General features: G+C 45.0%; 2 protein-coding genes and 3 pseudogenes across 6 annotated transcripts in view; 3 read left to right on the plus strand and 2 right to left on the minus strand.

Moving 5' to 3' along the window:
* The first annotated feature begins 1028 nt into the window (after positions 1–1028).
* LOC308416315 (cytochrome c oxidase subunit 5B, mitochondrial-like) lies at positions 1029–1493 on the plus strand (annotated as a pseudogene). The gene has a single exon. The product of its transcript is annotated as a cytochrome c oxidase subunit 5B, mitochondrial-like (transcript).
* Positions 1494–28415: 26922 nt separating this feature from the next.
* LOC308417780 (LIM and senescent cell antigen-like-containing domain protein 1) lies at positions 28416–30090 on the plus strand (annotated as a pseudogene). Its single transcript has 2 exons — positions 28416–28497; positions 29245–30090. The product of its transcript is annotated as an LIM and senescent cell antigen-like-containing domain protein 1 (transcript).
* An 11045-nt stretch (positions 30091–41135) lies between these two features.
* AQP11 (aquaporin 11) lies at positions 41136–51588 on the plus strand. 2 transcript variants are annotated; one of them, XM_080913195.1, is made up of 3 exons: positions 41136–41755; positions 48915–49031; positions 51358–51588. In XM_080913195.1, exons 1-3 carry the CDS (start codon positions 41137–41139, stop codon positions 51435–51437), a joined length of 816 nt encoding a protein of 271 aa, XP_080769321.1. In that variant the 5' UTR covers position 41136; the 3' UTR covers positions 51438–51588. The 2 variants fall into 2 exon arrangements, with proteins under 2 accessions (XP_080769321.1, XP_080769322.1); XM_080913196.1 differs by lacking the exon at positions 48915–49031.
* A 4210-nt stretch (positions 51589–55798) lies between these two features.
* On the minus strand, positions 55799–58406 carry LOC308417781 (heat shock cognate 71 kDa protein-like; annotated as a pseudogene). The gene is made up of 2 exons: positions 57594–58406; positions 55799–56941 (listed from the first exon to the last, which is right to left on the minus strand). The product of its transcript is annotated as a heat shock cognate 71 kDa protein-like (transcript).
* Positions 58407–61077: 2671 nt separating this feature from the next.
* CLNS1A (chloride nucleotide-sensitive channel 1A) overlaps positions 61078–71370 on the minus strand; it is a 17769-nt gene continuing 7476 nt past the window's right edge. The window contains exons 3-7 of the mRNA XM_080912866.1: positions 67162–67260; positions 66375–66482; positions 65034–65207; positions 62941–63030; positions 61078–61686 (exon numbers count right to left, since the gene is read on the minus strand). Of these exons, the coding sequence (XP_080768992.1) occupies positions 62963–63030; positions 65034–65207; positions 66375–66482; positions 67162–67260 (449 nt within the window). The 3' untranslated portion in view covers positions 61078–61686; positions 62941–62962. The remainder of the gene's footprint in view (positions 61687–62940; positions 63031–65033; positions 65208–66374; positions 66483–67161; positions 67261–71370) is intronic.

A 71370-nucleotide genomic window follows, 5' to 3' on the forward strand; every position in this document is an offset into this window, starting at 1 on the left:
TGGTTGCTTTTGTCATTGTTGTGATAAGAGTCTTCCTGGAGTTCTCAGCCTTCCTGCCTCACTCAGCCTCCTGAACCACTTGGGTTACAACTTGCTACTGTGGTGCATTCACACTGGTAATTATTCTTAAGTGAGCTGCTCAGTTGCTTAAGGTATTCTTAGTATTATGCAACTGTGTTGTTTCTGTTCTTCCCACGTGTCACTTGTGTGGCAGTGTGTGCAATTTCCTTTCCACGGGGGTGGACATTGTTATATACCTGTTGCTGGCTTGTGAGGGTGGACATTGTTATATACCTGTTCCTGGCTTGTGAGGGTGGACATTGTTATATACCTGTTCCTGGCTTGTGAGGGTGGACATTGTTATATACCTGTTCCTGGCTTGTGAGGGTGGACATTTTTATATACCTGTTCCTGGCTTGTGAGGGTGGACATTGTTATATACCTGTTCCTGGCTTGTGAGGGTGGACATTGTTATATACCTGTTGCTGGCTTGTGAGGGTGGACATTGTTATATACCTGTTCCTGGCTTGTGAGGGTGGACATTGTTATATACCTGTTCCTGGCTTGTGAGGGTGGACATTGTTATATACCTGTTCCTGGCTTGTGAGGGTGGACATTGTTATATACCTGTTCCTGGCTTGTGAGGGTGGACATTGTTATATACCTGTTCCTGGCTTGTGAGGGTGGACATTGTTATATACCGGTTCCTGGCTTGTCTACCCACTCTCCTGGATAGAAATGTTTCTATACATGAAATAAGCAGTGATAAGAAATATGAAAGGTGCTGAGATGGGGCTGGAGTGGCTCAGCAGTCAAGAGCAGGACTTACTACTGTTCCTGCAAAGGGCCTGGGTTTGATTCTCAGTTCCTTGGACGAGGTGCTCACACTGCTTATAACGTTAGCTTTGGGGGAATCTGATACTTTCTTCTGGCTTTCAAAGGTACCTGCGATCGTGTATACATACATACCCCACATCGAATACTTTTTTAAAACTTAAAACAAAGTGCATCTGCTTGTCTCGGGCGAGATGGCTTCAAGGTTACTTCGCGGAGTAGGCGTTTTTGGCGGCACAGGCCCTGAGGGCCCACGGGCCCCGTGGCGCGGCCGCCACCCGTTCCATGGCTTCTGGAGGTGGTGTCCCTACTGATGAGGAGCAGGCTACCGGGCTGGAGAGGGAGATCATGATTGCAGCACAGAAGGGCCTGGACCCATACAATATGCTACCTCCAAAGGCAGCTTCGGGCACCAAGGAAGACCCTAATCTAGTCCCATCCATCAGCAATAAGAGAATAGTGGGTTGCATCTGTGAAGAGGACAACTGCACTGTCATCTGGTTTTGGTTGCACAAAGGCGAAAGCCAGCGATGCCTGAACTGTGGAACCCATTACAAGCTGGTGCCCCACCAAATGGCCCACTGAGCCAGCCCCTGGGTTAACATTTCAGAATGTAAAGGAAAACTTCTCTCTAATAAAGACTAGCCATTGTACTGGCAAAAAAAAAAAAAAAAACAAAACAAAAAAAAACAAAAAAAAAACTTAAAACAAATCTTAAAAATAAAATTCTCTGTGCTGGGCACAGAGACAAATTTATTCCCAGCACTCAGGAGGCAGAGGCAGGAGGATCTCTGCAAGTTTAAGGTCATCCTGGTCTACAGAATGAGTTCCAGGACAGCCTTTTCTCTATTTTTCCCCCAGCTGTGGTGGTTTGAATGACAATGGCTCCCGTAGGCTCATAGATTTGAATAATTGGTCACCAGGGAGTGGCACTATTTGTAAGGATTAGGGGGTGTAGCCTTGTTGGAGGAAGTGTGCCACTGGGGGTGGGCTTTGAGATTTCAAATGTTCAAGCCAGTGCTCTTTCTCTCTCCCCTCCCCTTCTCCTCCTCTCTCCCTCTCCCCTCCCCCTCTCCCCCCTCCTCCTCTCCCTCTTTCTCTCTGCATGATGCCGTGTTTCCCATCTTGATGATAATGGACTAAACCTCTGAACTGTAAGCTAGGGATTTAGTTCAGCTGGCAAGTGCTTACCTAGCATGCAGGAAGCCCTCAGTTCAAACCCCAGTGCCACATACACTGGGCATGATGGTGCATGTCTATACTCAGACCTGGAGAGGGAGAGGGAGAAAGATTAGGAGTTAAAAGTTATCAATGACTTCATAGCAAATTCAAGGCCAGCTCGGGATAAGTGAGAGACCCTGTCCAAAGCAGATCTGGCATTTATGAAAGTGTCTCAATCTTACATCAATCAAAACCTAACATTCATAATCTTTTAAACTTTCATTTTTACTAGTTATCTATTAATGAATTTGGCCACTGCTGGATTGTGATATTCATAAACAAAAAGTGAGCAGTTACTGTATTTTGTTTATAAATGTCAATTTTAGTGATTCTACTTGCTGCAAGGATGATCTTTGCAACCCCCAGGTACCTCCCATGGCTCAGAAACAGAGAGGGAATGCCATATGCTTGGGAAGTAGACTCAGCTAGCAGGACATTGGATTCTGCTCATTGTCTTGGTTTGTTGTGACTTCCTTTTCTTTTCTCTTTTTTCTTTGAGACAGATTCTTACTACGTAACCCAGGTTGGTCTGGAACTCCCTATATAGAGCAGGCTGCCTTCAAAATCACAGAGCCCTTCCCGCCTCTGGCTCTGACTGTTGAGATTATATGTGTGCTTTAACACACCCAGCTTTCATTATGATTCTAAATTGACAATATTTTTCTTGTTTGATCTCTAGCTACTGTTGGACTGGTTTCTCCCTTTTTTGGCTCAGTCTCTTATACTTCACAGTACCCACTGTGACTCATGTTTGGGCCAGTGGCACTCTGTCCCTTAATTTTCTAACAGGTAGACTCTAAGAGAAGCAAGCACATACCGGCTCAGTTGAGACTCAGCTATGCCCTGTTGTGAGATCAGTATAAATATTGTCTCCGAGGCTGGAGAAATGGCTCACAACCAAAAATATTGTCTCTGTAAATTTGTTTTTGTGCCGACACTTCCATGGCGATGTTGGTAGCTGCCAGGGCAGTAGTGCTATTTAGTTAACTCACAACACTGTTTATAATTCATTTCAACGAGATTACATGTCCTGGCATTGTATAATAATAAAAATGCGAGTTCAACTGTCTGTACACTAATACACTGGTATCCTTCGATGTGGAAACAAAATTCCCACCCACACCAGGAAGTGACCATGTTACAGTTGGAGACATGTGCTGCAGAATTAAGATCTCCTGTGTGCTGACTGTATAATATGACTTCTGTTTTCATTTCCTAATGTTTAAATAAAGCAAAAATACTACTCGCGATACACTTGTGTTTTAAAGACCCATCAAAATAACAATATGCCAGCATCAAAGTAAATGATCCTTACTGGTTTCTCCCCTCTTTTGGCTCAGCCTGTTATAATTCACAGAACCTGCTGTGACTCATGTCTGGGTCAGTGGCATTCTGTCCCTGAATTCCCTGTATGGTCTCCTGTTAGGGCAAATGCAAATGGCTTCTCTGAGATTTCACCAGATACACAAATATCATCTCCTACCATAACCTGCCAAGAACCCAAGACACATCTTTTTTAGAAAGCCAGAGGAGAATCTTTTAAAAACTGGACAATTTTGTAGGCTTGCACCTTCTTTAAAAACAAGCAAACTATGTGATATTAGTGTTGGGATTCTGTAAACCCCACCCCTCAGTTGCTTAGCAACAACCAGGTATGCCCCACCCCTCAATTACCCAGCAGTGGCCAGGTATGCTCCACCCCAGTGACCTGACACTATAAAAGAGCTGCTTGACCCCTCCTCTCTCTTTTGGCCTCTCCTGCCCTTGTGCTCTTGCAGCCTTGCTCTCCCATTTCCCTTCCCCCCTCTCTCCCACGTGCTCATGGCCTGCCTCTACTCCTCTACTTCTCTCTCTGTCTCTCTCTGCCTCTACCACCCTCTTAACTCTCCCATGACCTGAATAAACTCTATTCTGTACTATACTGTTGTGTGGCTGGTCCCTCAGGGAAGGGATTCCCAACATGGACCCCTCAGAGGCATCTCCCTTGCCCTCAGGCCTCGCCGCACCTCCATGGGCCATATGCCCCCCACTCTCTTCATCCTTCCCCTAACATTGGTGCTGTGACTCGGATTGTTATCCTTTCACAACATTGGTGCCCTGTGACTTTTCCTTTCATTGGTGCCCCGTCATCTTTTCCTTACAATTAGTAATTTAGATGTTGTAAAAAAAAAGAATCTTTAATTCATTGTGTGTGTGTGTGTGTGTGTGTGTGTGTGTGTGTGTAACCATGTGGAGGTCAGAGGATGACTTGCAAGAGTTGCTTGGCACCACCCCCCTTTACCTTCTAAGCCAGCCTGTGACTTAGAGCCAGGACTGCTGAACCACACAGTGGTTCTGCTTGCTTTTGCTTGCCTTTGCTGTGCTAGAAAGGGACTCCAGAGTCTCACACATGCTAGGCCAATGTTCAGCTACTGAGCTACATCTCCCACCCCAGTAGTTAGTTTTGTTATTATTCTTTTGAGATAAGGTCTCCATATGTAGCCCCGGACTGGTGTGGAGCTCACCATGTGACCCAACTGGTCCCTGAGCTAATTCATCATCCTCCCCTAACTTCCTGAGCACTGCACTGGGATTTTGGGCATGTGTCACCAGGCCAACCTCATATGGTAATTCTGTTTTTAATTACTTTTAAGGAACTTCCTTAGTAGCTACATTATTTTAATTCCTACCCACTGTACACATAGATATCAAAACTACTGTTTTCAATATAGTTTTTTTTTTAATTATTACAGTCAGTTTCAGAAGCCAGCAAAGGCTAGCCAAGCAGACATTCATATGCATTGTTCTGAAGACCCTTCAGAAAGGTGTGACCTAGATACACCTGCTAAATGTTGGAGTCTTCAGCACCTGAGACTGGGTAAGTCATGTGCCAGGGAAGAAGGACTACAGCCTGCTTTCTATGTGCGGCCCTGTTCCAAGTGATCTATGAGTCTTACAGACGCTCACTGGTTACAATGGTGACATCTTAATAAACCCATTGGGACTCTCCTATGAGAAAAAGGCACTGGATACCACTAACCCACACAACACTGTAGCCCAACTTTGCCTACGTTCGACATGCTTGGAGCTCTTACAAGCTACAACTGGCACAGTCACCAAACACAAGGCCTCTTTTCTATTTTATAATAAAGTCTTGAATGTTTCAAGACATTTACTGAATGCCCCCATATTTCAAGACTTCTGGGAAAATAGGAACTATGGAACTGCAATTGTTTATCTTTAGGACCTCATGGTGGGAGTGACCTGGCATTCTGATGTCCTGGAGAAATCAAAACTCAAAATCTGAAGCACAATGTTTCCGGTGGTGGTTTGCTTTCACACCATCGTGAAGCTGAAAAACTAAACTTGTTGTAAATTGGACACCGTCTATACTCACTATCATCATTATTATGTGTTGTTACTGTTATTATGGTTTTGCAGAGACATAGTCTCACTCTGTAGCTCAAGCTGACTCTAGAACTCACTATGTAGCCCAGTCTATTCTCTCTCTGTGTCTGTTTCTCTCTCTTTCTGTCTGTCTGTCTGTCGTCTGTGTGTCTGTCTCTGTCTCTCTCTCTGTCTCTGTCTCTCTCTCTCTCTCTCTCACACACACACACACACACACACCTGAAGAGGACAAGTTTGTTTAGAACACCTCAAGGAGAACAGCGACTCCGACAGCTGCCAGGGTAACCTCACTCTCCGTAAGGGCGCCTGCCCTGTTCTTATCCTGAGTGTCCAGGCTTAGGGGCCTGCAGTCTGAAGCAGAGCATCGCTGGCCTGGCACAGGCCTCTTCCTGGACCTGGAGAGGCTGTATCACTATGGCTGTGTGGGCCATATGTACCCACATATGTTTCTGAAATCTAGCAAAGGTAAAAATCGTCTCGCCACGATCAATTAAGATCCCTTTTGATTTTCACTGAGACAATTCTGCATATGGGATGGCACAGAAATGACTACAGATTCCCGAAGGTTCTGCCAAGGGGAAGTTGAATTGAGGATACCTTGAATTTTGATGGAGCTGGAGATTAAATATAGATAAAGACTTGGGTTTCGATGATGCAGAGCTGTTGTTTCCTCTTTTCCTGTTCCCCCGACTCTGTAGCCCAGGTGTCCTTAAATTCACTACTGTGCATCTCCTGCTGGGCTCTAACTCACAATGCTAATCCTGCCTAAGCCTCCCGAGAGCTGGGATTCCAGGCATAAGCCAAGGAACATGGCTGAGTTGGATGTATTTTATGGTTCACAGTAACTCACCTATAGCTACCACCAGACCAGGTTGGTGACAGCGTACAGGACCCTTACACTGCCAATGATGGAGTCTCAAGTTAGTCTGTGGGAAATCCTTCCAATTCTTCCCGACATGGGACGTGTAAAACTGTAACAGGGGAGGTGTAACTCACTGGCAGAGGGTGGAAACACGGGCTCTCTGTGTCAGGGGTACACTCAGTCATGTAGTCATCGGTCAGCTTTTTGCCCTGTGTGTTGGATGGAAGGGTTACTTGTTTGTTTGTTAGCATTTTTCGTCATGAGCAGAGAGGAAAACAACCATTACACGTGGGAAACCTGAGAGCCTGGTTCTAATGTGAGCATGGCCGCTCATGGCTGTACCTCCCCCAGCCCTCGGGGCTGAGCTCGGCGTGTGGGTTGAATGAGCTTGGGCCGTGTCGTGAGATCTACATCGGCTTAGACTACAAAGTAAGGTCCTGTCTACAAAATGAAAGCCAAACAAAACCAAACAAGATTGTCCTAATTCACTTTCTTTAAACTGGTTTTCTTTTTTAAGGGTCCCATGTATCCTAGGCTAGCCTCCACTCCACTCTACTTAGCAGAGGATAACCCCGGATTCCTTTCTGAACCTCATGCCTGGACCTCCCAGGAGCCACCACACCTGATTTACACAATGCTGGGTAGCAAACCCAGGACATGTATTCTACCAACTGAGCTACAGCCTGCCCAAATCCTCTTTCTTGTAAAGATCAAGGGAAGATCCTGACCACAGTTGGGACCACCCAAAAGGATGAAGCAATTCGATTCTGGGAAGGGAGACAGTCCCCTCCTGGCTCCATGTGGATCAAGATAATAGAGGTCTCTCAGCTCCTCCAGCACCGTGTCTCCCTGGATGCTGCCATGCTTCCTGCCATGATGATAACAGACTGACCCTCTGAGACTGTAAGCCAGCCCCAACTAAATGTTTTCCTTTATAAGAGTTTCCTTGGTCATGGTGGACACCCACAGAGCAATGAAACCCTAAGACACACTGCAAACACATCCCAGTAACACATCTCCTAAAAACCTGCCTGTCCTGATCCTCAAAGTTGACCTACTACTCACTGCTTACCACTGAGCCTAGACAAGGATCAGTAAGGACCGGCAGGCGTCAACGGGAGGAGAGGCCCTTGGTTCTGTCAAGGCTCGATGCCCCAGAACAGGGGAATGGCAGGGTGGGGAGGTGGGAGAGGGTGTGTACGTAGGTGGGGGAGTACCACAGAAGCAGGGGGAGGAGGATGGGGTTAGGGGTTTCTGGAGAGAAAACTGGGAAAGGGGATAACATTTCAAATGTAAATTTAAAAAAATATATCCAATAAAAGAAAAAGAAAAAAGTTACAAATGAGAAAAATTTAAGTCCAGGGAGGCTTGCTGTACTCTCACTGCTTTGCCCGCAGTTTCTTTATTTCCACTCTTCCAGGACCCCCCCCCACACACACACACATATACCGTCCTTTGCATACGAGGCCAGTAATTAGTATGATGTGGGGGCTCTGAAAAAGGTCCTATTTACCAAAGAATAGGTTTCATATTTGAATGCCTTGTTTATTTGGGTGCCCCTCTAAGTCCAGCGGCACACACTGGTTCCTAGACCTTGTACACTTGGGGAGGCAGGAAGTCTGAGTTTGAAGCTCACTAGCTCACCTCTCCCATGAAAACATCATAACAAACGCCATGAAGATTTGTCGCCAAATAGTCTGCCCTTTTTTAGAGGGGAGATGAGCACTGAGACACAGTCTTAATATGAAGACCAAGCTGGTTTCAACTTTGGAGCAATCTTCTCCTAAGTACTAGGATCCCAGACTTTCATCCCCACGCTTGGTTAAGATTCACCTTTCTATTTTTTATTTAGACAGCATCGTATGCAGCCCAGGCTGGCTTCCAACTTACTTTCAGAGGATGACCTTGAAATCCAGCGCTGAGGTTATAAGTGTGCCCTTGCCCACACTCTTCAGAGTGCTGGTGGTGTTCTCTGAACTGCAGATGTGGAGGAGGAGGGGTTTGGTGAAGGCAGAGGCCACGCCTCAGGAAAACTCCAGAAGCAGAGATTCCTTTGAACTTCACCTCCAAAATCTGTAAGGAAGAGGGCAGCTGAGGTTCTACCCTGCCCAATTTGTGCACGCTGCCACTGCCTACCTCTGAGTAAATACCAACTGAGCTGTAGCCCCAGCCCCAGAGCTAGCATGTTAAAACTTTAATATTCATCTACCGGGTGGGTTGGGAAACACATACAGAGGTCAGAAGACAACTTTTCTCCATCCACCATGAGGTTCCGGGGATTGAATTCAGATCATTAGGCTTGGTGCCAAATGCCTTTACTCAGTGAGTCTTCACTCTGGTCCCATGTGGTGGTTTGAATAAATATGCCCCCGCCAAGACTCATATGGCCTTATTGGAGTGGGCGTGGCCTTGTTAGACAAAGGGTGTCACTGAGGGCTTCGAGGTTTCAGAAGTGAGGCCTAGTGGTTCACTGTCTTTTTGTGTTGTCTGCAGATCCAGATGTAGAACTCTCAGCTACCTCTCCAACACCATGTCTGCCTGCATGTCACCACGCTTTCCACCATGACAGTACCGAACTAAACCTCTGAACCATAAGCCAACCCCAATTAACTGTTTTCCTTTATAAGAGTTGCTGGGGTCATGGTTTCTCTTCAGACATAAAACTATAACTAAGGCATTCCAGATCCGTCACATTTTCAGATTATTAACCTTTAAAGAATCTATTCTGCCTTCTTCTTTGCAGTTATGGAGGTAAAGCTCAGAGGAAGCTGTTTCCAGAGTCTTCCCGAGACCAGCCCGCATCCCCCACCCGGCCCTCCTCCACACCCACGGCTCAGAGAACTCTGCAGCCACAAGGTGCAAAGGCGCGACAAACACCAGCGCCACATTTTTAATTTAAAAGAACTGGGTCAGTCACAGATCTGAACAACAGTGAAATACAGCTGCTTTCAGTGGTTTTTTTTTTTTTTTTTTTTTTTTCTTTCTTTCTTCTTGACAACAAGGTCTAATTATAAGCCGCGAGGACAACTAAATCTGAACCGTGCGTGTGATCGCAACACTCCGTGTCTTCTTTGGTAGGTGGCTTTTACATCGACCAGACAGTTCCTAGTCAAAAGGAGACCGTCACCAATTTGACTTAAAAACAGAGTCCACATCCTTAGTATTTCCAGTTTGAGCTGTGCCTAACAAAGAAAAGTCATGTGTTACCCAAGACCATGGCAACCCAAAGGCAAAGTCTGACTGTCTGCCTGGTCTCAGCCTTTCCTTCAGAGGAGGCTGTGTCTCCTCCCTTCTGCTCTGAGGCTCACAAGTGTAGATGCTACATGAAGAAAAAAAATGGGGAACATTGGCCTAAGCCCCGGGCTTGGGTGTGGGGTGGGGGCAAAGAGCCTCGGAATGTCGTGGGCAGTGGCCTGTCTGTACTGCTGACAGCCACTCAGAGGAAGGCTGGTCACGTCACCGTGGCGGTTTTCCTTTCCGGTTCCTGCTCCCTCCAGCCTGCCCTCTTCCGCTCTCCTTGCTTCCCACTTCTCCCCATTTCTGCCGTTGGTGGCGAGTTCCGGTCCCACTTTCCTCTCCTCCTACCCAGCCCATGGTTATTTATCTGGTTCTGTGAGAAGAAAGCCTGTGACTTCGCAGACCAAACTTTGTCTCTGGCAGGATCCCCAGCCTTTGGCGATGGGTGACTCACATCTGTCTGTGTGGGCAGGAGTGTGGATTCGGGCTTCCGCTGAGCATGAGATTCACAAGCTTTAGGGTTGCCGTGGTAGCACGGGACGTGGAGAGGAAGGAATGATTGTGTGCCCCCCTCCCCAAGATTCCCCTCATTACAATCTACGAAAACGAGAATTACCCCCACTTTTCTGGCCAGGAAACTGAAACCCAGGACCGTGGTGTGCAATTTCATCGAAGTCAAATAGTCAGTATGTGGTAGAGCCGTGGTGTGAACCCACTTGGTGTGAACCCAGACCCTGCTCAGTACCCCTCCTTCAATCAGAGCCCGCTTCTCTCAAAACGGCGTCTTTGACAACGCCTCGGGACAAAAATAATTTCATGACTAAGTATAAGAAAGCTGCCTCTGAGACAAGGCTGTGCCACGAGTCCTGAGGACGTTAATCAAACGCCGAGAATTTGGATGACATAATGATGTCAGTGTCTAAAGATGTTTTGAAAAGTTTCCTCCTGGGCTCACCTCAGAGTCACATGCTTGTCCGTGCGTTCTCGGGGCGCAGACTCGCACTCATCCGGGTCCAAAGCCCCTAATTTAGGTTCCGCCACGCGCGTGGTAACTGTGTCACTCAGCAGCAGCCCCTTATCGCCTAGGTAACATTTGGTGTGGGCATACAGTAGACTGGCCCCGGACTCACAGAAATCCACCTTTCCTCTGCCTCACAAGTGCTAAAATTAAAGGGGAATACCACCATATATGATAACTGGCTTTTAGATTTAATTTTTTTATTATACTGGGCTATACAAGGCCATTTTCTTGTACATATATAATGAACTTTGAGTCTGTTTGGCTCTATACTCCTCTCCTCTCCCCTCTCCCATTCTCCCTTCCCCCACCCTCTTTGCTCCTTCATGGATAGTGTTGCTTCAGTACTTTGAGGTCTTTGTACGTGTATGGTTTTATGAATGTATAAAGGCTAGGATCCACAAATGAGAGAAACCATGTAACGTCTGTCCTTCTGACTCAGGCTTAATTACTTAGTTTGATTATCTCCAGTTGCCTCCATTTCTCTACAAGTGACATAACTATCCTTTATCCCTGGAAAGTTCCGTTGTGCACATACATTTTCTTCACCCATTGCTGGGTCACATGGTGAATCTATGTTCAGTATTTGAAGGAACCTCCCTAGTGAGTTTACATTCTCACCAACGATGGATGAGATTCCCCGCTTGCCAAACAACGGTGGCCAGTGTGCGCCGTTTGCTCTTGGAGGCCGCCATTCTGACCAGGGTGAGACGGGATCTCAGTGTAGGTTTTTATTTGCATTTCTCTCACTGGCTCGGGTGACTTTACAAACGTCACCTTGATTACTCATGATAAATCTGCAAGGTGGACGCTGTCATTTCTGTGTCCTGGATGCAGACTCTACAGCTCAGACAAAGTCACATGTCACTGATAAGGGACCTGCTGTTGGTTCATAGAGGTCACAGCTGAACTGGATTCTGGAGGAAGCATTCAGAGAAGCAAACCACAGTAGGAGTTGTCATTTATCCGTTAGGGTCTCTTAATGAAGGTCATATTCTAGTCTCTTTGCAGTCTACAACCCCTGCTTTCTGCACCCCATAAAGAGCTACTGCTCCACGCTCCACGACCAGACACTTCCACCACTACAATCTTGTGGAAACTGTGAAGCCCCACAACATAGGTGTGATGGTTATATAAATCCTTCAATTGGACTGGAGAGATGGCTCAGTGGTCAGAGCACTGACTGCTCTTCCAAAGGTCCTGAGTTCAATTCCCAGCAACCACATGGTGGTTCACAACCATCTGTAATGAGATCTGATGCCCTCTTCTGGTGTGTCTGAAGACAGCTACAATGTACTCATAAATAAAACAAATGAATCTTAAAAAATATTAAAAAAATAAATTCTTCAATTATTTTTAATTGAACTCCATAGTGTGTGCCCAGAAAATGTTGGTTTGTTAACAAACATCATTGGCTCCTTGTGAGCCATGACCAGTGAGCGCCCAGCTTCCCAATGCCCCATTTTGCTCATTTGAAAAATAATGTTGTTATAAGGATACATTATTTTCAGAGATCTTTCACAGCATGCTCAGGGATGTTTTCCAGAAGGCGTGGGACCAACTGCCAGTTAAATCCATGATTTAGTTATTCCAAGGAACTCTAAGCTCTCTCGTTGTATTAATCAGTCTTCTCTAGAGGAACAGAACTTGTAGAATAAATATAAACAATTTTATATATTCATCATATATACATACATATATGTATGTATATGTTTATATATACATATACATATATATATATATGATTTATTAGAATGGCTTAAAGGCTGTGATCAGACTAGCCCAACAATAACTGTCTACCAATGGAAGGTCCAAGAATCTAGCTATAGCTCACTCCACGAGGCTGAATGTCTCAGCTGGTCTTCAGTATTTGCTAGGGTCTCAAAGATGTCGGCTCTAATGCCAGTGAAGGAATGGATTTGCCATTGAGACTGAGAGCAAGCAGGCAAAGACAGCAAGCAGAAGGTGTGGTCCAGATTAAAGGTGGACACTCCCACTTTAAAAGATCCAAATTAAAAATGGGTCTTCCCTCTTCAAATGATTTAATTAAGAAAAAAGAAATCCTTCACAGGTGTGCCCAGCCACTTGAACTTTAGCTAAATCCAGATGTTGTCACGTTGACAACCAAGAACAGCCCACCACACCTATCTTACGGGGGCTCACAGTTCTCAGAGATTTAGTGGGGGAAAGGGCTCCCTCCGTGTCCGTGGGGTGTGTAGCAGTGGCTGACTCCTGGGTGCAGGGAGCAGGACTGTAGACTGCAAAGAGACTTGATTATGACCTACTCCAGCCAGACAGAACAGCTTCCTCGAGGCTCCACAGCCTTCAAAACAGTGCCACAGGCTGGGGTCCGTGCATTCAAGACACAGCTGTGCAATGTATGACGGGAAAGCCAGAGCACCTGGCTTTAAAATCCAAATCCAGGTCTGGACTGGGTAACCATGGATACAGTCTTTCACTTCTCCAGGGGTCCTTTTCATCCCCCGAAATGGAAACAATTTATCTCCCTGGGTACCTGTAAGAATTGTGCTAGTTGTATACAAGATGGTTGGACTGGCAGCCGGGACACATTCAACACTGCAACATCGTTTAAGAGAGACGTTCTTCCCTGCATCTCCAGTGTCTCCCTTCTGTTGATTCTCTCCACAGATAGATAGGTCCCTCTACCACCCAATCCTTAAACCAGTGGTTCCCAATCTTCCTAATGCTGACCCTTTAATACAGTTCCTCATAAGGTGGTAAACCCCCAACCATAAAGTTATTTTCGTTGCTACTTCCTAACTGTAATATTGCTAGTTGTGAATCTTAATGTAAATGTCCGATATGTAGGATATCTGATATGTAACCCCTCTGAAAAGAATTGGGCAAATGTCATGGGTCGCGACCCACAGGTCGGGAATCATTGGCTTAGAACTTTACATTAGCAAATTCAACGGAAAAAGGAACCTTTCCTCAGAAGGCCGAGCTCATGTCCAAAGTTTACCTTGCGTGCTTAAAATTCCAAGGTCTGAAAAAATGAAGTGATCTGATTGGCTAGGTCTGCCTGCCTGTGGAAAAGAAGGAGGGGCTTGTGTGGCCACTGACTACACAAAGAAATTTCTTTGACAAAGAGGAGGAAAAAGAAAAGCTGAGTAGGTAAACGTGACAAATGTCCTGATAGGCCAAAGCTGATCAGCGAGCCCTTAGTCCTGATTACTTCAGAAAATAAGAACATGTCCAATTGCAATCAGTCTCTAAAGAAAAATATCTTAGCACAGGCATCGTCACCATAACCTTCAACCTTTCCTAGCAATTATTTTACCTTTCAGCGATCCCAATCCAGTGCCCTCGGGGTCTGGGGCAGGAGCCCCGGCCTCACTTGTGTAGAGCACATGCCCCTTTGAGCTTCTATTAAAGGCGTTTTTCTTCTCATCTGTTCCACTGCAGAGATGAAAACACAAGGTAAATTCCTCATTCTGCAAATCAACTTTAAGGTTTTGCTTCCCTTTTTCTTTCCTTTTCCTTTTTTTTTTTTTTTTTTTTTTTTTTTTTTTTTTTTTTGTTTGTTTGTTTGTCTTTTAGAAGGAATGTGGAGTAGATGGCGTCAATATGGCGGTGTATGGAGTGGAAAGAAACTTTCAGTGGGTGCTTGTCTGTGCCACTGGCTCCACACTGCGGCACGCTTCCTTTCTCTGGATGTTATAATGGCGGAAGAAGTGGAGAGGGAAGAGGAAGGAGTGTTTTCGGCCACATTGCAGAAGAACGCCGGCAGCTGCTCGCACCCTGCTCGCTGTGCGGAGGTGCGACCTCAGGTGTGGGCAGTGGTGAGAAGCACAGGAGGCTCTCACACCTCCCAGCATCCCTTCCTTCCATGAGCTCATCGCTGCCTCCCTCCGGTGTGATCACCGCATCCAGATGTGCTTCAGCCCGGAGGCGATGACGCTGGAGAGCAGCCGGTGGCCAGAGCCGCAGCGACTCGTCCCTTCTGTCCTTTCTGTGGATAGCAGGCGTCAGACTGAACTGTCCAACGGAGCACCGCGGCTCTGTCTCTCCCACATTTCCACTTCTATCCTTCTTTCTTTCTTTCTTTCTTCCTTCCTTTCTTTCTTTCTTTCTTTCTTAATCTTCCTTTTTTCTTTTCTTTCCTTCTTTTTCTTTTTTGTTCTTTATTGTTATTATTATTGGTTTGGTTTGCTGTTGTTGTCGTTTAGAGACAGGGTTTCTTTCATTGTGTAGTCTAAGCTGTCCTGGAGCTCAGTTTGCAGACCATGCCGGCCTTAAACTCACATGCGCGTCCGCTTCGTCCGCAGACATTTTAAAGTGAATCGCAGACCTCCCGTCATCTCCTCCCTCATGCAGATCGCCCACGTATCACGGCCAATAAAATGCTTACAAACCTAACAGTTCCTCCAGTCCATCTACTTGTTATCTTTTGCTTTCTGAAATCTAAATCTAAATTGCCTTTTGTGGCGTTTTGTTAAAAATCAGGATCCAAACAAGGGTTCTTGATTATGCATTTGCATAAGTTGATAATTATGTCTTTTGAATTTTATTTTTTATTTGGGGGAGGGGAGGCACATGAGCCCCATGTGAATGTGGAGGTCACAGAACACCTCTGTGGAGCGAGGTTTTCCCTTCCACCTTTCTGTGGGTTCAGGGGACTGAACTCAGGTTGCCAAGCATGTGTGGCAAATACCAGTATCTAAAGAGCCATCTCCCCAGCCCCATCTTTTGAAATCTAAAATCTAGACAACCCCTACCCCCATTCCACTACATCTTTTTGTGTATCTGTTTCTTCTTACGATGGTAACTTGATGATTAAACTAGTTCAGTTGCTCCATGGTCCATCTCATACTCTGAATTTCTCTATTTGGGTCTTTGGGCTGTCTGTCACTTAACGTCAAGCCTCTGGACTGAGAATGTATCTCCTATGGCTGACAAGGACAGACAGACAAGAGAATACAGCGACTCTCTAGCAGGATAGGCTGTGTTTGGGGAGAGACCAGCAGAAGGGAGATCTCCAGTCCAAGGAACCAGAGAGCCTGTTGTGGGGTTATAGGCAAAGGTAGTTGAAGGTGCTGAAGATTTCACACTGTGTGTCCACATTGCCTGAGGGCCTAAGGACACACGTGCAGCAAGGAGCCCTCCTGTGACTCCCTGCACCTGGATCAGCGGAACCGAGGCAAGCCTTACATCATGCGTGACGTCACCGTATTGATCTCATTCCTAACAGACAATGGAAGAATTTCTTCTTGCCCAAACCTCCCAGCGGTCTGAACCAGAAGCTTTATAGTGGGAAGCTGGGAGAGCTGCGAGGACAAAGGCCAATTGTTGGCAATTGTTGGCCTCCCCTGAGCAAAGACTGGTTCACAAAGCCATCTTTCTAAGGAGTCTGCCTGGGACTGATTGTACAGCGCATGTCAGGTGCTCTTACGTAAGGCAGGGCCAGACTCCGTTGCCCCCCCCCCCTCCCCGCACACACTTTTTGAAACCATCTTTCTCCTGAATCCTCTCAAAAAGTCACCAGGACAACAGGAGGGGAAAGTGAGCTTCCCCAGCTCCCTTTCTTTCCTCACACACCCTTTCATCCTCACATCCACTGGGATTTCTTTTGAGAGGAGGTTTTTATTGCTTTATTCTCTCAGGATCCTGGCCCCACAGGATCTTTGCTGGCTTCTCACAAAGAAAACTGGGACTCCCATTTATCTCACGCAACTGTCGCTGCATTCAGCCTGACAACAGCGAGAAAGCAGCCTCTTTCTCCACCTAGGCTGATTTTTTTTTTTTTTTTTCTAAATCAAACCACACCTCAGTGCTTGTTGAGAAATCAGCGGGACCAGAAAAGACACTCCCTCTCAGCATGCAACTTAGAAACGTAGAAAAAGTCAAGAACACTGAGGTCTTAGTATAAAACAAAACAATAAAGCAACAAAAAAAATTTAATCCTTCAGTATATCATAGAGGGACATTAGAACCGTTTGCGACATCGCCAGACAATACTTGTACCCTTTGACCCGAGAACTCTGCTGTTGGATTCTAGCTCATAAATGCCCACAGCTGGGAGCAAATGCATAGGAAGGAAATTTATGAAACACTGTCTACAGAGCTGCATGCACTGACATGAGGAGACACGCTACAGGCAGCGATGTGTTTATAAAAAGATAAAGAGAGTGGGGGTGTTCTATGGAGGTGGAGGGAAGGGGGTGCCTCCGCTGGCCCATGCTGAGGCATCCCTTCCCCCCCACCCCAGGGACCAGCCACAGGACAGTATTGTATAGAATAGAGTTTATTAAGGGCATGGGAGGGGAGTTAGGAGGGTAGTAGGGGCAGAGAGAGAGAGAGAAAGAAGAAAGAAGAGAAGAGGAGGCCAGTCATGAGCACATGGAGAGATGGGAAGGAAATGGGGAGAGAAAGAGGGGGAAAGGCGAGAATAAGAGAGAGAGGAGGGGGCTAACAGCCTCTTTTATAATGTCAGGCATACCTAGCTATTGCCAGGTAACTGTGGGGCAGAGCATAGACAGAATGCTGATGTGTCTCGCTCGGTTGGTAAAACCAGTTAAGCACTTGGCTTACAAGTGTGAAGACCTGAATTTGATTCCCAAAATCCATGTAAAAATGCCAAACATGGTGGCATGAGCCTGTGATCTCAGCACTGGGAAGGCAGAGACAGGGAATCCCTGGCGTTCCTGGGCTAGTGAGCTAGCTGATTTAGTGAGCTCCCGGCCAACTGAAGACCCTCTTCAAAGGAAGTAGACAGCCAGTCTACTGCAGCGGAGTCCTGGCTCACCATTGGAGCTGATTAACACACTTGTGTTAATCACAAGTGTGATTAAAGCCTTGTAGGTAGGTTTATTTTTAAAATTTCCAGTGTGGAAATTTTCAAACATACACAGAAGAGTCAGGAAATAATAGAACAAAATCACCGATTATTTTAATGTTCTTTTACTGCTTTATTCTCCTGCATAAATTTAATTTTGTACTTTGGTTATTTTGTGGGAATGAGTGCATACGCTTACAAATGTGGGTGGGACACTGGGTTTCCTCTTGCTTCACTTTCTACCTGCTGCTCAGTGGTAGCATATCTTCCTGACCCTGGAATATCTCAGCTCTGCTGCAACAGCAAGCCCCAGTGATCTGCCTGCCTCCATTTCCCTCAGGGCCAAGGTTATGGTCTCTATACAGATTTCTATTCTTGCGATAAAACTCGGTGACCAGGGGCGTCTTAAGGAGACTGTCTGGTGGTGCTCAGGCCTCAAATCCCTGTACTCAAGAGTTAAAGAGAGGTGAATATCTGAGTTCGAGGCCAGCCTGGTCTATAGAGTGAATTCCAGGACAGCCAGGGCTACACAGAGAGACCCTGTCTCAAAACAACAACAAAAGGAGTGAGGTCATTGTTCACACCAGAAAATCCTCTCAGCCTCTCAGGCTCTGCCCACCCATCTAGCTTTCTTCTTCCTTCTTCCTTCCTTCCTAAAGATTTATTTAATGTATATGAGTACACTGCAGCTGTTCTCAGACACACCAGAAAGCATCAGATCCCATTACAGATGGTTGTAAACCACCATGCAGTTGCTGGGAATTGAACTCAGGACCTCTGGAAGAGCAGTTAGTGCTTCTAACCACTGAGCCATCTCTCCAGCCCCCACCCAGCTTTCTTCTTTCTTCCTTTGCTTTACAATGTCCAGATCCAATCTCCTCTCCCTGTGACTGCTACAGCATTCATTTCTAGCCCCGTTCCCTTTTATACAGGCCGTTCAACACTCCTGTGCTCCGTACTACCTGGCAGAGATTAGAGATTATTCTGCCATAGCAGAACAGTCATGCCAGGTGGTCAAACTAATGCTTTCTCTCCGCCAACCACATTTGCACTGCAGGGGCAGTGAAACAGAGGATTGATTCCCTGCCATCCTAAAGGGTCACAGCTAGCACCTTCACCCTAAAACACAGCTTAACAAGAGACAAGCATACACGTTCATTTGATCATAGCTTTACATGACTTGGGAGCCTTCAGAATGAAGACCAAGGACTCAGTCTATTACATAGGCAGCTGACAAATGTGATTGGATTAATGGAAATGATCTAGTAGTAATATACAGGGGCCCTATAGAGCCTGTCTAGATTCTTCTGGCCTCTGTAGCATCCTTCCCTTCTGGGTCTAGAGCAGGATCCTGTCTGGAATAGGAGTCTTTTGACCTGCTACAGCATTCAAATATATATATAATCAAACAAGGTATGTTAGAAAATTCCTTTCTGACAACCCTCACACAGGAAGGTGAGGGGACTTTTGAGCAATATTCTTGGCTTCTGCGCTCAGCATTAGAGACATGCACTGGGTTCTGTGGTTGTTTTGGTTTCTCTCTGCAGTGCTGGGAATCCAGATACTTTGCACACACTAGGCAGGTGCTCTACTGATGAGCTGTATACTTAGCCCTTGGTTTTGTGAGGCAGGGTCTAGTTTTGTAGTTTGGGCTATCCTTGGACTCTGGCTCCTTCTGCCTCAGCCTCTTGAGTCCTGGGATTACTAAAAACAGACTAACAACTCTATGACCCACATCGGTGCACAGAAATTCCACTTTCTATGGTCTGCCTCAAGAGAAGGGGGGGACGGGGGAAGAAACGGGGGAAGAAACGGGGGCGGGGAACGGACAATCAGAAAGGTTTCTTTACCGACCACATCTGAAACCTTCAGATTAGGTTTTCTTTTTCTTTTTTCTTTTTTGTTTTCTCCCCACTTCCCCCAACACTGAGGCTCGAATCCAGGCCTTGTGACGTCAGTCACGTGCTCTCCCACGAAGCTGCTTCCCCTGCTCTCTTTTCACTGTGTTTTTAAAGACAAGGAATCACTACATAGCCCTGGATGGCCTACAACTCACTATGAAGACTAGGCTGTAGAATTCACAGAGATCTGCCTGCCTCTGCCTCCCCGAGTTCTGGGATTAAAGAATGTGAGCCACCATGTTTGGAATTTTTTTTTTTTAACTTTTTATTGAGGAAGGCTCTCCTTACGTTTTCTGGACTGGAATACAATATGGGCTGAAAAGGATAAGAGAAAAAAAAAATACAAAAGGACAAAAGACATCAAATCAAAGGTTCTCTGCAGACAACATCTTAGATCCGGCTCTAGCCGGATGTGGTGGGGTCCGGCTGTAACTCCAGCCGGATGTGGTAGGGTCCGGCTGTAACTCCAGCACTAAGCAAGCGGGAGCAGGAGACCGGAAGCTGGGGCCATCCTGAGCTACACCCGCCCAACCGAAGCTCTGTCTCTAAAACCAAGCCAAACTAAATCGGAGAACCGAAGACTCCACCGGAAAATGCTGACAACTAGAAAACATGTCTAACAAAGTAGCAGAGTACAAAAGTCAGCACTTAGAGAGGCCAGGGGCTTTCCTACATAATAATAAACGACCTGAGAAATAAATCAGGAAGAAACTCCCATTCACAAAAACCAAACAAATAAACATGCAAACAAACTGAAAAGGAGAGAGAGAGAGAAAGAGGGGGGGCGGGGGGGGAGAGCAGGGCTAGGAGTGAGCTGGGTGGTTAAGAGTATTTGTTTCTCTTCCAGAGCACCTGGGTTTGATTCCCAGCATCCATACAATGGCTCACAACCATCTGTAACTCTAGTCCTAGGGGAATCCAATGCCTTCTTCTGACCTCCAAGGACACCAGCTATACAAATGGTACTCAGACATACATGCAGGCAAAACACTCATACACATAAAATAATAAAATAAATCATTCTCGAATCGAAAGTGTATTTAAAAGAACACACAAACACCTACTAATGAAACTGACCCAGAAGGCAAAAGCCTTCGGCAGGTGGGAACCTGAAATCACCTGAAACTAAATAAATAAATAAATAAATAAATAAATAAATAAACAAACAAACAAATAAATAAAAACATTTGACAGAACTCGAGTGGACAAAAAGATTTGCCATGTTTATGGATTGGCAGAATTAATATTTTGAAAGTGTGTATATTACCAAAAGCAGTCTCCAGCACAATCCACATAGAAATTCTACCAACGGTACTCACAGAATGTGTACAGAAGCACAAAAGACCCTGAGCAGCCAAACCAAGCCCAAGCAGAGGAATACAACACCGAATCTCACGGTATCATGCCAGAGCCGTAGAAACAAAAGCTACACAGCACCAAACAGATGGACGAGTCAGGGGAAGACAACGGAGGACTCGTCAGCAAATCCACTACCTAAAATTTGGCAAAGGCATCAAAAACATATGTTGGGAAAATATGGCCTCGTCACCAGATGGCGCCAGGAAAACTGGGTTTTCACATGGGGATGTAATTAGATCTGTATCTCTTGCCCTACACGAAAACCAGTTCCAACATGGATCAAAGCCCTTAGTGTACAAGTTGAAACTAGGACACAGTTAACAGACAACGCAGGGAGGGTATTTCAAGATGTAAGCATGGGCAAGAGCTCTCTGAAAAGGACTCCAGTACTGTAGGAAATAGAGAATTACATGAAATCTAAAAGCTTTCTGAAAAGCAAAGGTGACAGTCAGCAACCAGGCTGAGACAGCCTTAGCCACTCCTCCTGACAGGAATCACAACTTTGGAAAGAGCCCAAGTTCACAGTAGAGTGCACCTAGATCACATCCAGGGCCCCAGACTCTACCCCAACATCCAAAACCCAAAAATACTGGCAACCATCAAAGCCCTCAAAAGAATCATAGACTTAGCCCCAAAGCCTGACGGTGTGCAACTCCTAGAGAGAAACAGGGGAGCACTGTCTAGCATTAGTCTGTGGTCTCATAGGCAGGACGTCAAAACACAGATAACAGATACAGTGTGGCTTATGGCAAACTAAAAGGCTGCAAAGGGATCAATCAACAGAGAAAGAGACAGCCATGGAGGAGGAAGAGGAGGAGGAAGAGGAGGAATTTTCATGTCTTATATGTGATAAGCGGTTAACCTCCAAAATACATAAGGAATTCCAATAAGTTAATAAACTCAAAAACTAGTAGCCTATTTTTAAAAATGAACAAAGGACCTGAACAGACATTTCTCCAAAGAAAATATACAAAGTGTCTAACAAGCATGTGGGGAAAAATGGTTAGCATCACTGAATTTCTGTAAAGTGAAAATCAGAACCACAGAGATTCTGCCTGAGACTTTCAGGATGCTGTCATCAAAGGAGAGGAGGAAGAGGAGGAAGAGGCAGGGAGGGAAAAAGGAAGAAAAGGAAGATGAGGAGGAAGAATAGGGAAGGAGGAGGAAGAAGAGGAGGAGAACAAGGAAGAAAGGAAAAGGGGGAGGGAGAGGAAGAAGAGGAGGAAGAAAAGGAAGGGAAAGGGGAGGAGGGAGAGAGGGGAGGAGAAGGAAGAAGAGGAGAAAGAAGGGAAATTAGAAGAGGAGGAAGAAGAGGAAGAAAAGGAAGGAGGCAAAACAATAAGTGGTGCTGAGAATGTAGGCAAGAGAGAAACCTTTGAATCCTGTTGGCAGAAACATGAAATGTTTCTCCTGTTATGGAAAACAGTGGGCAGGTTCCTCAAAAGGTGAGAGACAGAACTTCGGTATTGTTCAGTGATTCCACTTCCGAATAGTAATCCAAAAGAACAGAGGGTGGAGAGGTGGCTCATAGTTATAAGCACGTATTGCTTTTCTGGAGAACCCCAGGTTCAGTTCTCAGCATCCACACAGGAGCTCACAACCACCTGTAACTCCAGTTTTAGAGCATCTGATGCCCTCTTCCTGCCCTCTGCATAATACGAGGGTTGTACATATGTATATGCAGGCAAAACATTTATAAAATAAAATAAATACAACTTAAAAGCATTAAAATGTGTTGGGTGAGGTGGCTCGTGCCTTTAGCCCCAGCACTCTGGAGGCAGAGGCATTGGAGCTCTGAGTCTGAGGTCAGTGGATCTCTGTGAGTTTGAGGTTAGTCTGGTCCATATAGGGAGTTCCAAGACAACCAGGGTTAGATAGTAAGACAGTCTCAAAACAAAATAAAAAGCAAAAACAAAAAGTAAGAAATATAATGTCTTATGCTAAGGATGTACAGTTGAAATGTAAACACATGTGGTGTAAATTAGAACAGAAGTAATTACACAGGCTATGAGATGAAGTAATTTTATTTTCTTGAAGATTTTTTGATATTCTAATCGCAGCAATTGATCAATATAAATAAGTATAATCAAAGAACTAATTCCAGAAAGGAAAAAATACTAACACACATCCAAATCTACAATTTGGTTTTCATGCATTCTCTCCTGCATCCAAATTGTTAATGGACCGTTACGGGGGGTGGGAGTCTGACTTCCGTTTAAAACAAGCAAATCACCCTGAAAAACACAAAACAACAAACTAGGGCGAAGATGAAGCTCATATGACAGAGCATTTGCCTAACATGCTGGAAGTTCTGGGTTCAACTGAGTAAGGCATAAAACCTGTAATCCTATGACTTCAAAGTCACCTGAGCTACAAGAGACCCTGTTCTGATAAGAGAAAAAAAGAAAGAAAGGGAGGAAGGAAGGAAGAGAAAAAAAATAAGGAAAGGGAGGGATATTTGGGTTAGAATACCTGAAAGGAAATTTTAAGGCAAATTTTATGTGGCACATGACTTCTGAGGCCTTTGCGGGTCCCATAGCTGTGGTGGTTTTGTGGTTAGGGAGCTCTGTATCCAGACCCAGCTCACTGGCGGTTTGTTAGTGAGGCCTTGCTCAAGTGACACAAGCACTAATGCCCAACTTCCTTGTTGGTAATAGAGATGGCCGTATGCTATCTCATGGATGTTCATAAGAAAGAAAACATGTCGGCCATTTAAAACAGGCATTCAGCAAATGCTAGGCTCCTTCGTGTGTGAAAGTGGATAGACCTGAGACTAAACTCACAGACATGTTTTTTAACAACCCTATTGACGTTCTGTCTCCTGAGTGGAGACCCAAGGACCACACATTGTACACTCCAATAACATGCATATGTGTGGATGGTGTGATCTCCATCTCCACATCCCTAGAGGAGGAAACGTGGCTTTTGTATATACGTAAAAAGAATAAAATTAGGAGCAGGAAGTATATTTACTTATAATTAATCTTTAAAATCTCTTTAAAACTCATCTTTTTCCTTGTCAGCCATACATTTACATAAAGTATTCTCGAGTCTGTGGCCTCTGCCTGCTGACCGCTGTCATCTCCACACGCTGAGTTTAGCCAGGGTTGCTTGCATGAACGTGGGGTGGGTTATGGACCATGAGCAACTTACCAGTGCCAATGCTCCTGAGAAAACACAGCTCACTCCCCTTGGTCCTTTTTCGTTTTCTTTCAGATATTTCTTTTATTTTATGTGTATGAGTGTTCTGTCTGCATGTGTACCGAGGAGGTCAGAAAAGGGGGATCATAGGTGGTTATAAACAACCATTGGGTGCTGGGAACCCAGGTTCTTCTCTGAGCCATCTCTCCAGCCTTAGTTAGTTAGTTAGTTAGTTAGTTAGTTAGTTAGTTAGTTGGTTAGTTAGTTATTTGGTTAGTTAGTTAGTTAGAAACAGGATCTGTGTGACTCTGGCTGACCTGAAGTTCACAGAACTCTTCCTGCCTCTATTTCCCGAGTGCTGGAATTAAGGCCACACTGAACTTTTACTTTTACACTTTTAATTAGAGAAAGTAGATGTTTTCTAACAAAGTGTTCTGCTTATGGCCGTGGAAAAGGAGAGTTTCTCCCATCAATGTGCCTATACCCAGTCAGTCTCCAGGATTTTGGGCTCTGTTGGGAAAACTAAAACCTCCCACTGCACCCATAGGCCTGGACACACAGCTTGAAAGAAATTCAGAGTGGCTGGCTACCTCTCCGTCTTCATCCCCGAGGGTGCACAAGGCTAAATCCAGAAGGAGGCAGTGGGCGGGACAGCCCAGAGCAGCAGCCCAGCTTCCTGCACAATAACAACATCCCTGCTCCTCAAAGTTGTGACAACCCTCCCTAGGCCACATGCTACAAAGTGGCAGTGTCACCACACACACACACACACACACACACACACACACACACACCAGGAGCACTGTTCTTGGTAAAGCCGGGCAAACAGAAGAGGTTTCCCGAACGCGGGAGGCTCCTGACCACCGGCCTCTGGCTGGACAGAATGTTCTGGTGGCCAGAGAAAAGCCCGGCTTTGTGTCCTACAGAGGAAAATTCCTGTTGCGGTTGGACACAGTTCACCTCTGAACTAGGTTATCGACTGCCACCTAGCGGCTCTTTCGCGGAAGAGGGAATAATCCCAAGAAAGCAAGCTCAGAAACTGCGGTTCACATTTTTACACCTCCTGGGTCGCCAGGTTCCCCCTTCTCAGGACAATCCCAAGGCCAGCCTTGGGAAACACTAAGTACTAGTCTTATTACTACAGTTCCGCCATTCTTCCACAGCTCCAACTGCTTGGAAAAAATGCAGCGAGAGGAAGCTCCCTACCAGCCTAAGAAGGATATAAGAATGCCCTGGGCACCATTGGTGAAAGAGGCCATGGAAAGAGTCAGTAAAGAGGTCCTGGAAGGCCTGTGTGTGTGTGTTCACGCGTGCGTGCACGAGTGTTAGGGGTTTTATTTGGTTTTGTTTTAACTTCTAAAACCATTCTTTATGATTATTATGTTTTTATGTGTCTGGGTGCTTTGCCTGTGTATTAGTCAGGATTCTCTGGAGTCACGGAATTTATGGGTGCTCTCTATATAATAAGGAAATTTACTATGGTCGGCAGCAGCTGTGAATGGAAGTCCAATGATCTAGAAGTTGCTCAGTCCCACAAGGCAAGCAGGTGAGAAAGGGAGTCTTCCTTCTTCCAATGTGTTGGGATTCTGTAAACCCCACCCCACAGTTGCCTGGCAACAGCCAGGTATACTCTGCCCCAGTTACCTGACACTATAAAGGGACTGCTTGTCCCCTCCTCTCTCTCTTGTGTTCCTGCTCTTTGCTCTTTCACTCTTGCTCTCCCCCCTTACCCTTCTTCTCCTCATTCCCTTCCCCCCTCTCTCTCCACGTGCTCATGGCCGACCTCTACTTCTCTACTCCTCCTCTCTCTCTCTGCCTCTACCACCCTCTTAACTCCCCCCTCCCATGACCTGAATAAACTCTATTCTGTACTATACCGTTGTGTGGCTGGTCCCTCAGTGGGAAGGGATTCCCAACATGGGTCTCTCCCCCCAGCCCCCCCCCCAGAGGCATCTCCCTTGCCCCCATGCCTTGACGCACCTCCATGGGCTATATTCCCCCCACTCTCTTCATCCTTTTCCTAACATTGGTGCTGAAGCCTGGGACATCATCTTTTAACAACATTGGTGCCCTGTGTGAGTAGATTAGATTTCCTCACCACCGGATATCTTTTTTTTTTCCTTTCACAATGTCCTTATGTAGGTCTCCAGCAGAAGGTGTGTCGAAGATTAAAAGTGTGTACCCATACACAGATGACCTTGAACTCAGAGATCGCCTTGCCTTTGTCTCTGGGATTTATAGCCACTATGCCTCAAGATCAGGATCATAGGTGAGCCTTCCAATTCTGTATTGTAGTTCATTCCAGATATAGTCAAGTTGACAACCAGGAATAGCCATTAAGGCCTGCATGTATGTCTTGTGTACCAGATGTGTGCCTGGTGTCCGTGGAAGCCAGAAGAGGGCATCTGATCTCTTGAAGCCAGAATTACCAATGATTGTGAGCAGCCATGTGAGTCCTGGGACTCACACCCAGATCCTCTATAAGGGCAGCCAATGCTCTTAACTGTGGAGCTATCTCGCCAGTGAAAGTAGGCACCTCCTTGTCCTGAGTTATGACGGTTCTTGACTGTCGGTAAGATGGGGAAGGTGGATGGCAGTGAATACAGCCGAAGAGCCAGCCTTCCCTCAACACTGTACTGGCTTCTCTGGCTGGAGCTCAACTGGCTCCCGGCTTCTGCCTCTTGCTTCATCTTTGACCTTCCTCTGCTTTGCATGGGGCCCTCACACCTCCCACGAATGCTGTCGCGTGAAAGCACCAAGTTCTGCGGTTTACTCAGTGTTTGGCACTGGAGTTGGAGCTTGTGCTGCTGTGGGCTGGACAAAAGAAGGGATCAACCAAGGCGCTGACTCAGACACTTTTTGTTTGGGCTCTTAATCTTATGTCACCGGATAAAGTATGTCCACCCTCCCAGCCTCTTCAGCATGTCTGTCTAGACTCTAGAGGAACATTCATCTGTCCTGCATTCACAGATGAGATTCTAGGGCATCTGTTCTCAACCTGTGGGCCACGAGCCCTCCAAAGTTCCACACTATATATCCTGTATATTAGATATTTATTTATATTACGATTCAAAACAGTAGAAAATTCACACTTTTTTTTTCTTTTGGTTCAAACGAATTCGACTCCATGTGGTTTTAAGACATATTTAAGCACAGTACATTTGGTGACAACTATTCTCGTGATAATTAACTCAATCCCATGTGCACAACAAACCACACACACACACACACACACACACACACACACACACACAAGCTAAATGCAGATCAGATATGAAACTGATGAAGATATGATATAGAATATAGGTTCTATAGATCGGCTGAGAAAACGATTTTATAATAAAGGTTTAGAGGAAGATCCAGTGCCAGAAAATCTCTGGCCACACGGATAGCACAAAGGTCACTAGGTCAGGAAGCATGACCACTTTCAGCCTTCTGGGCAGAGAACAGGCATTGCATTCCTTCCCTTGAAGGAGCAACCCTGTGTGCTACATCCTGGGCTTCGCTGGTGCTTCTCTGTGAGCACAAAGACATATTTTTTCTCTATACTTTTTATTTCTCCCCATTTTGAGTTTTTAACAAGAATTTTGTGGCTGTCATAGTATAAGCCAAGGCTGACTGCATAGCATGTGTGGCTGGTCTGACCATCACAGGCAAGTTTAACAGAACTTTAAGAACAGCCATCAGAGAGCCAAGGGAAGGGGAACCATGGTAACCAAGATGGCCTTTTAAGGTTCTTGAGAGATTGTGTCTTCCTCTTTATACAGATCGATCATCAATTTGAATGAGAGAAATCTGACACATTAAAGCAACACTTGCCAGATTTTGCACAATCTGAGAATTACCATATAATATAGTCGATAAACATAACAGCACCATTTTGAGGGGTCAGTAGTATTGGATCCTTGTCTCCCCAAGGTCTCAGCTTGATGAATTCAAGTCTTCATGCCTCCCCCAAGTCATCAGCTTCTTCTTCCTCTTGGGATGCCTCTTCTTGGTGTGTTTATTATCTTTCTTCAGATGCTTCATGTGTCCAGTGGTCTCTGGGATGCCGTCGGTGGTCTCTGGGAAGCCGTCAGTGGTCTCTGGGATGCCGTCGGTGGTCTCTGGGATGCCGTCGGTGGTCTCTGGGATGCCGTCGGTGGTCTCTGGGATGCCGTCGGTGGTCTCTGGGATGCCGTCGGTGGTCTCTGGGATGCCGTCGGTGGTCTCTGGGATGCCGTCGGTGGTCTCTGGGATGCCGTCGGTGGTCTCTGGGATGCCGTCAGTGGTCTCTGGGATGCCGTCAGTGGTCTCTGGGATGCCGTCGGTGGTCTCTGGGATGCCGTCAGTGGTCTCTGGGATGCCGTCGGTGGTCTCTGGGATGCTGTTGGTGGTCTCTGGGATGCTGTCTTGGTCAGATGCACAGGAGTGGCTATCATCTGGGACTTCTTCCATTTTCTGGAATGGCAGGAGTGTAACCCTGCCTGGATGTTTGAAGAACGTGGGGCCGTTCCCACTGATTAGTTCCTAAATCTGTCATTTAATATATTGTGTCCACATCTATGTCTTCTTTAGGGAAAAATGCTTTTGGGTAGCAGAGGAAACATCCTTTAAGGTGAAAAGAGTTTAAAGTAACCATGGCTGAATACACATAGCATTGACCATTTAGGCGACGATATGGCCCCCAATTGTTATTTTTTAAATGTGTTGTTTAAGTATTTGATGGTGTCATTCCACAATAGCTTTGACACTGTGAGTTGTAAGGGGTTCCATCAGCATGATTAATATTTTATAACTTGTACAAGTTGTTTGCTGGTACAGGTAGGACCATTACCAGTGTTTAGTTGCAATTAGCATCCCTTTCCAAGGGTCAAGTTCCATGTCGAGCACCAGTAGTGTGTGTGTGTGGGGGGGGGGGGTCTCTGCAACCTATCGCCAGTTAAGATCACCTGGCTCTTACGCTTAATCTATACTCACCAAGAAAACTGTTTCCATGTTACGTTCTGTCCTACATGTACTTTATGCTTATGGTAACTAGTGGGATTTCAATGCATGCTATCAAACCTCTAAAAGAATTAAGTACTGACAAAAAATATTCATATAGTGTTATGCCAAAATGCCTTTAAAAATCTGTATATGTATCCCTTTTTAGAAATAAAGTTGTAATAGAGGGGAAAAAAAGATCACCTGGTTCTAGATTTTCCTTTTCCAGCTCCATCTTGGTTTTGCAAAATCACACTTATGAAGTAGCAACAGAAATAACATTGTGGTGGTAGGGTCACCATACTATAAGGAACTGTACTAAAGGGTCGCAGCCTTAGGAAGATTAAAAACCACACTTCTGGGAATTTTTAAAACTCCAATGAAGAGAGGAGACTGCTCAGAGGGAGAGCAAGGGCCTTGTATACATAAGGCCACAGCTTCTATCCCAGCACGAAGAACCAGAACAAACTGACCCGGCGTGGACCGCTGATCTGTTGGGCGTGGCAGCCGGAATGACCAACAGCCGCGTGGCCATTGCGCTGCAAGGGAAGCTTTGCAGCTGCTGAGAAGGTCGTGAACAGTCACGATGAGCTGTACCACAAACAGTGCTCCGTACGCGCTCAGAGCTTCCAGCATCTCCCAGAAGGAAGGAAGTACTGTGAGCACCGTGTCCAGATGCTCCTCGCTCCCTGCTGCCACCGGTGTGGTGGACTCATCATTGGCCGGGCTTTCAAAGCCATAAACCACAGCTGGCATCCCGAGTGCTTCCGGTGTGACCTCTGCCAGGAAGTGCTGGCAGAAAAGGCCAGGGGCCTTGGAAAATACATCTGCCAGAAGTGCCATGCCATCATTGATGAACAGATCTTCAAGAACGACCCTTACCACCGGGACCACTTCAACTGTGCCAGCTGCAGGAAGGAGCTGACTGCTGATGCTCCGGAGCTGAAAGGGGAGCTATACTGTCCGCCATGTCATGATAAGATGGGGGTCCCTATCTGTGGCGCCTGCCGGCGGCCCATTAAAGGGCGAGTAGTGAATGCCATGGGCAAGCAATGGCATGTGGAGCATTGTTTGTGCCAAACATCGCCATTCTGAGAGGAAAGCCTATTGTGAAACTCACTACAATCAGCTATTTGGGGATGTTTGTTTCCATTGCAACCGTGTCATAGAAGGTGACGTGGTCTCTTCTCTCAGCAAGGCCTGGTGTGTGAGCTGCTTTGCCTGTTCCACCTGCGACACCAAACTAACACTCAAGAACACATTTGTGGAGTTTGACATGAAGCCAGTCTGTAGGAAGTGCTACGAGAAATTCCCTTTGGAGCTGAAGAAATGACTTAAGAAACTGTCTGAGACCTTAGGAAGAAAATAACTCAGGGTGTTTCTCTCTCTCTCTTCTAACCACTATTACTTAACTTGATCCACCCTGATCTCCTTTTGCTTAAAACTACATCAAAGCATCACAGAGAATGGTTCTCTTCGTTTCCCTTTTTTCCTTCAAGACGAAAGAAAATGTTTATTTCTACGTAAAACAAGATGAAATCGGGACTTTCATTTTCTTTAGCCATACTAATCTGTAGGCATTAAAAGTATAGAGCCAAGAAAACCAAAAAAACAAACAAAACAATGTTGAAGGGTGGTTTTAATTAGGCCTTCCAAAATATAAAATGTAACTCTTCAGAATTAAACACCCTGCTCTGCGGACCAACAGAAGCACTTGCTGCCTGACCTGGTGGACTAAGTTGAATCCTTAAGATTGTGTGAGGCCGTGACTGTGTAGGTCATGTGGAAGGAGAACTCTGTCTCTCGAGTTCTCCTCTCAGCTCCACAGACAGCCGCGGTGCACATGCGCCAGCCGACACACAATTCATAAACATGATAGACAACCTCTCTTCTAAGGAGTCAGCCTTTACATGACGCACGTTTTAAAGGACTCCAAGCTTTGCTTTCCTTCTCAGCATAAGAAAAGAATTTCCCATTCCTATACTGAGGAACTATATGGGGAAGATAAGTAAACTACCAAAAACGGTTCCTACGGAGCCACGTGTTTATCCAGTTAGCGTTGTAAAAGGCACATGCATATTGCTAAGAAACAAAAACGTTCAGAATGACTTTTCTTTTTATTAAATCACTACGATTAGTCTTCTATTTCCTTCTCCTTATAAATTTTTTCTTCATAAAATTACTTCACATACTTGTAGCTACTAATAAGACTTTTACATTTTTGAGCAAAGCAAAAAAAAAAAAGTTATCTGGAAAATATTGCATCCATTGTGATGTTGTGGAAACGAAGCATTTTAACAGTACTTTACACAATTATGCTTCTTAGCTTAACGTAAAGTACATAGTGTTCAGGTGGGACATGAGATGAACTCTAACGCAGCCTGGACCTTATAGCTCTCAAAAGTGGGCGTGGCCGGGTGGGCGGTGCTGGACTTCGTTCCCAGAACTCTGGAGGCAGTGGCAGGGGGTCCCAGGCCAGCCAGGGCTGCACAGTGAAGCCTTGTTTAGGAAACCGCTGTGCCTCAGAGCTCAGCAGCTCCGTGCTCTATCTATGCTGCAGAGTCCAGTTCGCCTTGCCTTACAAAACTGCATCCGGTAGCCAGGGATGCTAGATATTCCTATGATGCCAAAACACGTGTTTTGACTCTGATTCATAAATTTAGAATCGTTTACCACTGATACAAACTTTCAAAATTCTTTCCTCAGGAAGCCAAATGAAAGTTAATTCCGGTCCTATTATTAGAACTGTGCTGATATGTTAAAACATTTTAGTGAAGGCTTTTTTCATTTCAAATGTCATGACTGAGTTTTATTTACTATAAAGTAGTAAAACGGTATAAATGATACTTTTAGATTGAGAGAGAGCAGTAAGAGTAGCAACTTTAAGTAAAAATCAGTGAGTTCTATTTTATAAAAATGTTTATCCTAAAATGTCTGGATCATTCTTTTTGTATAAACTCAAAATGCAAAAGTATGAACATTTTAATTTTTTTTTCTGCTGCTAACCTGTTCTTTTTCTCATTTGCCAAGGTATATTTGGCAAACACTGCTGGATATAGTGACTCACATTGTAGTCTAGGCACTTGGGAGGCTGAGGCAGAAAGTTTGCCAGGAGTTGGAGACAAATCCTAGGTTACAGTGTGAGATACTATCCCCCCCAAAACATCCCCACAAACAAAAACACTAGTGTATCGTTTTGCCATAAAGAATATCTCAGGCGCCTAGGGCAACGCTCAGTCAGTAATGGACTCACACCAGCCTTAGGACCTGAGTCTGAACTTGGAGGCAAGCAGGTCCCTGGATTTATGAGGGAGCCAACTCAGCAGCCTAACTAGTGAGCCCCCGGTCCAAGTGGGAAATCCTGTATCAAAAAAATCAAGGTGCATGGCTCCCGAGGTATGACAGCCAGGATTGAAATCTGGCCTCCACATCCACACACACACATGCACACATTCAGAAATATAAACATACACACACACACACACACACACACACACACACACACACACAAAGGATATCTCAGGATACTGTTACTCATTAAAAGTTTGTAATCATGAATTTTTTTAAGTACTTGGCTATACACATTATGGAATACATTTCTGTTTTCAGATAACCAACTTGTAACCAATCATTTTATTTCTTAATATTCTTTTGGAATGAAGAGAAGTCTGAGTGATTAAAACTATACATGCTTTGTGTTTGTTCAGCATTTTTAATTTATCCTTGCTTTTGACAATAGAACCAAATTTTCTTCAGTGTGCCTTTGTTAGCTAAGAACAACAAGTCTTGATTAAAAGTATTTATGAGGGGCAGCGGTTAAGAGCACTGACTGCTCTTCCAAAGTCCTGAGTTTAATTCCCAGGAACCACATGGTGGCTCACAACCATCTGTAATGGAATCTGACGCCCACTTCTGGTGTGTCTGAAACAGCCACAGTGTATTCATATACATAAAATAAATAAATCTTTTTTAAAAAGTATTTATGAACTATTGTACGTGCATTTAGGCAAATAGAGTTTGTAGTCTAGGGTCCTGATACCTCACTGGAAGTGTGGAGCAGAAAAGCAGACATTCCCAGCTTCCCCTGTCACTTGAGAGGGGTGTGGCCTTGCCTGACATCCTTGCTTATGTGACATCGCTTAGCCAGAGTCCCCACTGCTGTCTTTGCTTGCTTCTCCTCAGACAGGAATATTCCAGTAAGTTTGAGCTCATCATTACATAGTAATTCACCTCGAGGTGGTGCTGGGGTGCAACATTAGAGCCCTTAGTGTGGAAGAAGATGAAGGTCTAAATGGGGCCAAGACAGACTTCATGAAGTTCCTGTTAGTTGTGGGGTCACTGGCTGCTGGCATTGGTCATTGAACATCTCTGTTTGAATTTCTGAGAACAGTCTGAAATAATTCATTGTGCTTATGAAGTTTCTAAGTGCCCTTTTTGTCCTTAGTTACCCCAACGCAACATGGAAGCTGAATACACAAAAACACATTTTCTGTGTCATATTCAAAGCCTTATTAACACTTTGCCTGAAATAGGGCACTTTGCTTCATCCATTTGCCAAAGGAGCAAGTTCCAAATTAAGAAAACTTTGATGTGGGCTGACAGTAGTATTGTATTCTATTTCAGATCATAGGTTTAATGGTAAGAGATTATATCAATAACTGTGCTTTTATGTAGCAACCATTGCTGTACACTGTTGGTGCTTAATAAATATTCATAACAAAGAAACAACAGAAGGGATGCTCTCTAAGGTTCTCAAATGATAAGGAAAAAACAATAAACGAAAATCACGTGAATAATTATTAAAGGTGCAGCCATTGCTTGTCGAGTGATAAGTTGGGCACTTCACCAACTGTGTGGGTGTATATGTGTGTGCACACACACATGTGCACACTGTGGTGAGCATGTGAAGGTCAGGAGATCAAATTCAGGTGGCGAGCCTTCGAGACAAGCAGACGTTTGTGTTTTCTTTCCTCCTGCTTGCTTGGGGTCAAACGTCAAGATTCTAAATCTTACAAAAGTGTGAAATATTTCTGTGAACTTAGATGAACTGTAAGCCTGTTTCAGACCAAGTATTTTTTTCTGGTTAAAATTAAGTTTCCAAACATGGGCTATCACTGATAAATTTTGGGTATTTTTGTTTTGGGTTTTAAAAAATATTTATTTGTGGCATGTGTTAGCATGCTTGCCTGTCTGACTGTCTGAGCGCATGTAAGGGCCAGGTAGTCAGATACCAGAAGAGAATGCTGGATTCCCTGTAGCTGGTGTTACAGGCGATTGTGAGATTCTTAGTGTGGGTGCAAGGAGCCAGACTCCAGTCTCCGTTAGAGAACGAACAAACGAGCGAGCTAGCGAGCGAACGAACGAACGAACGAACGAATGAATGCTCTTAACTGCTGAGCCAGCAGCTCTCTGCCTTGCTTTGGCAAAGTTTTGTTATGTGTCCCTGGCTGGCCTGGAATTCATTATGCAGAACACGATGACCTGGTGTCATTCCTTTGGCCTCTGCCTCCTGACTGCTGGGGTTACAGCGTTGTGTCACCACATCCAGCTTATGTGGTGCGTTTATACTGAAAAACAAAACAAAAACCTGTGTGGTCACTGGAGGTATGCGTGTGAGGTGCTGCCACCTTGTGGTAGAATGTGCCACACACAGTCCGACCTAGGAAGGCTGGCTGAATTCGGCCCTGGTGCCTAACTCCTCGTTTCCATGATTTTTGTAGCGTTAGCGTCGTTTTGTTTTTCCAAACATAAAGCAAAAAGGATTCAGTGTCAGCAGCACGAGAAAGACAAGATATCAAGACACAACTATATTGCTCTCTGCCCTTTCCTTGTGTTTACTCATAGCCCATACCCATTGTCGAGGTACTTTCCAAGGGCTGACATTTTATTTTAAAAGGTGTGTGTGTGTGTGGGGGGGGTAGTGCTCGAGTGTGTTCAAGTGCACTTGAGCAATGGCACGTGTGTGGAGGTCAAAGAACAACTTATTTGAGTCTCTCCTTTCGGTTCACATGGATCACAGTGTATCGTTTTGCCACTGAGCTGTACCGAAACCCTCACTGGGTTGCTTATAAAGGTAAAAGACATGTGAATTCTGGAAAGGTGTTAGCACGTGATGAATGTGAGACCAGCGCTCTCTCCCTTGACACCTTTACTGTTACAGTACTGAAGTGAACAGCTCCCACTGGGCTTTACTGCTGTCCCGGTGCCCAGGGTCTGCTTACCTGCTTACCTTCCATCCCTGACCCTTCCATGTGCTCCCTGGTGGGCCACCTAACCTGCTCTCTGCCTCAGTGTCCCCACGCTTTTCCTAGCCCTTCTCCACTTACCATCTTCCTCCCTCTTGCTGCTCCCGCAGCCTGAGAGGCACCCCTCACACGTCCACAGTCTGCTCCCCGCGTCTACAAACGTCTGTGTCAGCGTTTCCTTATCCTCAGAGTTCGTGGTTTCCACGTGACTGTACAACAGCACCGACATGAACCCAGTCTCGTTGACAGTAGTCAGCTTATAGAACAAAACGTAAGAGACCCCCCTGCCCTAAAATCTTAGGGTTCTCCCCTCCCCTGTCCCCCAGGAGCCCTTTGTGCTGTTGCTGACACTGCATTTTTACATTTCTGTTGTTGCTGCTGCTGCTGTTTGAGACAGGTTCTCAGTATGGCACCTTGGCCAGCCTTGAACTTGAGGGATCTACTCTGCTCCTGCCTCCGGAGTACTACGATTGTCAATTTGGGCCAGCATTTTTATTATTATTATTATTTCTTTTTTTAATTTTTTTTCTTTATTCACATTTGAAATGTTATCCCCTTTCTTGGTTTCCCCTCCAGAAACCCTCTATTGCATCCTCTCCTCCTACTTCTATGAGGGTGCTCCTCCACCCCCCTCCCCTCCTGCCTCCATGCCCTGTCATTCCAACACACTGGGGCATTGATCCTTGGCAGGACCAAAGGCTTCTCCTCCCATTGATGCCAACAATGTCATCCTCTGCTACATATGCGTCTAGAGCCATGGGTCCCTCCATGTGTGCTCTTTGGTTGGTGTTTTAGTTTTGTGAGCTCTGGGCTGTCTGGTTGGTTGGAATTGTTGTTCTACCTATGGGGTTGCAAACCCCTTCAGCTCCTTTAGTCCTGTCTCTCTTCTACAGCAATAAAAGAACAAAGAAGGTCTTTGATGTCGTTTCAGTAAAGCTAAGATGTCTTAGTTATTAATGTCACCCTTCCAGGTTAAGTGTTAAGTGATTTCCTGACTCTGAAAAGAGGAAGATTGATTCAGTTGATGTAAAATGTTCAATCTCGGGTAATTAACTAAGGCAGCAGTTCGCAACCTGTGGTTTTCGACCCCTTCAGAGAATAGAATGAGCCTTTCACAGGGCTTGGCCTGGGACCATCAGGAGGCACAGATATTTATATTATGATTCACAACAGTCGTAAAGTTACAGTCACAAAGTAGCAACAAAAATAATTTTATGGTTGGGGTCACCACAACAATACTAAAGGGTCACAGCATTGGGAAGGTGGAGAACCCGTTCTAAAGGTTTGTGCCACACCAGTGGTTCAGACAAACACATCCGAGTTCTTCCACAATGCCAGACTTTAGTAAATAGCCATGAACCACTGGATGTCCGTTGGCGTTGTTGGCTACAATTTGCCAAGTAGTATCTGCTGTTGGCAAATACCAGTTGTTTTGTTGTTGTTGTTGTTTTGGGGTTTTTGTTTTGTTTTGTTTTTTGCTTATTTAGCTATTTTTGAAACAGAGTCTCATTTCAAAAAAGCCAAAAATGACCTTCAACTTGTGATACCCCTGTTCCAAGTGCTGGGATTACAGTTGTGGTAGAGTCATAACCACCATGCCTGCTATACTCGAAATTAATACTCATACGAACTCTTAAATCATACATTAAACATCGCGGTGAGTGTATCTATATCTGTGCATATACATAGGTTATAAAATGGCCTGGAAAGGGGTTTAGAAGACATCAAAGGGTCCCGAGAGGCCTTACTAGAAGCAGAGGCAGAGAGCCCTTGGTAGCTACAAAGCCACAAAGCTGAGCTGCCCAGAGTCAGAAGCACGGAGGACAGATGCAGACAGATGGACAGACAGAGCGGTGAACAGACAGAAATACTAGTGGGCTGCGTCAAGCAGTGAGTACCAAGCTGAGGGGAGGTTTGAGACCGTGTGGGGTTCTGTGCCCGTCAGTCCATGGACACACACACCAAGCAGTCAGACAATAGGTTGACCAGGGTGTTGCCACTGCTGTGTTCCGTGCCCTCCAATAAGTTCCAGTTTATATGGTTCTAAAGATTTATTTCTATCTATATGTATTGTGTGTGTGCCTCTGTGAATATATGTCCTTTGTGGGCAGAAGAGGGTATATGACTCCCTAGACCTGGAGTTAAGGCAGCGTGAGCGCTTACCACTGAGCCATCTCTCCATCTCTCTGATATGGCTTTAATATGCTCATGTGCTAATATGTTTTCACTTTGTTTATAGCTGACGTCTTTTAAAAAGAAACTATTAGGCTGGGTGTGGTAGTGCATGCCTTTAATCCCAGCACTCAGGAGCAGAGGCAGGTGGATCTAAGTTTGAGCCCAGCCTAGTCTACATTAACAGTTCCAGGGCAGCCAGAGCTACATAAAAGAGAGACCCTGTCTTAAAAACTAAATTGAAAGAAGAGTAAATGTTTAGAGGCCAGAGCAATGGGTCAGTGGTAAAAGTGTACTTCCTGTTCTTACTGGGATGTGGGTTTACAACCATCCATACCTCCGACCCCAGGGGGTCTTATGCCTCCTTTGGCCTCCACAGGCATGTGGTATGCTACAGGCAGGCAAGCCTTCATATACGGAACATAAAACAGATATTTTTCATGGTGGTTGCTGGACAGGTCTGTGCACATGAGGTCTTTGCCCTCAAAATGGAGCCAAACTGAGACTGTAAAATGTCGTCACCCAGGACCAAAGCACAGCCTGAAAGCCACTGTTTTGTTTTTGTTTTTGTTTTTGTTTTTTTGCTTTGTTTTGTTTTTTACACAGAAGGGAATAGCTCAGAACAGGGCTCAGCCTGATCGGCACTTTGTTTGACTTTTACTTCCTAAATGAAGCAATGTCCAAAGTCTACTTAATGACAATATACATTGTGATGATTTTAAAATCCTTACCAAAGTTCAAAAGACAGATTCTCTATATGGCTCTTACTAGCAAAACGGACTTATTAGCACAGCAGGAAATGGATACACTTATATTAACTAATCCCCAATCGAGTGCTGATTAACTAGGACTGGAGAAAAAGTTACACTCACAGGATTGGTTTTAAAGCAATCTCTCCAACCAGCAATGGCTTTAAACTAAGAAATGGCTTTAAACTCACCTTAGATTCTTTTGCTTGACATAGACAAGGAAAAAGAGCTTCATTTCTCTACATACTTTATATTTTAATAAAATAACTTTTTTTGACTATTTGCACCATGGAAATCTTAGCATTAAAAGGGAATTTTCCTTCAAATTTGAGGCAGTCCTCCTACCTCAGCCACCAGCATGGTAGGGTAACATTTGAGCTACAGTCTGGGAATCTTCCCTAGGTTATAAAAGGGCAGGTTGAGACAGGGAAATAAGATTGAGAAGCTCACCCTCCTGCGTGTGCTGCCCTGCCCTCTCAGCTCTAGGAAATGTGGACTTGTGTGTGACAGAGCCCGTGGGACAAGACTGAGGCAGGATGCTGCTTATTTGGAACCTCCGAAATAAAGGCAAGCGTCGCAACATACATCAACTCAGAACACAGCTAGGCTCAAGGTCAGGGGAGCCTCAGGAGGTGTCAGTGTGAGCCACCCACGTGGGTGAGTTCTTAGGAGTGTGGTGTTGGCATGAACTCTTGGACCCGAGCTGTTAAATCATGGGGTTCAACTTCAAGCTACTTACTTCTTGCTCGGTGTTAAGGAGTTTCCATGGTTTCTGAAACCAATCAGGTGAGTCGGGTTGTGGGCAGTGCCGTGTGGGAGGAGACACAGCTTCATGCTGACTATAGAAGTCTGAGAGTTCTTTCCAGAGTGCTGAAGGGTTTCTCTCTGTAGATCAGGCTGGCCTTGAATTCACAGAAACCTGCCTGCCTTTGCAGAGATTAAGACGTGTGCTTCCACACAGGCTCATATCAGGGATTCTTAACTTCAGTGCAGAAAGAAATTTCAGGGTGAGTGGGTGTGAAAAAAGCTGGAGTTTACAAAGCAGAGATTTTGTTTACACACAGACTTAAGTTCGTCAATAGCAAGGCCCTCGAGGGCAAGACAACAGACAAGGGTGGGTGTGGACTTCCCAGGAATTGTAGTTCAGTGGCTCCGACACAACTGCACGTCCATTTTAGAAGCTTTTAGAATTCCAGTGATGGAAATTTTTCTAAGGGCTCCTTCCTTAGACATGCCAGTGTGCACATGCACGTGCGCGTGCACACACACACACACATCCTTTTGGTAAATATGGTTATAGAGTGAGTCATAAGATGTCTTGGATATGATTACAATCTGATGAGGTAAATTCTGGGACACAAAGGTTATTTAAGGGAGATAAGATGTGTCTTTCACTAAATGGAGCCTCTCAATCGAAAACTAGAAACCAGGTGGGTGAAAGGTTCTATTTCCTTGATCCCTAAGTAAGCTGTATCCCTGCTTAACATTCTTGTGTGTGTGTGTGTGTGTGTGTGTGTGTGAGAGAGAGAGAGAGAGAGAGAGAGAGAGAGAGAGAGAGAGAACAACCTTACAGCACTTGTTATTACATGATAATAACATAAGGGTCATCAAAACAATATGAATATATGTTTCAGACTGTGTTCCCTCGGGAGACACATTTTAACACATTGTATGCCTTCTCAAATTCTCCTGTCTTTAGAACAAAGGAATGTCTCCGTTTAGTATGACCCAGCCCTGCTATTTTCTTGTTTTATAATTAATCGGGCCTGCATTACCTCATAAGAGGTAATGTGCTCACCAGTGCCGATAATGCAGCACTCTATCTGAATATTCACTTGCTCACACAGCCACGCCGGAGGCCGAGAACTGCCAGGCAAGTATCTGAACTTGAGGTTGGTGGGCTGCACCCTCACCTCCAAACCTTCTGGCCCTAGCCGCAGTATGTCATGGTTGGAAGTCACAAACACCACGGGAGGAGGAAGGTCGACTTAGAAAGCGACTTTCGGAACGATTTTAATATTCTTATTTGTGAGATCTATAAGGTAAACTTCCCAATAAATGTTAACTGTGCTGGAACACTTGACTCTCAGCTGGTGCGAGACTTCAGCTCCAGGCTAGCTTCCTTTCCACGGCCCCTCAAACTCAGGTTTCCATCCTGCCTCAGGCTGGAAAGCCAACCTATTGGCGCTGCAAACAAGCAGCGATTTCTTAGGATTTTAACATCATGGTGAAGATAACATAAACATTACAAACTTTGAAGACTTCGAGCCTAAACCATCGCCTGCAGGCAAGATGCTTCAGTAAGTAAAGGTGCTTAACTGAGGACCTGCGTCTGATCCCTGGAACCCACCTCCTGGAAGGGGAGAACTACCGCGGTGGTTCCTCGGCCACACACGAGACGGGCACAGTGAGCCCCATAGATATATTTATATAAAAAATATAAAAATAGGCAAGACAATTAGGTCATTCAGCAAATACATTCGATTAAAAAAAAGAAGAACCAACATCCAAAGTTTGGAAACAGCAACAATAGTTGGATAATAGTGCAAATATAATTAACGTCACATTTTACACGTAAAATGGACATATATTTTCCCCCACACTTACGAATAAATTTCGGGTGTGGGTGAAAGAAAACCAAGGCTCTAACACCCTGTCAAACCGGTCAAACCTCACGCCCACTCCTAGCTGATCACAGCTCTTTCCCAGAGGGTCACCTCCGCGCGGCTCAACTCCGGTTTCTCCCTTAGTAGAAACGGGGTGGTTGCAAAGATGACCCTCGGGGCTCCGTGGAGTACAGTTTCCGGAGTGTGCAAAGATCAAGGGGGAGTTCCCAAGCCACGCTCTGCACGCCATAGGCGCTGTCACCAACGTGGCGCGGTCTCGGGCTCGGGGTCCGGCCGCTGGGAACCCAGACCTCGGGCGCCGCGCGCCTGCGCAGTGGTCTCGGGGCCCCGTGCTGAGGGAGGCAGCCGAGGGCGGGTGCGCGTGGGGCTGTGCTGACCGTTGTCCCCTCCGCCAGCGCCCAGGGACAGCTCCCTCGCCGCCTCGCCTCCTCCCCCCTCCCCGGCTCGGATCACATCTGCAGGGCGCAGCCGGGGAGGGGAGGAGCCCTCCAGCGCGGAACCGGGGCTCGCCACTCGGCCCGCCCAGAGGGGCGTGGGAGGGCGGGGCCGCGGACTTCGGACTCCAGCCCCCGACGCTCCTCTTTCCCTGACGCCCTCAGCCGGCCCGAGCGGTGAGGGAGCCATGTCCGCGCTACTGGGGCTCCGACCCGAGGTGCAGGACACCTGCATCTCGCTGGGGCTCATGCTGTTGGTCGTGCTGTTGATGGGGCTGGCCCGCGTGATCGCCCGGCAACAGCTGCACAGGCCCGTGGTCCACGCCTTCGTCCTGGAGTTTCTAGCCACCTTCCAGCTCTGCTGCTGCACCCATGAGCTCCAACTGCTGAGCGAGCAGGACTCCGCGCACCCCACCTGGACGTTGACACTCATCTACTTCTTTTCCCTGGTGCATGGCCTGACCTTGGTGGGCACAGCTAGCAACCCGTGCGGCGTGATGATGCAGATGATTCTGGGGGGTATGTCCCCCGAGGCGGGTGCCGTGAGGTTGTTGGCTCAGCTGGTTAGCGCCCTGTGCAGCAGGTACTGCATGAGCGCCCTGTGGAGCCTGAGTCTGACCAAGTACCATTTCAACGAGAGGATCTTAGCTTGCAGGAATCCCATCCACACCGACATGTCCAAAGCGATCATCATAGAGGCCATCTGCTCCTTTATTTTCCACAGCGCTCTACTGCAGTTCCAGGAGGTCCGAAGCAAGCTTCGCATCCACCTGCTGGCTGCACTCATCACCTTTTTGGCCTATGCAGGTTTGTTATTCCTACCAAACACTTGTCACCCCGAGCCTCTACGACCCGAGGTCCTAAGTTCTTTACCAATACATCTGAGCACCCCCCTCCCACTCTAAGGCGATGGAGATGCTGGGCCGTGTATTATTCTAACCATCTTGCAGCCAGTGCCTAGCTGTTGGAGCCAACATACAGCTATTCATTCAGTGCTGTTTTTGAACACCCAGAGAAAACAGACACCCAGGTACCGAAACTAAGATGGTGGTAGATTAAGGCCAAGGGCTTAAATAGCCTACAAAGGGATTGTTTTAATGTTAGAAAGGCTGCTTATCAGCTACGGCTCTCAGGCCAAGGTGTGGTATAGATTGCTTCTGACATTGTTACTGAGAAATGATCCGGTCTAAAAAGTTCCTTTGAGCTTAAAGTGCATACTTGGTTAGTAATTGACCGTGAGGAATAGCAATTCTAGAGCTGCATTCACTCCCTACTTTTTTCCTACAAATTACTTGTCATATTTCCTTATGTTGAGTTGCACGTGAACGTTTAAGTATACTCTCACGAAAAGTGTGCTTCAAGTTTAAAATGTGCCTAAAGATGCTCTTTAGAAACAAATAATTCTCAACTGGGTGTAGTGGCTCACCCTTGTAATCCCAGCACTCAGGAAGCAGAGGCGGAGAGTAATGCTAAATCCAAGGTCAGACAATACTAAATACTGAAACCCAGTCTAAGGAAAACAAACCAAAAAATCAGAAGGAAAAAAAAAAAAAAAAAACAAAACAAAACAAAACTCCAGAAGTCTTATTTACTTATTCACTTTCAGAAAGCTCAGCTGCAGTGGGGATTCAAAAGTTGTTTAATGGTAAAATGTGCCTTTTTAAAATAATGAAAGGCTTTTACTGGGACATTAGTGGAATTATAAACAGTGTCTTAGAGACATGAATATAACCAAGGGAAACATAGTAACAGTCTTTTTACTTCTTGTACTCTCTAAAAGGGAAACTGAGGAATGTAGCTCCGTGGTAAGGAACCTGCCTAGCATTCACTAGGTTTTGGGTTCCATCCTGGGAACAATAAACAAAATCCCAGTGGAGGTATACTTCAGATGTTTGTTTGCCTTCCTGGGGTAACATGAAAGACTTCAGGAGTTCCCCTTCTTTGAATCTAGAATTGTTTTTTTAGTACACACCCAGGAAAATACACTGTGTGGGGTAAGAGAAGAAGAGGACGTGTGCGTGTTTGAGAGGCCAGTGAGAGAGGACGGCATGAGCTGTTTTAGCTGAAACTCCACTGTGCGTGAGCAGTTATACCACAGTGCAGTTCCGTATTTGCCAGTTAAAGCAGCAAAGAGTTGTGCGGGTGATTCATGCCAGTAATACTAGCACTGCAGAGGTAGAGGCAGGAGGATTAAGGTCTTCTGCTACTGACTGGGTTTGGGCCAGCCTGGGCTACATGACACTGTGGTCTCTAAAAACAAACACACAAAAAAACTAAAATCTGAGATTTGCTTTATCTTAAAAAAAAAAATTTAAGGACACCTAGTTCTTTCCCACCCCTGAATTGCTCCTCCTGCCTCTGTTGATGGTTGTGAAGTTGTGTTCCTCCTGTATTTTTATGCTTTTAGCAACAAGTTATGATTCCATAAATAATGTTTCAAGTATTCCTGGACTGCGGATGTCGTTAGATAGAACACCTGCTTTTATGCACATGGCTCTTAGCTCTTGTAAAAGGTAAAAATGTCATTCAAAAGAGAAGCAAAGTGATATTTGGAGTTTTTCGTAAGAGGCCAGTGGAGAACCCCAGAATGTCAGTTTCAGGGGTCCGATGTGTGATTGCTCAGAGGTGAACCAGTGTCTAATGCAGACAGAGGTTCTCAACAATCTGTTTGCAAATCTCTGAGGCAGGTTTTTAAAAATATACCCATTCTGGTCCAGATCCCAGCATCTAACTGCTCTGGAACGTGGCAGAGATGAGCGTTCTCCCCGGGCAATCCCATCAGGAAACCGGTTTTAAACACTGCTCTAGAGTAGACCTGCCGTGTCCAGCTCGGCAGACACTGGTTCCAGGCACCTACTTGAGGCAGCAGGTACACTCCTCCGACACTCACTGGTCACACGGTCCTGGAGCCGGTGGCTCTAGTAGTGAACAGGGCTGGGGACCACAGGGATGGAGACAAATAGTGGTTATAAAGGGTGAGGATAGACCGGGTGGGGATGCATTACTGAGGAGTAGGCTTTGTGTTTGTAGCAGTGAAAAAAAAAACGTGAAAACTTTGGGTCAGGCGTGGTGGCTTAGTACTCGGGAAGCGAAGGAGAGAGGTTCAGAAATTCAGTAAGCCTGGGCTACTTAGTGAGTTTGAGGCCAGCCTAGGCTACACGAGATCCTAACATAAATAGGATGAAAAAGAAGACAGCGGGGAGACTTTTAGGGGCTGGACCACTTTTGGGTAAAGATGGTGCTGATGTCCACGCAGCACTGTGAATACAAAGAACAGCAAATGGCGTGCGAGATGACGTGCGAGATGACGTGTGTGATGACGTGCGTGATGACGTGCGTGATGACGTGCATGTATGAAAGCTTAACGCTCTGAATCATTACATGATTCTGTTGCCAATAAACCCTTGAACCCTGAATTAAAGAGATTTCTGATTTTAAGATCTCTATCAGACATCATTTTGCTCCTGTGTAGTGTGAAACCCCAAGAGGAGGAACGTCGAACAGGCTTGGGGTCCTTTGTCTAGAGTCTGTAGTCTAAGCGAACGCACCTTGGAAGTGGCCACACTTAAACTTATTCCTATTACTTTGCAGACAATAAGTCTTGACTGTTCCAAAAAGAATGGACTGCCTCAGACTACTACAAGGATTTGAGCAACAGAGCTACAGGCTCATAGGATGGTGCATGCATTGCTTGGCACCCCGTTTTTATGGTTGGGAAACTAAGCCTGTGGCTGAGTACATGCTAAACACATGTTTTGCCCAGCACTAAATGTTCATATGTAAGCAGAGGCCACTGATATGATACCAATTATATACATATTGGCTTTCCTAACCATAAAAAAAAAAGCTCTGTGACTAAGCAGAATTATGAATTATTGTTTTAAGATGGAGTCTTTTCTTACTTTGTCGCTGCCTCGGCTGCTTTCAAATTCACTTGAGCCTTCCAAGCTTCCTTTTTCTAAGAGAGTTAAATTTATTTAGTATGTGTATGTGGGGCGGATGGCAGTGTGTGTGCGTGCTATAGCACATGAGGAGGGGTCTGAAGACACCTTTAGAGAGTCAAACATCCCCTTCCACCATGTGGACCCTCGGATTGACCTCAAGTTGTCAAGCAAGTGTCTTAAGCACCAGAGCCATCTCGCTGGCCCCACCTCTGCTTCGTGAACAGCTGGGATTCCCGACATGCAACACTAGGGCCTTGGAGTGTTGAGCTGTGAGCTGTTAATGAAGACTGTCAGCAAATCTTGATTAATTTGGGTCTTGGCAGAATTTACTTCAACAACCAAGGTGACTGAGCTCTGCGTTTATCTCTAGGCATAGTTAGATACTTTAAAATGTCATTTGAAACATGTAAGTTGTCTTTACTGTTGTAATGTTTCTCGTGAGCAGAATTTTAAATTATACCTGTCTCTGACAGGTGTCTGTCCACCTATACAGGATAAGCCATGAATAGAGATCAGACATGCTTTCCAGAATCTATAAGCTAGGACTCAGCATAGTAATACCCGCACCAAGTAAGACGTAAGACAAGTCTCCCTCCCCTCTTTTCCTCTTTGTCTTCCAGCAAATAGTCTAAAGAAATTGAAGGTTTTTTTCTTCATCTCATTACTCCTTTTGGGTTTTTAGTCTCCTTCTTGCCACAACTGTAGATGAGATTATTTGTCCAAAGAAAAACGAACTAAGAACATTGTGTATGGTCTCGTTTAAAACAGGAGATGGGGCTGGAGAGACAGCTCAGTGGTTAGAGCACTGACTGCTCTTCCAGAGGTCCCGAGTTCAAATCCCAGCAACCACATGGTGGCTCACAACCTCTATAATATACTAATGTCCTCTTCTGGAATGCAGGTGTATATACAGATAGAGAACTCATACATAAAATAAAAAAATAAAATAAAACAGGAAGTGGATATAATCACTAATTTACAAATAAAAATTAGTTTCAGGACTGGTGAGACGGCTCAGTGGGTAAAGTGGTTTGTTGCCACCAAGCCTTACGGCCTGAGTTTGATCCCTGGGACCCACGGAGACCTGATTCCTAAAAAGTGTCCTCTGACCACCACATCCCCCTCATCAAATGAACATGTGTTCAAACAAACCAACGACAAAGGTCCCAAACGTTTGCTTAATTCGGTATTAAGAGGTCGGGTTGAGTCGGGCTGTGCCCTTAGATGTTTAATCGAGTCCCCAGTTTCCTTATCTTTAAAATGGACCGTCTCATGGGTATGAGGAACTGTGTCTCAAACTTGCAGTTTCTTCCTGGCATAAAGCAATGGGGGAAATGTTCCTTTTGTCCTTATTCCTCTGCCCTGCAACTTCCCACAGAGCTGCTGTATTAACTCGGCCATTTTTGCTGGATTGCTAATCACATTTTATCTCCAGTAGCTTAGCATTGTAGCCTGAAGACAGCCTAACACAGCCAGCAGCACTCTGAGGAGGAATCCCCTCCTGACAGAATCCACACCTCAGGCAGCCCAGGGGCTCTGCCTTCTCAGGGAGAGCTGGACCATGCTGACTTCGAAGGCATGTTAGCACGTCTGGCTTTATCTTTAAACTCTTGAATTTCTAAGCTTTGCTTAAGCCTTAGACCTTCTGGTAAATGACACCATTTGTGAAATGGAGCTTAGAGCGCCACAGAGCGAATTCGAGCACCCAAGAAGAACTGTCTCCTGGGAAGCCCATGTCTGTCCTAAGATTGTTCCCTGCCCCTTTCCTATAGGACTGTCGAAAACCAGAAGAAACCCATTGCCTTTGCTTCATTCTTTTACTTTTTCCAACACATAGGTACTAACTTATGAAACTGAACCCAATGGTTGTGTTCATGTAAACATAAAAGCACCATATATACTTTCTGTATCATTCTCATGGTAATTGTTTTTAGTGTTTATCTTGGAGATATTTATATTCCTAGAAAAATTATGATTTCTCCAAAACAGTGCCAAAGATGTCCCTAAATGTCCTACAGTACGCAGGGCAGCCTCTAACAACAAAGGATTATACAGTTAAACAGTAAAGTGCCCAGTTTGGGTTTTTAGCACATAAGCCACCTGATGTGGCTTACTGTTTTAGCTGTTATAGCTGTTGGTAGGTAACAATCCATCTCCAAGCTCTAAAAAAAAACTTATTATTTCCCATGATTCTTTGTGCTTTCTACTCAGTTGCTTAATGATCTCTCTCTCTCTCTCTCTCTCTCTCTCTCTCTCTCTCTCTCTCTCTCTGTGTGTGTGTGTGTATAGGGAGTGCATGTGTGGGGTGCAGCATTGGAGGTGAACATGTGTTGTGGGGTACATGTGTGAGGAGCCCAGAGGATGTTGAATGTACTCCTTCATTTTTGGGTGGGATGGGCAAACCCTTTAAGATCACATGTGCAGCTGGTTTGTTGCAGTTGGGGTCAATAGCCAAGGACCCTTGCTCACAGCTGCCTGCCAGCACTTGTCATCTGGAGCACCTTGGTTCCCCTCCATGTGGCCTCTCATCCTCCAGCAGCTTAGACCAACCATTACAGGTTCAGGACATTGTTCCAAGAGAGCAATAAAGTGAGGATTCCAAAGGACACCAGTTCAGAATTCTGCATTCAGAACTCAGCGTGACCTCTGCTATGCTTGGTCAATTCAAGTCACAGAGCCAACCCAGATTTGAGGGACATCATGGCAGTTCCCATAGGACTCTGAGGAGCACCGTGCTGAGAGGGCTGGAGGACAAGGGAGGTGAAAGAGCTTGAGTTTTAGGGTCTAATAGACTCCATAATGTTGAACATCTTCATGTTCCATGCCTGCGGCCCTGAGGTGAAGGAGTCACTAGGGCTGTGGCTCAGGCCATTCCTAAAGATAACTGCCCAGCGCACTTGTATGAGCCTGTCATAACTTGTAAGATCTGGAAGTCTTTTCCTTTCTGCCCTTGGTGCTTAGCACAAGGGAACTCAATTTACTTTTTGTTTTTTGGTGAAACAGAAATGATTAGCTGCCAATCAGTTTTCTTAAATGCTAAGGGTCTCATTAGGGTTATCATTCCAAAAAGACTGTTCAAGACTCTGTGTGCGCTCTGCGATGTCACTGTTTGTACTGAGTATGTGCTCTGTGATGTCACCGTTTGTGCTGAGTGTGTGCTCTGCGATGTCACCGTTTGTACTGCAGCGCCATGGGCGGTAAGTGCTGTCAAGCTGCCGTGTTAGAGAACGTAGCCACTGGTGAGTTTGGTCTCAGTAGCCTCCTGTCAACATTGCTCTGTTCTCAGCCTGGGATGTCTCATTAGGGAAATCCCAGGCAAAGCTCTGAATTCCCAGCTCTAGTTTACTGTTTTAATATGACCGTTAACATGCTGCAGCGGTCCATGTAAGTCTGTGTGAGTGAAGACGTTCATCCACTGGGAAGAACAGGGATGCCACTATCTTGGGGTACATCCTGGGTATTTGCAAATGCACTACCACAACTCTGGGGAGTAGTACTGGTCAGACATCCAGCCTTCCTTTCCCTAAGCTATGTCGAGCTGGAACACAAGTCCACTGCAGTTACCTCTGAATATTTATTTCTGTGCGTGCACATCCACGTACATACGTGAAGAAGGCAGAACATGTTGACTGAGTACCCTTCGGTCACTTTCCACCCTATTCCCTTCAGACAGGGTTTTGCACAGAACTGGGTCATTCTGGCTCAGCTGGCTGGCCATCGAGTGTGCAGGGCGCACCCGTCTCTCCTGTCCCCACTGGACTCAGGTCTTCAGCTGCAGCAGCAGCACTCTGGCCCTCCAGACACCTCCCAGTCCTCAGTTCTTGTCTATCTGCCACTCAGTCCCTTGTTGGGGACTCTGCGGATGAGTGACAGGGTAATTTGTTTTCATCTATTTCACTTTCCATTTTTAGGACAAAGGCATGTGTGTCCTCGAGGGTCCTGGGCCACTGTGCCTGTGTTAGCTGCGATCGGTTTGGTCTCGCTGTCTTGGTAACCGATCTCCGTCTTGTCTTTGCTCACAGGAGGGAGCCTCACAGGAGCGCTGTTTAATCCAGCGCTGGCCCTTGCGCTGCATTTCCCCTGCTTTGACGACTTGTTCTACAAGTTTTTTGTCGTGTATTGGGTTGCTCCTTCTCTAGGTAAGCATGTTTTATTTACTACGTCTGAAAAGCTAGGGCATTTAAAAAACTAATTTATGAGTGGAGTGTTATGTATGCTTGAGTGTACACTGTATGTGTGCCTAGTGCTCTTGGATAGCCTGGAACTATTACAGATGGGTGTGGGCTGCCATGTGGGTGCTGGGAATAGAAACCAATTTCTCTGAAGAGCAACCAGTGCTCTTAACTGGCAAGCCATCTCTCCAGCCTCCCAATTAGATTATAAAATATTTTAAAATATGACACACAGGAATTTTACCATGTCAATTTCTAAAGCCAGAGAAGATACAAAAAAAAAAAAAAAAAAAAAAAAAAACTTAACATGCTTTAAAAGCATTTTAATTTTGTGCAGTGTCCTTTGAAGCTGTGTGTGCACCGGTGCATCTGCCTGTGAGTGCACACGTGGAAGCTACAGGGTGATTTTTTTCATTTGTCATTCTCTATTTTGAAGACAGGGCTTTCATTGAACCTGGAGCTCTCCTGTTTTAGACTGGCTGGCCTGTGAGCTCCAAGTGCTGGGATATAAGACATACGCTGTCAAGCCTGACTTTCACATGGGTGTCAAGGATCCAAACTCAGGTCTTCATGCGTATACAGCAAGCACCTGTCCAATTCGTCAGCTCCCCAGCTCCTTACGCTGTTTGGATCAGGGCTGCAGATACAGTTTAGTGCCTGCCTGATTTAGGCAGGGGCACTGAAGGGTAATTCTTTCCATCCACAAATTATCTTTTGGCTGAGCCTGGTGTGCAGCCTGAAATTGTAGTTACTCAGGAGGCTGAGGCAGGAGGATTGCAAGTATACAGCCTACTTAAGCTACAAAGATATTTTTAAGTTCAGCCTGAACAACTTACCAAGTCCAGTATATGAGTCCAAAAGTATAAAGTTAAAAGGGGGAAAGGGGTATAGTTCAGTGGTAGAAAACTTGCCTAGCATTCACAAATTTTGGGATCTAGTTTTAGTACCAAAATAATTACTACATCGTGAATTTAGACTAGCCTTAAATAGTGGTACATGAGACTTAGCTTAAAATAATAAAATCAATTGCTCAATTTTTAATTTTTTTCTTTTTGTTTTGTTTTTTGCTAAATAATTTCCCCCTATGAATGTGAGTCCCAAACCAAATGTTATTTAATCACTTAGGTCACTTTTCTCATTTGTAGAGCATCCTGTGCCACAGCCCTGTAGTCGATAAAGCCTCTGAATGACTCCCAAGTCCCATTCATACTGATGCAATCTGGAGTCAGGATGGGGATGTGGCCCCCTAAGTGCTTGCTTAGTACGCATGTTGCTGGAGGTTCCATCCCTAGTACCAGAAAAGCAAAAAGTCTCTTTTAAAGAGAGGTCAGGTAACTCTAATGATGACATGTACTTTATACAGTCAGCAGTGCCTGTGTTACCAGCATTTCTTGCTTTTATTTAGTCATCAGCTAAATAGAAATGGGCAAAACATCTATACAATAAAAATAATTTATAAAAATCGAGAAGAGAATGAAGATTTAGGCTTGGAGGTGTTTAGTGGTGACGCCTTGTCTCATGTATGCAGAGCCTTAGCCTGAAACACAGCACTGCAAAAAAACCCAACACATAGATGAAGCACTGTTAATACACACTTTTAATACACTGTTAATATACACTTTTATTTGTTTATTTTATATGAGTACATTGTTGCTGTCTTCAGACACATCAAAAGATGGCATCAGATCCCATTACAGATGGTTGTGAGCCACCATGTGGTTGCTGGGAATTGAACTCAGGACCTCTGGAAGAGCTCTTAACCACTGAACCATCTCTCCAGCTCAATACACTTTAAATACACTAGTAATATACACTTTTTTGTTTTACTATTTAAAGACTTGAGCTCTGGTCTGGGGTATTTTATGTGGTCCATCTGTAAAACTCACTACGGTGGGACTCAGGGAGAAAGAGGAACCCTGGGTGAGAATTCCAAGAGCTGTCAAGGTCTCCTCCCTTGGAACCCCTCCTGCTCCTCAGAGATTTTTCCTTTCCTTAATCTATTTGCTCTACTTTAAAACAACAACAGAAACTCCAAAACACTGTGAGCTCCCGCCTCCCAGGCCACCTTTGAGGCAAGGAAGAAACCCTGCCACTTTCCAGAACAAATGACTCAAGAGCCCAGGGGCTCTCACCAAGTTTGAATCCAAGATGCCTGTCCCTATTCTTACTGCGTATGTAATCATTGTAAGGACCAAAGAGAAGCCTGGGAGCAGCAATCTGAACCGACACCCGTGTGGTCATTCTCGCCTTCCCTGCAGGCTCTGGGTTTAGTTTCCTGTATTTTGTCTTTCAGGCATACTGCTGATGATCCTCATGTTCAGTTTTTTCCTTCCATGGCTGCATAACAACCAAATGACGAATAAAAAGGAATAACTGCTCCCAAAGACTCAAAGTCACCAGACAGTCAAGCTGGATGTGACGATTTGAGCACCTTTCAAACTCTGGACCCATCCTGTTTGAACTTCCTTTGTGGAAGGTGTCTTAATGTTTTCACTACCTGGACTTAAAATTACTGTGAAGATGAGGTAGCCTGTATTTCTCAGTTAAAACTTGTTCTTTCGAGTGATGTATTAAATGCTGCTAGATAAGGCTCGTTCATTAAACCTCTATAAATCCCAAGTCATTATTAACTGTGATGAAAAGAACCACGTGAGGTGGGGAGAGGGGCAGACCAAGAAACTATGAAGCGTGCCTCTGCAGGAGGTGGGCTTCAGAGGTGCTTTTCAACCACAGCTTCTTAAGTTGTTTTAGGAAATACCTTTTATATCCACTAGTCCTCAACAGATTTCCTGTTGGTTTGACACAGGGTCTCCCTTGTAGCCTGCTGGCCTCAACCGGGCAGTGACCCTTTGCCTCTGCCTCCCAAGTGCTGGGATTACAAACTGGGGTGCGTCACCACAACCAGGCTTTTTGCTTTGTTTTTACTTTGGGGTAAAAATTCTTACAACGTAGCCCAGGTTGGCCTTGAACTCACCATCTTCCAAGTGCTGGAATTATAAGTATGTACAACCCCAACCGCCTCAGACTTCCTAGATTTTAAATATATTCTAATACCTAAACTATTTAAGCCGACAAACTGTCGAGCTGTCTTAACGTACACACAGCCAAGATCTGGTCTTTCTTCTAACTGCACGTCACAGCCACCTGCAGAAGCAGGTAGGTGTTCGGTCTGTGTTGCTTTATTTCCGTAACCGTGTACGGAAATGCTCAGGAACAGCTAATGACATAACGAGGAAATGGATGCTAGCCTCCTTTTGACAAGGAGATGCTCAGCCCAGGCGGGCTTTGTGACTCTCCACACCAGGGGCAAGTGCAGGCTTTACACAGAAACTCTTGTCAGTTATCAGTGACTGGAGGGGAGGCTCCGAAGAAAGCGTTCAACTCTCTGAATTAAATTTACAAACTCAGCACTTTCTTTTTCTTCTTTGTGAGTGCGTGTGTATATACAGGTGCCCAAGAGGCCACAGCAGGGCACTGGGTCCCCTAGAGCTGGAGTTACAGGTGACTGTAAGCTGCCATGTGGGTGCTGGGAACCAAACTTCGGTCTGCTGGAAGTGCAGCCAATGCTCTTAACCACTGAGCCATCTCTCCAGCCCTTAGTCCTTTTTGAAGCTTAAAGCCTTTCCTCCACTGAAATACAACGTTTATTTTAAGTTCAGTTTGTGTGAAATGAGTTCAGAGGACAACACCACAGAGCCAGTTGTCTTTATTTGGGTTCAGGTAAGGGAACTTGGTTGTCAGGCTTGTACTGCAATGCCTTTATCCCCGTGGGCCACCTTGCTGGCTTTAGGTCTAATTACCAAAAAAAAAAAAAAAAAAAAAAAAAAAAATCCAGGCTGCAATACTGTTTTTTTACAAAGGGGAGAAGGGGAATGAGAGATGAGTGAAAGTGAACACCCAACAGCTAAACTGCCATTGACACAGTGTGGGGATGAGCTCAGACTTGGGCTCTGTCCTATACTAGGTATCATGATAGCACTTCTATTATAGTCTGAAGCTCCAGAACTGTGACCCGATGATTAAATGTATGCGCTCTCAAAGCCCTCCCCCAGGGATGTGCACCCCTAAACCTGCCTCCAAATAAAATCTTGCAACACTACCAAATAACGACTGTTCCTTTAAACAACCCCTTGCCTTCCAAAACAAAGCTGAGGTCCATGGCTTCTCACAGAACACAACTACCCACTTAACAAGCATTGCTTCACAGCTTGACAGCGAGGGGAGGGGAGGGGCCATTACTGTGAAGATGCCTAGCTCTCTGGATTCCCCAAGTGGCTGAGTTTGTGCCCCAGATTCTGCTGTTTCCCCTGCATTCCTCTCAGGGTGGCAAATTTCTCTCTTCTCGCCTGTTGCTAAGTCGCCATATTCTTCTAAATTTTTTTGTTTTATTTTTTAAGATTTTATTTTGAGAAAGGGTTAGGAGGTGCAGCCACCTGGTGAAGTATGCCACTGGGGTGGGCTTTGAGTACATAATCTAGCCCTGTTTCTGTTTTGCCCGGGTGCGCATCTGTGGTTAAAGATGTAACCTGTGGGTTTTTGTTTCAGCCACCATGACTGCCACTTGTCATGGACTATCCTTCTGGAACCAGTAAGCCAAAATAAACAGCTCTTTCCACCAGTAAAGGAATTTAATGTGCATGTTAATGTATGTCATGTGTGTGCAGGCACCAGAGGCCTGGTGAACCCCCTGGGGCTAGAGTCGCAGGCAGTTCAGAACCCTCCATAAGAGCAGTATGTGCACTAACCACTGAACCACCTCTCCCACCCCGGTGAGATTTTAGTCCCTGCCTCCTTGTGGAGCAAGCCTCAAGTGGTGTCTTGGTGACTGAAATCCGCAAAGGATCCACCCAGTGTCCTGGCCTCTGAGTTCCTTGGCTGTCTCTTCTGACAACTGTGTCCTTCCTTCTGCCCAAGTTCCTCCTTAAATCCATGCTTTCCAGGACTACTCTAACATCTCGCTCCCTCACTAGTCGGTCAGTGATCTCAAGTACTCTCTTCTGCTATGGAGCTCAAGCCATCCGGACATCACTGTCACAAACATGCCTGCTACCTCCTTAACTCTGTTCCTTCTATCACACTAACACACAGTAACTAAACTAAGTCAAGTGCCACTGTGTTTATTCCATTTGCAACAGAACACCTACCCATATATACATACATATTCACTGCTGCACTAGGTAATACACATTGCCAGCATCTATCTATGAATTCCTCCTGCATGAACTAAATATGCTTTCATTACAAAGGCAGAAAGGGCCAGATGATTTCTGCAACTTACACACACACACACACACACACACACACACACACACACACGGTCAGCTAACACGGCCTTGAATGTGGTGAACTCAGATAGGGCTACAGTTAAGAAACTAGTTTAACATCAGCCAAGCTTCCATGCTATGTAACCACTCCTGGTCCCTGTTTTATTTTCACCATTTTTGTTCAATTTTTTTTCTCATTAACTTTTTTTGAGAATGATGCTGAGGGCAAACCCAGGCTTTGTGCACGCTAGGTAAACACTGCACCACTAAGCGACATCCTCATCTCTCCAGTGGTCTCGGATGGGCTAACCACTAAACTTTTGTTAGTTTTATGAAAGTTGTCCTACTCTTGTATTGAGTGGCTTGACTATGTGCACTACAGTACCTGCTTATTTGGAAAGACCTGCTTTTCTTCATAATGCTGTCAGCCATTCGCTGTTCCTGCTGCCAGGACTGACAGAACCACTTCCCTCTCCTATCCATCTGGTCAACCGGGAAACAGACACTCTGCGCATTAGATCAGGCTTTTTTTAAAAAAAAGATTTATTTATTATAAATGAGTCCACTGTAGCTGTCTTCAGACACAGCAGAAGAGGCATTAGATCCCATTACAGATGGTTGTGAACCACCATGTGGTTGCTGGGAACTGAACTCCAGACCTCTGGAAGAGCAGTCAGTGCTCTTAAGCACTGAGCCGTCTCTCCAGCCCAGATTATAAAGCATAACCTGCAATGAAGGCCTGCAGGCCCTACAAGCTCAGACTCCGAGATGTTTAAATGCTTAATGGAGTTTTGATTTCAAGTTTCTCAAGTGTATTGTAAACACAGTGGTGGGCTAGTCACAGCTTCTCTTCAGAGAGTCAGCAAAGGGCCCTGAATGTGATTCTTACAACCATGTAAGAGTAGGTATGAAGACACATGCCAGTAATCCCAGGCTTAGGAGGTGGAGGCAGGAGGATGTAAAAAGTTCATACTCATCTTCAACTACATGGCAAATCCAAGCCCAGTCTGGGCCTCATAAGATTCTGCCTCAAACAAATAGATAAATGAAGTCAGCTCTAACATTGCCAATAACAAACATCTACTGAGCCACTTTCTAGGTACTGTTCTACTAAGCAGTTCATGTACATTAATAGTTAATAATCTCTAAAAACAATCCTAAAAATTACAAGCAGGACCAATTACCCTGTATATACTTCTACTTAGTCCAGGTTGGCCTTAAACTCCCGGTCCTCCTCCTTCTACCTTCTAGGTGCTGGTATTACACCCATGTACCTAGTATGACTTCTCACTTAAAATTATGAAATCTTTCCAACTAGACACCAGATTACATGTATGGGTTTTGCCTATATGTGCGCGTTAAGTTTATGCAGTGCCTTCAGAGGCAAAAGATCCCCCTAGAAGAGAAGCCAGTGCTCTTAAATGCTGTTATCCCCCCCCCCTTTCTTATGGTGCCAATTTAAACATTTTATTATTCCATGTTACTTGTTTTGGGTCCCTGTGGAACAATGCTATACCCTCTACTTGGACTGACTGAATCTACCTCTTCAGTGGCGGGGCCTGAAGAACCAGCACCAGATCGAGGAGCTCCACGACCAGGGAAGCCACCAGGGATTCCTCCAGGCATGCCACCAGCACTCTGGTACAGCTCAGTAATGATAGGGTCAGACGTTCTCCAGGTCTTTCTGCTGATGCTCAAATTCTTCCTTCTCTGCAGTCTGGTTCTTATCCAGCCAGCTGATGATGTCATTGCACTTGTCAAGAATCTTCTGTTCGTCCTCATCGTTGATCTTGCCTTGTAGTTTCTCATCTTCAACAGTTGCTTTCATGTTGAAGGTGTTAAGACTCCAGCGAATTCTTAGAGGAAACCTTATCTCTGCTTCTCATCCTCAGCTGCTTGGACCATGAGCTCAATATCCTCCTGACTCAAGCGGCCCTTGTCACTGTGATGGTGATCTTGTTCTCCTTTCCTGTGCTCTATCTGCAGCAGAAACACTGAGGATGCCATTGGCATCAATCTGAGGAACCCCATGGGGTGCAGGAGGTATGCCTGTGAGCTCAAACTTTCCAAGCAGGTTGTTGTCCTTGGTCATGGTCCTTTCACCTTCCTACACCTGGATGAGTACACCGGGCTGGTTGTCAGAGCAGGTGTGGAAGTCTGTGTCTGCTTGGTGGGAATGGTGGTATTGCGCTTGATCAGGACAGTCATGACAACACCAGCAGTCTCAATACCAAGGGAAAGAGGAGTGACATCCAAGAGCAGCAGATCCTGAACATTCTCAGACTTGTCTCCAGATAGAATGGCTGCCTGTACAGCTGCACCATAGGTAACAGCTTCATCGAGGTTGATGCTCTTATTCAGTTCTTTCCCATTGAAGAAGTCTTGCAGAAGTTTCTGAATCTTGGAGATTCTGGTAGAACCACCCATCAAGACAATATCATTGATCTGTGACTTGTCTAGTTTGGCATCTAGAAAGGCCTTCTCTTATAGGCTCCAGTGTGCCATGAAAGGGTCAGCATTCAATCCCTCAAATTGAGCACAGGTAATGGAGGCATAGAAGTCAATTTCCTCTTAGAGAAAATCAATCTCAATAATGGCCTGGGTGCTGGACGACTGTGGGACCTGGTGCCAGGAGTTCCACAGAGCTCTTTGGGAAAAAGGCAGCCTGTTACCTCCCTCACTGGGTTCAGCCGGCACGCACAAACTCAGGCTTGGACATGTAAGATCAGTGCTCAGCGGAGCCTGTGAACTCCAGCCTGACCTCATGAGAACAGGGCTCTGCTGCTGATCTTGGCAGGATGCGGCAGAATGCCGCTGTCACTGGGCACCAGGCCAAGCTGAACTGGGCTGGTGAGAGGTGAGAAACTTTGGGAGAGAAAATCTCTTCCCAATTGGAGGTGTTACCAGCTCTTTAGAACAAAGGAACTCAGGTGGAAGAATGATTTCTACCCGTGTCTTGCTTTACTTTCGTGCAGAACTATTCAACTCCCGTATAAATAGTTTTTGAAATGGTTTGAAGCCTGACAACCAGCACTTCCTATTGACTTGGCCTCAGGGCCCGGGAAGACCTTGTCTACCTTTTTGGGGCAATCCTGCTTCTGCCTAGGGTCTATGTCACATCCTCCTGTGGGACCATGCACTGGTGCACTGCTTATGACAGCCTGAGGATTTCTGATTCTTGAGTTTGGGAAGCTTCTGTCGTCTTGTTTACTACTCCTGGGATTTCAACCAGTTTCCTAACATGGCCTTCCTGCCCCATAGAGGAGAGAGTGCACTTGGCCCATTCACAGGTAGTGCGGAGCAGGTGAACAGTTCTCTTGTTCTCCCTGATGTCCTTCTTGTGCGCTCACTTAAACTCAACAATGAAATGATTAACCATTTGGTTGTAAAAATCTTCTCCTAAGTGGGTGTCTGCAGCTATTAATTTGACTTCAAAAATTCCATCCTCAATAGTGAGGATCGACAGACACATCAAAAGTGCCACCTCCCAAGTCAAAAATCAGCACATTCCTTTCAGCTCAGACCTTCTTATCTAAGCCATAAGCAGTAGCAGCAGCAGTTGGTTCACTGATTCGAAGTACACAGAGGCCAGCAATAGTTCCAGCATCTTTTGTTGCCTACTGCTGAGTCATTGGAGTAAGCTGGCACCATGACCATGGCATTGGTAACAGTCTTTCCAAGATAAGCTTCTGCAATTTCCTTCATCTTTGTCAGAACCACTGAAGACAATTCCTCTGGGTAGAAACTTTTTGTCTCCCCTCTGTTCGACTTGGACCTTGGGCCTCCCTGCATCATTCACCACCATGAAGGGCTAGTGCTTCATATCAGACTGAACAGCATCATCAAACCTATGTTCACTCAGATATTTGGCATCACAAGCTGTTGGTTTGATCATTGCAACCTGATTCTTGGCAGCATCCCCAATTAATCTGACCTCATTAATTGTGTCAGTGAAAGTAACATGTGTGGTGTGGTTACCCTGGCCATTGACAATGACTTCCACCTCTCCATCTTGGAACACACCCACACAGGATTAGGTAGTGCCAAGATCAATGTCAACTACAAGTCCCTTAGACATGATTGCTTGTGTGTAGGCCGGGCTGTGCTGATGAGACCACACAAATGCCCGAGAGCTGGCTCTGTATTCAATAAGACCCTAAGTCATTTTTTTCTAACCTCAGCATGTTTCTGTTGTTTTAAATGGTGGAACTAAAAACAAAATTATTAATCCTACTTTTTTGAAATATTTCAGTGAGTCAAACTTGGAAGGGAAGAAAGTCTGTAAGATCATGCAAGCAGCACAATCCCAAACACTAAAACTAAGCTCAAAAGTGAAGCAATAAAGCCTATGATAAACAATGAGGCAATCAGTACATGTTGGCTTGTTGGTAACTTCTCTTTTTAAAAACAGGGTCTAAATGTCCCTGGCTGGCCTGGAACTGTGTAGAGCAGATTGACCTCTGCCTCCTAAGGCAGGCTGAGTTTCATTTTTAAGTAATCTGACTTTCCCCTTTCTCCTCTCTAGTATTACAGAATGACAGTTTGATGCATGGTCCCTTGCCTTGTTGACTAAATCACCTATAGCAGCAGACCAACTGCAGCACATCCCACAGGAGACTTGTTCCTTCAGAAAGATACTCAATGAAATTTCTGACAACATGGTGCTGGCCCCCATTTAATGAGTCTATCTGTAGGATAAAATTGTGGGTGCATTTAGATTGATAGCAGAGAAACCTGTAGAAGGGAGTGTGGAAAACAGGCTTATAAACCAGTTTAATACCAACGAAACTTGAGTGACACTTCCTTTATAAAGTGGGTAGCATTGCTACCTCCTGGAACAATTCTTGTCACACACCGTATATAGAAGAACCCAGGGCAGTGGACCTGGTTTACTAACAAATTCAGAACTTCTGAAAACCCTGTTTAAAAAGATACAATAGGGTGAACTTTTTTTTTTTTTTTTTGGCTTACTCTGCAGGATGAGAAACTGGAAGAAAAACTGCTGCAACAAACATGGGCCTGAGGCTGTCAACAGGACCCAGCTGCTCATCAGGCCGCAAACTCCAAAATGTGCATATAACCTTCTTCCAAAGGCCACACAAAGTTCAGCTACACACCTTTACTCGAAAGACTTGGGAGGCCGAGGCAGGTGGATCTCTTGAGTTCTAGACCAGGCAGAGATAGTGTCTCAAGAACAATACCAAAAAAGGGCCCAAGTCTAGAACTACAGAACTCAGCCCTATGAATACCCAGGTGACTATGCAAACTACATAGTGAGGGCCAATGAACTTAAAAACTACTCCCAATCCAGGCAGCATCAGTAAGGTCTGTATGCTTTGTGACTCCCCTTACGAAAGAGTTGCTAGAAGCTTACACATCTTATTAATGTCACGCTCCCAACAAGGAACTAAAACTGGGCTGGGAGAAGGCTCAGTGTACAGGCTGCCTTCCTTAAAATATAAGGATCTGAGTTTGGATCCTATTACTTATGAACAAGCGGGGCACAGTGTCTATAATGTTAGTGTTGAGAGGAGTGTGTGAACAGAGGGGCTGGAAGACAGGATCCCTGAAGCTTGCTGGCCAGCCAGTCTATTCCAGGTTCAGTGAGTTAACCTCACCTCAAAAAATAAGGTAGATGGGGCTCTGTGTTAAACAGCTAAGAGTATTAAAGGGGACCTAAGTTCAGTTCCCAAAAACATCAAATAGCTCAGGTCCAGGGAATCTGACACCCTATGAATCTGTAGGCTCCTGCACTCATGTGAGCGCTCACACACACACACACACACACACACACACACACACACACACACACACACACACACACACAATTAAATTGAGGCACATGCCTTCAATTCCAGCAGTAGAAGAGCAGAGGCAGGCAGACCTCTGTCAATCCCAGGGAAGCCTGGCCTACACTAAAACTGTTTCCCAAAAAAGGTAAAGAGCAAGTGAAAAGAGCGCAATGTCACCCTCTAGTCCCCATGCAAATGAATCCAGACGCCCATGGAGGCCAGAGCTGCTGGACCCTATAGAGCTAGTTCCAGGATGGTTATGAGCTGTTTGTGTCGACTGGGAAACAGACCTGGATCCTCTGCCTAAGCTCCTGTCTCTAGTACTAGTATTGTGTTTGTGTTCATGTGATACTTAGCTGAGGATGACCCTGAGTTTCTGACCCTCTTGCCCCCACCTCTGGATCACTAGTATCACAGGCACACGATCAGCCCGAGCTTATAAAGTGGTAGGGACTAAACCAGGGCTTCATGCAGCTAGACCAGCTCTCTACCAACTCATTTACATCCCTGGCCCCAGCATTGCTTTAAAACTAGTTATTATTTATCTGTATGAGTGTATGTATTTGCATGTGTAGCTGAGCACTCAGGGAAACCAGAAGAGGCTGTCAGATCCCCAGGAACCAGCAGTATAGCAGCTGTGAGTTGCCCAATACAGAAGCAGGGGAGCTGAATTCAGGTCCTCTAAAGAGCAGTTAGTGCTGGGCTGGAGCGACGGCTCGGCAGTTAAGAGTATTTGCTGCTCCTGCAGAGGTCCTAGGGTCAGTTCCCAGCATCCTGTGACAGTTCATCAGCATCTGGACTCCAGTTCCACTGGTCCACACCCTCTTCAGACCTCATGGGCACCAGACACGCACGTGATGCACATACACACACAGGCGGAGCACAAACATGTAAAGTCTTAGTTCTCATTCACGGTTTTAGTCAAGAGCAAAGCCACAGTGATGTACAAAACCCAGATTTATTTGTTAACTCTTACAAAGACAAAATATCATTAAGAGTGCTCTGAGACTTCATTTCAGTTTATTCTGTGACAGAAAGCGAACATAAGAGGGTGGACAGTCAAGGACCTAACCTAGGAGAATAGAGCTGATGGTAAATGAGGAGGAGCAGAAGCTAGCACACGTATTGTATCCTGTCGAGAAGTGGCTGAGCCCCATGTAGAAGGCCCGTGCCCCTGTGGAAAATGCTAGAGGCTGCTCCCTCGGAGGCCTTTGCTTTTTATCTCGGGGATGAGAGTTCTCCTAAGTGCAGAGACATCTAAGCTTCAGCACCCCACTTTCACCACACAGGCCTTGCAGCTGACAGACTGCACACAGACAAGGCAGGAATTAGAGGCCTTCTCAGAAGATAACTAGACACAGGAAACTCGGGGGTAAATGAGAAACTACAAATACCCGTTCAGTTATTTCACCTTTGTTAATAGAGGTCAGAGTTTTTTCTGCTGGTGACAGCTTGCTGTCTCATTATAGTTTGTCTTGGGAATGAGTTTTGGAGCAGGAAGCTTTTCACCAGCCCCATTCTGGAGTGAAGAGTCATCAAGTTCTTGCCTACAGACATGAGCAGGATCTGAAAGGCAAAGGGTTCAGTTATTATTACTAATAGCCATTATTTAGTGAAGCCTTGTAGGGTTTCAAACTTACTGCTGTTTCTCAGGCCTTGTAATATCCCTGGCAATAAACTATGTTCCCATCTTAGAGACAAGGAAACTGAGACACTGTCATGTGCACGCCGCCCCTGGAGAAGCACAGGTAGCGTGTGTGCACATGCATGGTGGAGCTGTGATTCTCTGGATCCGGATGCGTGCACTCTTCTGTGCCCTATCTCATGCACACAGAGGTTTGAAATTAGTAATGGTTACATGAACACTCTAGTCCTTCTTCAGGCTTTAAACACTCATACAATCTTAAATGATCAAAAATTACACTGTTTGGAAATCAGGTCAACTACCAGAGGAATGTGAATAAAATTTATGAGTACAGTATATTTTTTGTCACTGAGCAGAGAATAAAATGAGCAGAAAACAAATCAGCAGCTTATTAGAAAATCTGCAGCAGTTTATGGTTATTTCACCATTACAAAGAATCCGAGAACCCTTCCCACCGTATAAACATTAGCGATGTGCCAAGTGAGTCTCTCATGCCATCTGCAAACAGAATGATTCTCTCTCAACAGTGAGTTGTCGGAGAAAAATGGAAAAGCCAGATTAAAGAATAAACTGCCATCCAGGCCAATAACACACTTACAAATGACAGCCACTGCCCCCTTCCCTCCAAAAGCAGCTATCGCTAACTGATGATAAGTAATGGAGGTGACAGGCCTGGGAGGAGGTGGTAAGCTCTTGCCATCTGGGACTGAGAGGGAGCCAGTGATGTGAACAGCAGAGACTACAGACTACACAAAAGCAGCAAAGGTTCAAAGAAGAAAAGTATTTATGGGAAGATATAATTTCTCTAAGGTTATTTTTTTGGTAGCTGCATTAGAAGAAAACAAGAGACCCAATGTTATCATTCATTGTTAGTTCTACAACTGCAATAATTTGGAAGCACTGAAATTCAAATATGAAATTATATATATAACGTGTATGTGTATTTTGCCTGCATGTATGTGTATGATGTGCATGTAGTTAGTACCCGTTGAGGTCAGAAGAGGGTGTTGTATCTTTCTAGTATGGAACTTAAGAGATGTTTGTAGGACAAAACCCATGTAATTTCTAGTAAGCAGAGATGGGCAACATTTTTTAAACTGCAACCTTTATAGAATTCTTTAGATCAATAATTTCAGGGCACATCATGCTGCAGCGGGAGGGAGTAAACTACTCACTGTATCGTAGCATTGATCGTCCTCAGTGATCAACATCTGCATCCTCGAACTGTCCAGCAACAGTTGGTGTGGCTTCTACCTCCATGCCGTCTGAACATAGAGGGACTGTATTTTAGACAGGCAGACTCAACAAGGCCTGGACATGGTGGTTCCAGCCTTTAGTCCAACAATTGGGAGGCAGTCAGGTAGAACTGTGAGTTTGAGGCCAGCCTTGTCTGTGTACTAACTTCCAAGCTACATGTGAGACCCAATCTAAAAAAATACAATAAAATGTGGGCGATTTGTTTTTGAAACAGGGCCTCACGTAGTCCAGGCTGGCCTCCATTCCTGACCACAGTCCCCACGTACTAGACTGTAGGTGTCCCACCACATCAGGCTATTAACTCCTCCAATTCCACTCTTTCTACTTTGAAAACTAAATTGTCTGAAAAGAGACTGCAAGAAAAATGCTATCTGTGGACTTAAGTCAAATTAAAATCAATCTAAACACCTAATTTTGTAAATTCACAGTACCAACACACATACAAACCCCACAAATCCTAGGTAGGAATCAATTTATGCCTTTTCTTCCTTCTTTCCCTTTAACATTTTTTGGGATGTTTTGCTATGTAACCTAACCTAGGCTGGCTCAAAGTCACTGTATAGTCCAGGCTCACCTCCAAGTGCTAGGACCACAAATGTGCACCACCATGTCTGCTGGCAGCAATTTTCAAATGTACTAAGTACCAAGCACTAAGCACCAAGAAGTATCATTCTTCACAGAACTGTGAGATGTATTTAGCATTAGACATTATTTAAAGGTATTTCATAATACACCCAAAAAGCCTAAGACAAGGAGTAGAAAAAAACAAAAAACAGCAGCAAATTTTATCTTCCCATCATCATCATCATCTCAGTAAAATGGTGTGGGATGAAGGCTGAAGACATAGTTCAGCAGTTTCGAATAAGAACACTGGTATCTTTCATAGGACCCAGGTTCAATTCCCAGCATCCACGTGGCAGATTGCACAACTTTCTACAATTTCAATTCCAGGGGATCTGACACCCTCTTCTGGCTTCCAAGGGCACCAGTCATGCAAACGGCGCAGAGACAGACATACAGGCAAACATACATACACATAGTATACAGATCCCTAGGAAAGTGTGAGAGGGGGACAGAAAAATAACTGCTCTAGAAAGAAACACCTATAGTTTTTTCTTTACTTTCTCACCTCTGACCCTCTCCCAACCCTTCACCTGCCACACATTTTGCCCAAAGCCCCCCAGACATGTGAACAAGGCATGCTGGAATAGGATAATTACTTGAGTTTACTGGTCTGTGTCTAGCACAGGCAATACAGTAAGATACAATTCCTGCCCCACTCCCCATCCTTGCCAATGTCCCAGAACTCTAGTAGCTCAGTCAATATGCTGTATGCATGGAGATGCCAATCACAGCATCATGGGAAAAGTAAAAGTGGACCAACTGAAGATACACGAAAGCCACTTCAAAAATGTCTGCAGTCACTAAAAACTGTTACAATGTTACCAGAGCATAAAATATTAATACTAAACACATAAAATGAAAGAGGTGCTTATGACAGGGGCAAGCATATTATTCTTATATAATGGTTCATTTAATCCTCTTGCTACTTATCGGCTGTTAGACCTCAAGCGACGCAATCCTGTGCTTTAGCTTTCTGATGGGTAAACTTCGGATCACAAATCTGTCTAACAGTTCTAAAAAGAATTAAATGTGCACACACAGGGGGTGGCACACACCTTTAATTCCATAGGAAGACAGAGGCAGGTGAATCTGAGTTGAAGGCCAGCCTGGTCTACTTCAAGAGTTCCAGGACAGCCAAAAGCTACGTAGAAAAATCTTGTCTCAAAAAAAACAGACCCCCACCCCCAAAAAGAGAGTAAAAATATAGAGATGTGCTTTAAGTCCAGTGTGGCACATAAGCAGCTTGAGGTTAGCAAGCACAGGGGCCAAATGAGGTGAACAATGTCACTCCTTCAAAGCCAAAACTGTAACAGAGGCCGGAGCAATGGCTCTAGTCTTCTAGCTCCCTTATGGCCACCTGCTCAATCTGAAGCGAGGGCGCACTCACCTTCATAATTTCTCACTGAATCTTCTGTCCGAACGCCTGCCATATTATATTGGCTGCTCACAGACTGAGAAAGCATCCCTTCTAATCTCTCCAGTGTGGCTTGCCCTTCTGCTGTTAAATGGGATAGTCCTTCTTCATAGGTATAAAATGTAGGGATGTCCCCCTGTCCTTGTTCTAAACAAACAGAACACTTTGAAATTATTTTATACAACAGCAGGAAAAAAAAAAAACGGATAATAAATAATACATCTGCTGGAGGTGTAGAGGCTTCCAGGGACTTTCAGTATTAATTGATAGGGTCATTATTAAAGAGTTCCAAAAGGAAAGAAAAAAAGTTCCTACCTACTAGAATTAGAAAACCAGAAGGAAAAGAGGGTGTTTCTAAAATTAGTGAGTCCTTCATTATTCCAAGGTGGGAATTTTACAAGTGAATACAAAATTTGATACTGAAAGAATTTTGAATCAACATATATTCCTTAAAAAAAAAAATCAGAAAATCTAAAAAAAATAAAAGGACAAAATATAAAACCACTTTAAAAATCTCTAAGAAATGAGAACATATTTGTGTATGTTAAGAATAATCCCAGAAATGGGTAATATTAAGCTAGGAGCTGTATTCATATATAGTGAAGAACTTTAGATACCCAGATTGGTGTAAAAGAACCATCTGTGCCTTAGGCTGCAGCCTATCAGGCAAGTGAGCACATCCTGGTCTGGGGAAGCAAGGGTTCTAGGAAAAAGGAAATTAGAGTGTGATATCAAGAGGACTCCAGAGAGGCGACTCAGTGGCTTCAGAGCATCTGAGTTCTTGCAGGAGACTGAAGTTTGGTTCCCAGCACCAAGGTTGCAGTTCACAACTGCAATTTCAGTTCAGGGGGTTCCAAAACCCGTTTCTGGCCTCTGAGGGCACCAGGGACACACGTAGTACACACATATGAATCCGGGCAAAACACCCATACATGTAAAATAAACAAATTAAATACAACTTTAAAGAGGTATCCAAGAACAGACCTCTCAGTGGGGAGGGTGGGGGCAGCCAGCTCAGCCTGAGGTATGCTCCTGACCACCACTTTCTAGCTAGCCTTTTCTTTCCCACCTGCTTCTATTATCCATTATCTGCCCTAATAGCTGATTGTTTGAGCTTGGGAAATCCACTCATTTCCCCCACCTGTCTGCTGAAAGGGCCTAGGCACAGAGTATGACAATGGATCATTCCCTTTATTTAAGCCATCTTAACCTGGTTTACTTTATAGAAATATGAAAACTAAAATCTTATGCCCTAAGCACAACTACACACTTAAAACGAAACAGTAAAGCCGACTTGACACCCATGTCACTGACCGTGTGCTTCCACGTCATACTCTTCTCCATCATAGTCATCCGAGTCTTCATCCTCAGGGTCGGGATGCAAGGCCTGGCACTCACACATTGCTGTGAACATCGCCTCCACTGAAGGACATTAAACTGTAACTAGTACTTTTCCAGTGAACTACAGATCTTAGAATAAATATGACCACTGCTACAAACCAACGTAAAAGCAGATTAAAGGTTTACAAGGCTAACTATATTCATAAAATCTGCAAATTTCAAATGAGAAGTGCCTGAGACAATGAACAAGTCACAAAGTAAGAGTTCAGAACATTATAATTTCTCTTCATGGGTGGCTGGATTTAAGAAAAAAGGCCAAGCCGGATGTTGTGGCTCAGGACTTTGATCCCAGCACTCACAAGGCAGAAGCAAACTTTTTTGAGTTTAAGGCCTGGTCTACATAGTTCCAGGACAGTCAGGACTATATAGAGAGACCCTGTTGAAAAGAGAAGAGAAGGAGAAAGAGAAAAGGAAAAAAGGTCAGAGTTGCTGGTCACACTGCTAACTAGGATAAAGCCTGTCACATGACCTGCTTTCCGGCAGCTGACACTGAGGCAGCAACATCGACCAATAAGATAACTAGAATCCTCCTTGCATAAAGTGCAGCAGGCACATGCTGTTCACAACCTGCGACAGTAGTGACTTTAAGGAGAATAAACTGAGGACAAAGCAACAGAGTGGAGGTAACCATAATGAAGGTGAGAGGTGTGTGCTTACCAATGGGAGAGGGGAACACATATCAGTATCACACAACACTCACATGCTGACTTATCACTGGGTACAAATCTAAATTCAGAAATGGGTTCAACATCATCATTGTCTTCCTCATCTTCATCAGAGAGTGGTTCTTTTGATTCTTCTATAAAAGAAATAAAAGTAACTTTTTTAGACATTAAAAGTTTTTTTTTTTAAAGACTTTACTTATGTGTGCCAGAATAAGCTTCTATGTACAGAATGCATGCAGGAGCCAGGAGAGGACATTAAGTCCCATGGAGCTAGAATTAGAAGCACTATGAGGCACCTAACCTGGGTCCAGGAAACCTAACTGGTCCTCTGAAAGAACAGCAGGAGCTCTTAACTGCTGGTCTGTCTGTCTCTCCAGTCTCAAGGAATAAAAACGTAAAAAGTATTCATTTCACATTTTAAAGACACTGAAGCTAGATCCTGGTAGTATGTGCCAGAAATACTTGCACTTGAGAAGAAGCAAATATATACACAACATTTAACGAAGAGGCTAGGAACGCACTGGTATATCTAAATACTGCAGTTCCATCTGCTGAGGGCTATGCAGAGCTGGCGGAGGTGCACAGCAGACAGCAGTGACAATAGTTCAGATGAATGAACAGTTTTAGGTAAAACAAAAGTGTTCAAGGAGACTAGGGCTGAAGATAATAGCTAAGTGGTAGTCCCTTTGCACAGGAAGTCCTGGGTTCTCATCCTTGTACTAGAAAACTGAATATATAAATGTATCAACACAGATACATTTAAAAAAGAACTAGATGAAAAAGCTAGGGCTGGAGAGGTGGCTCAGTGGTTGGGGGCACTGATTGCTCTTCCAGAGGTCCTGAGTTCAAATTCCAGCAACCACATGGTGGCTCACAACCATCTGTAATGGGATCTGATGCCCTCTTCTGGTGTGTCTGAAAACAGCTACAGTGTACTTACATATAATGAATAAACAAATCTTTAAAAAAAAAAAGAAAAGGCTAGTTGCAGAATATACAGTATCATTCACATTAAACTTTTAAGCATAAAGCCATTATATCGGGTGGAGGCATAAACACACTCAGTAAAGGTTAAAAGCACATATAGAAGGGCTAGAGAACTGGCTCAGTGGTTGGAGCACTTGTTACTCTCACAGAGAACCTGGGTTCAATTCCTGACACCCACACAGTGGTTCATAATTGTAACTCTAGAGCCAGGAGATCTACCCCCTTCTTTCTGACCTTGACAGGCACCAGGAATATATGTGATGCAGGCAAAATATTTCTCATACATAAAATAAAAAAGCATGTACAGGAAGGACACGCAGTATCTTTACAATATTGTTTACTGTAGGGGATGAAATGGGGACCCACACAAAATGGCTTTCAAATTAGGTATAGTGGCACACATCCTTAATTCCAGCCAAGGGAGGCTGAAGCAGGTAGCTCTGAATGAGTTCAAGACCAGTGTGATCTATATAATGAGTGCTAGGACATATAGAGACAACCCCCCAACCTCATCCCCCCAAAAAGGGGCAGCTTTCAACAGTATTCAGTTAATTTCCTTTAAAAACATATAGTGTCTGGGAAACATAACAGAATGTACACTGAATAGTAAATAGAAAAAAATTACTTTTTCTATGTTTGAATCACTTCATAATGAAAACAAATTAGATCTATAAAACTAACTTCACAAAACAACAAACATGCTTGCTGAAATTATCAATCTTAAAATACAAATTAAGGGCTGGTAAGGTGGCTCAGCAGTAAAGCACTTGCTGCATAAGCCCAAGAACACTGAGTTTGATCCCCAGAGCCCATTTAAAGGTGGAAAGAACCAAATCCACACATACACGCACATACTACATACACTCATATACACACAAAGTGGGCTGGGTAAGATACACATGAATGGATGCGATGGGGATGTAACTCAGTGGTAGGTGCTTGTCAGGCATGTTCAAAGCCATGGATTCAATCTTTAGCTATGGCAAAGAAGAAAAAAAAGTACATTTTTACATTTGAAACTAGTATTAAAAAAACAAACCCTTTATCCATCCATGCAGATGAAGAGTAACTGGAGTAACACTTGCTAATGCAGTAAATCTACCTGGGGGTGTGTCAGTCTTCACTGTAACGCTGAGTGACCAACACCAAGAACTGATTTGGCTCCTGGTGTCAGGCTGCCCACAGGAATGGAGTCATGGTGGAAGGAGTGAGAGCAAGAAGCCCTGCTTCCCTCATGGCAACCAGGAAGCAGGGTGAAGGAAAGGAAGAGAGGGAGAGGAGAAGGGGAGGGAAAGCAGGCTTCCTCCTCTCCCTTTTGTTCCCTCTGGGCACCAGCTACAGACGGCACTACCCACATTTGAGGCTTCCTTCCCTCAATTCCTCTGTTAACTGCCTCCGGAAACCCTCACAGAAATACAGAAGTACGTTTGACTGTGGGTCTCTCCATCCAGTAATGTTGACACGGTAAACAAGGGGCATCCACTAATGCAGTACTTACTTAATACATGTTCAGTGTAGAAGAGCACAAAAATAGACAAGGAAAAGAAAAACTCTGGACACTGATAATACCTTTAAGTAAAAAATTTTATAGTTCATGTTTCCAATGGCATGTTGTTTAATATACGTACCTTTAGTTCTCAAGCAGAATAATACACATACTGAAAAATTCTAAATCACTGAGCTCTAAATCATAAGCTCCAAACTTTGCAGATGCCTTTTAAAAACCAATGTATCAGCATACTACAATTACAACAGTAACTGTGACTAACTACAGTACAGTGGTGATTGAGTAAGAATAGCACAGTCTAGAATAACAGTGATCCAAAGTACAGACAGAGCCTAGTGTCTAGATTCTATTCCCAGAAATAGTCATGGGGGGGGGGAGAGGGAGAGGGAGGGAGAGGGAAAGAGAAAGAGTGAAGGAGAGAGGGAGAGAGGGAGGGAGGGAGAGAGAGAGAGAAAGAGAGAGAGAGATGCAGGTGTGAATGGTATGCTTGCTTGTATACATGCATATAAACCGCCTTAAGTTGAGCCCAGGCCTGGGACTCACTGTTTTGGTGAGACTGACTGATCAGACCCCTGAGATCTGCCTGTCTATGTTCCTGTGATGCTGGGACGAAAGGTGCAGTTTTAATGTGGGTGCTGAGAACTTGACCCCAGATCTCCATGGTTATACTGAATCTATACCCTGGAAATAACCACTATTAACAATTTCTTATAGACTCAGGAGACCACCTTAAGGATGGAAAGAAATGTAGGAAACTGTTGGTACTGTGGGTTTGAACATCAGCAGAAACAAAGAACAGCAGCATTCAGGCTTCCAACAACTTTACCACAAGTTAAAGGGTTAGTCACCAGCTGGTGCTACTGGGGGTTAGTAGACTCTTTAGATGAGGCCATGTAAAAGTGAGACTAACACAATCCTCTAAAGATTTAGATTTTTAGAAAAACTGAGACTCCTAAGGAAATGGGTGCTTGGTCCTTGTACCTGCTACTGCTGAGTCCCTGCCACACTACATTTTTGCAGGCTGGACAAGTACCTTTGCTCAGTGCAATGCTACACAAGCTTTAGGGCACTGCGCAGCAGCATTCATTTGGTTTTGGTGGTGGAGCCTGAATTCATTATACCATTGAGTCACACCCCTAACTCCAACCAATCAGCATTTGGAATCGACAAGAATACTTTTAAAGACTGCCACTTCAAACACCATCTAATCATTATCTTATTTAAAGCCATGGTTGGAATCTTGAGTGTCACTCGAAGACCTACATATTGAAAGTTCTGTCACCAGTCTGTGGTGCTAGTGGGAGTAGAATGTTTAGGAGGTGAGGGCATGTGGAGGCTTTTCCTCAAGGGGGAAATTGGGACTCCAGGCCCTCTAAGTTTTGCTTCCTGGCTGTCATAATGTGACCAGGTCTTCTATTTATTGCCTTAAAGTTTCCTCAACCATGTGCTCTTGCCTGAGAAGCTGTGCCAACATAGGCCCAAAGAAACAGAACTGAATGAAAATAAGCTAAAATTTGTGACTCATGAACCAAAAATCAGCCCCTTATTAAACCAATTATCTAAGGTCTTTTGTCACAGCAACAGTACACTGACTAGCAAATTATTCTAGAATGTCCCCAGACACACATGTTTTGAACACTTGTTGCCCAGTAGGTAGCACCCCAGACAGGCCTTTGACAGTTCTGCTGGACCCTGCCAAGTGGACAACTGCTGCCCACATGCCTGCTACCATGTCGTGTGGTCTCCACCA

This window comes from Micromys minutus (genome assembly GCF_963924665.1).
Source record: "Micromys minutus genome assembly, chromosome: 2".
Taxonomy (NCBI): domain Eukaryota; kingdom Metazoa; phylum Chordata; class Mammalia; order Rodentia; family Muridae; genus Micromys; species Micromys minutus.

Coding starts and splice junctions, on each gene's coding strand:
- AQP11 (XM_080913195.1), top strand. CDS start 41,137: ATGTCCGCGCTACTGGGGCTCCGACCCGAGGTGCAGGACACCTGCATC. Junction 41,756..48,914: donor CACCTTTTTGGCCTATGCAG/GTTTGTTATTCC, acceptor CTTTGCTCACAG/GAGGGAGCCTCACAGGAGCG. Junction 49,032..51,357: donor TTGGGTTGCTCCTTCTCTAG/GTAAGCATGTTT, acceptor TTTGTCTTTCAG/GCATACTGCTGATGATCCTC.